Consider the following 72,089-nt stretch of genomic DNA (forward strand, 5'->3'; position numbering starts at 1 on the left):
ATGCCTGTGGCCAATTATGGCTCAGGGGGTTTAGTGAACACCCCACACTATATAAGGCTGCCTGCGTGGCAGCCTTGCGTAGTGTGTTGCGTTGCTAACAGAGAGAGAGAGAGATAGACGAAGAGACAGTGTCTGAATTTCCTTTTAAGTTATTGCAATTACAGTCGGTGTATTGTGCCACCTGCACACGGTACACCCAAAGCTACCCAATTGCTGGTGTCCTTCTGATCCTATACCACAGGCAGCTGCTTCAGCAGTTACAGTTGGATTATTGTGCCACCTGCACAGTGTTCACCTGAAGCTACCCCAATTGCTGGTGTTCTTCTGGTCCTATACCACAGGCAGCTGTAGCAGTTACAGTCAGTGTATTGTGCCACCTGCACAGTTTACACCTGAAGCTACCACAATTGCTGGTGTTCTTCTAGTCCTATACCACAGGCAGCTGCTTCAGCAGTTGCAGTTGGTGTATTGTGCCACCTGCACAGTGTAGACCTGAAGCTACCCCAATTGCTGGTGTTCTTCTGGTCCTATACCACAGGCAGCTGTAGCAGTTACAGTCGATGTATTGTGCCACCTGCACAGTGCACGCATAAAGCTACCAGAATTGCTGGTGTTCTGCTGATTCTATCCGCAGGTAGCTCCAGTAATTACAGTTGGTGTATTGTGTCATCTGCACAGTTTGCACCTAAAGCTACCCCAATTGCTAGTGTTCTGCTGATTCTATACTGCAGGCAGGCAGCTGCAGTAATTACACTCTGTGTATTATGCCACCTACACAGTGTACAGCTAAAGCTACCCCAATTGCTGGTGTTCTTATGATCCTATACTGTAGGCAGTTCCAGTAATTACAGTTGGTGTATTGTGTCATCTGTACAGTGTACGCCTAAAGCTACCCCAATTGCTGGTGTTCTGCTGATTCTATCCGCAGGCAGCTGTAGCAATTACATTCGGTGTACTGTGTCATCTGCACAGTTTGCACCTAAAGCTACCCCAATTGCTGGTGCTCTGCTGGTCCTATACCGCAGGCAGCACCAATAATTACAGTTGGTGTATTGTGTCATCTGCACAGTGTGCACCTAAAGCTACCCCAATTGCTGGTGTTCTGCTGATCCTATACCGCAGGCAGCTCCAGTAATTACAGTCAGTGTATTGTGTCATCTGCACAGTGTGCACCTAAAGCTACCCCAATTGCTGATGTTCTGCTGACCCTATACCGCAGGCAGGAAGCTGCAGTAATTACAGTCGGTGTATTCTACCACCTGCACAGTGTACGCCTAAAGCTACCCCAATTGCTGGTGTTCTGCTGATTGTATCTGCAGGCAGCTGTAGCCCCAGTTGCTGGTGTTATGCTGATTGTATCTGCAGGCAGCTGTAGCAATTACAGTCGGAGGACTGTGTCATCTGCTCAGTGAGTACCTAAAGCTACCCCGATTTCTGGTGTTCTCGTAGTAATAATACTACAGGCAGGCAGTTGATTCTGCTAGTTGCAGTATAATCAGTATATACATCCCAGCTTTGTGCAGCCACATCTCCCTGCAGGCCATTAGTATGTCTGGAAGGCCAACAAGGAGAAGCAGACATTCACAAGCCAATAAAAGAGGGCAAGCAGGCTCTGTGTTTAGAGGCAACAGTGCTGGTCGTGTATGTGGTGCTACCTGATCAGCACGTGGCCATGGGACACTCTTGTCCTTATTTTCAGCAGCTGGGCGTGTTGAGCCGCAACATGCTGAAGACTTGGTAGAGTGGATGACCAAGCCCTCCTCATCCTCCTCATCCTCCTCATCTTCTTGCACGCAGGCTCAGGGTACTGGCAAAGCAGCTGCCAATGCAGCCTCTTCCCTCGTCTCAATGGCATGAGTCACTCCTTCCCTAGCCCCACCATGTCCTCCTCCTGAGGAGTCCCCCGAACTGTTTGTACACAGTGTTGGGTACATGCTCCAGGAGGATGTCCAGAGTTTTGAAGGCTCTGATGATGATATCCAGCTAAAGGAAGGCAGTAACGTGATCCCAGAGAGAGGGGATGTCCAAGAAGGACAGCAATCTGGCAGTCATGTTCACCAGCTGCAGCTTACTGCCAGGTTTGCTCCAGTGATGAGGAGGGAGGGGACGAGGGGGTCACTGACTCCACGTGGGTGCCTGATAGGAGATAGGAGAAGGAGGAGGAGGAGACACATCTCCAAAGAGGCAGGATGCCCTCTAGGGGCCAGCTTAAGGGCAGCACACTGTCTGAATCACACCGCAGAGCTCCGCCTGTGCAGGGCACTGCCTCTGTGCATTATTCCAAAATTTCTTTGGTTTGGGCCTTTTTTGAGACGAGTGCATCGGATCGCATTATTGCTATTTGCAACATATGTCTCAAGCATATCTCACATGGCCAAAACATCAGCCACTTGGGCACCACATGCTTGACCAGACATATGTCGACCTGCCATGCAGTTCGTTGGCAAGCGTACCTAAAAGACCCACACCAAAGAACAAAGCAGACCTCTCCTTGCTCCTCATCAGCTGGGATCTTCAACCCCACTATACCTTCAGTCCTCTCTGAAACCGGCACTGAGAGGAATGAAGGTGTAGAATTAGGTGTGTCACAGCCTATCTGATAGCGGTACACCGACGTCCGATTGTACCAGGCAAATTTCCCTGCCCCAGCTGCTGGACCATCAAAAGAAGTTCACTCCCAGCCATCCACATGCCCAGCGGTTGAATGCAAGCTTGGCTAAATTGCTACCACTTCAATTGCTGCCTTTTTCAGTTGGTAGACTCGGCCCCCTTCCGTGAGTTTGTGCAGTGTGCGGTTCCTCAGTGGCAGGTTCCTAAATGTCACTTTTTCTTATGGAAGATGATTCCGGCTCTCTACCAGCATGTGGAAGGCAATGTTCATGCTTCGCTGGACAGGGCGGTCAGTGGTAAGGTGCATATTACCGCTGACTCATGGTCCAGCAGGCATGGACAAGGATGTTACCTATCTTTCACAGCACATTCCGTGAAACCTCTGGCAGCTGAGAAGGATGCAGGACAAGGTGCAGTAGTGTTAGAGGTTGTTCTGCCACCATGCCTCCAAAATGCTACTGCTGGTGATTGTGACACACCTCTCTCCTCTACCCCTCCTCTTCTTCTTCCTCCATGGCCTCTTCCTGTGCTTTGTCCTCGAAACCAGCGGTGCGCCATAGGCATTCAGGGTGCTACGCAAGATGCAAAAAGATGCCATGCTGTGCTTGCGCTGGTGTACTTGGGGCACAGGAGCCACACTGGGGCAGATATTCTGTTAGCTCTGCAGGGGCAGGCTGAGAGGTGGTTGATGCCACACCAGCTTAAGCCAGGAATGGTGGTTTGCGACAATGGCACCAACCTCCTAATTTGAGTACGGGGTTCCCCTTAATATCTGTAGAAGACCCACAGGGGCTGGTAATGTGCAAGGGGGTCTGGCCATGCCATTTTCTCAATGATTTTCATCCATATTGCCAAAACCAGACATTACATTAAAACCGCAAGCAGTTTTAAATTCCTTTTTTTCCGTTAGAAATTTAATTCTGTGCAGGGACAGGGGCAGGGAAACACGTGTCACTTCACAGGCATACTATAGACCCCCCCCCCCCGGCATGATATTTAAAGGAATATTTAAGCGTCATTAAAATCAGTGCTCCCGAAAAAACAGCAGTTTTAAAAACTTTTTTTGCATTGATACATGTCCCCTGGGGCAGGAGCCGGGCCAAACCCTTTTTAGGACAATAACTTGCATATAAGCCTTTAAAATCAGAACTTGATTTTGAACGTTCGAGTCCCATAGACTTTAATGGGGTTCTAAAGTTTGCGCCAATTTTCGGTCCGTTCGCAGGTTCCGTGCAAACCGAACCGGGGGGTGTTCGGCTCATCCCTACCCCCTACATAGTGACATGATACAATTCATTTATAACCCCCAACATACTGACATGGTACAATCCATCCATAAACCATACCCCCCCCCCCCCCCCCACACACACACATAGCAACATGTTACATTCCATGCTGACCCTGGGGGGGGGAGGTGACACCACATTTTACCACACCAGAGGACACAAACCCTAGTGACACCACTGTCTCAGGGAGCAGATAAAACCTGCTTGGTCATAGCACTTTTAGCCGGTAGCATGTAACCAGAACCATGCCTAGAATGGAACAAATGTGGAGGAGTTAATTGAATGGAGAACCTGACCATTTAAGGGAATGTACTGAGAGAAAGAAATATTTTGTTAGCAAGTAATAAAGGAAAAGGTGGACCCGGAAAACTCAAACAAAGAAAAGAGACTCACTGTGGCATCATCCCATTAGTTTCAAATTCCATACAATGTAAATTCCCCTAATTAATAAGGGCCAGGATCCAACCAGATACAAGGCAAATCCTCCACTGGGGAAGAGACTCCAAATGTGCCAAGCAAGTGAGAAACCAAATAATATATACAAAAACCCCTCACCTCATAAAAACATCTGTTTTCTTGTAGTTTGTTAAAAGATGCCATCTAGATTAAAATCAACAGCACAAAACAATCAGGCAATTGTACATAGGTATTTTCTTGGTAAGCTCATTAAGATTCAATTGTTAATATAAATTGCCAACCACTGAGCAAAGACCTGAATAAGGAAGACATGTAGACATCTAAAATAGCAGAGGCTTCCTAGAGGTTAGAATTAGAGGAGTCATTGTCAGTCCTCCTCCAACTAGAAGACTTCAGTGCTTAAAGTGAGCAGCTATTGTTACTTATGCTTGCCAACGTTTTCAGACTGGAATAGAAAATGTAAATAATCTAAATTAAGTAGTTGGTACTAGTGGAATTTTACTGGAAGTAATCTATCATTTGTGCCTTTTTAATATTTCCAGGCCATCTAAACAACTGATTATTTGCACCTTCCTAAAAACTCTTTATATGCCCAATATTTTCAGTATTATCAAAAAGGAAATAGGCATTTAAATAATTATTTGCAGTAGTTATGTCAGTAAAATACTCCTTTTCCCTAACATAATATAAAGTGGGTATATAACAGACGTGACCCCGTTTAGAAGGTACCAGGCACTCTACTCCTAATCATCAACCTTTCTGATTACACTCACCTGATATTTAAGCAATCCTTCTCACGTAATCATTGACTAAGTTCTTACGAATGTAATTAGTAAGGGAGAAAGCTGATCAGGAGAAGAGTGCTGTGCTGCTAATGAGGGTTATGTTTGAGGGTCTGTTGTAGTAAAATAAATAGAAAGCCCATCTGTTCAAGTTGTGATATCCTTTTTCCCTTTGTGTAGAGGAGTGAGCATGCCTCTTCCTTTTGTGTATATCCAAAAAAGATCCCAGCACATTCATTAAGCATCTTAATAAACCAATGTTTTATTAAATGTTTTAAATGAAAACAAAATGCTTACAAATTTAAAATAGGAACAATTGTCATCAAGGCAGATCTTTTTTTTCCTCTAAAGGAAAAGAAAAGTGTCAGTTATAGGAAATTATAACAAATAACAGATAAAACCCATGTGATAAAAATATGGGGGCTGTCATTGCTAGCTTGCTTTTTTAAGGCAATTTCTACTTGACTATAAAAGGGGCAGCTCCCATATTTCTGTCTTGAAAGAAAGGATATGCTGTGGTACAATCCTATTTGAATTTAACTAAACCCAAACTTAGTAACAAATACTGAATGAAGTCCATTAGAGGCAAATCTTGATACTAAATGTCCCTTTAAGAGCTATGGGCGGAAGTGACATTTTGACGTCGCTTCCACCCTGCAATGGTATGTAGCTGGGTGGGGGCCACCTTCCCCTCACTTCATACCACCTAGGGAGAAGGATCCGATCCGCTAGCTGCTGCCATCATAACGATAATAACGATACTCCACTTCAAACAGCAGACGTATAGTGACGGCGGGCAGTCGGCAAGTGGTTAACCTCACATGCAAGAAGATGTTTGATGGCTATGCCATTTAATTGTCAGTAGTAACCTTACAAATCTGTTTCCTGTTTTAATTGAGCATTGTTATTTTCAGGAAAAGTAAAAAAAGTTAGAATTAGAAAAATAATAGTAACCAAGTTCTATTATGTTTTTTCACAGTTTTATCACCATGGGCGGTCATATGTGCCACAGATCATACTGCCTGCCACTAAGAAACAGTAGGAAACAAGTGTTGGGAGGTCTAACCTGCAGATGTAAGGGTACTCTTAATCAGCTGCTTCAGACTGACATCAAAAGCATCTTAACTGACAAACAGAAATTACAGCTGGGGATGCATGTAGAGAATGCTTTACATAATTACATGTCCTTTGTGATCTTATATGACAGCATGCCCACAGTATTTCCTTCTACATTTTGCATGAATTATCCTTGCACAATATAATCTGCTAATAAAAACATATTTGTGATAATGCTGGAAAATTATATGTTCTTAGTTTTTCCTACATTGGGAAACGAATGCCTTTTAATTTGCATATGATTTTATGTAACTTTGTTTGTCATGTAACTCTTCTTAACAGATTGTTTGTCTTGATACCAAAATAGTGAAAAGGTAAGCTCATTAATATTACATCATCATCACTGAATGCTCCTGTATGAAAACACATATTTAAAGAGGAAGTAAATCCTGATGAGTTTACTTCCTCTTTCATTCCCTGTAAAGGCAAAGCATAATGGACTACTATGCATCGCATAGTAGTCCATTATGTGTCACTTAACTGACACAGGAGCCAGCGAAGTCACCGCTGTCCCCTGTAGTTCAGAGCGTCCATCTTCTTGGTGGGCCTCCGTGGGTCTTGCTGCTCCAGCGCTGTGATTCGCCGGAGCAGCGATGACGTCACTCCCGCACATGCGCATGGGAGCCAAGACTCGCGGCATTGCCATCATCGACGATGCCCCGCTCAGTGTGCCTGCACGCCGCTGTCTACAGCACATGCACCGTAGATAGCCGTGCCCGTCTTCGGGCAAATATCTCCTAAACCGTATAGGTTTGGGAGATATTTCTTGGACCTACAGGTAAGCCTTAATCTAGGCTTACCTGTAGGTCAAAGTGGTTTGTAAGGGTTTACAACCACTTTAAACATAGTTCAAAAGGATATACAGACAGAAAGATGCTTACACCATGTCATATAAAATTATGATTTTTTTTTATCCAAAAATATTCAGCACTAGAGCAGCCATCTAAATGCAAAAGTGACTGCATTAATCCCATAAATTGTAAAATTTCAAAGTTTCAAAAAAGGCAAACAACTCATTTTGTGTACTTGTCCATATCAATTGTCGATAATACAAGGCCGTATGAGCACCTTTGCAAAGAAATCGTGTATGTCCTCTCTTTGGAATAGGTCATGCTCCCACCCCTCAGGTATAAGTTGGTGTACGATGGGGCACATCTAGTCCCTATTGCCACGCTCTGCACCTGGAGATAGTGGGATCGTCCAAAAAGAAAAACCTTGTTTGATAGTATAAATCATAACAGTGCAAAGATTCATTTGTTATAGGGTCCAGCCATTTGATCTCATTCCTGAATGAAGCCCCCCACAACCCCAACTTGTGGGGGATGGAGTTGTAGAGGGCATGCACATCAATAGCCACCAATAGGGCACCCTCAGGGATGTGAATACCATCAAGGGCCCCTAGAATGTGAAAAACACATTTGAGCGGACAGTCCGCTCGTGTGTGGGCTTCAGCGGACTTTTTCAGCGGACAGTCTGGCGGACTAAGTCTTACGGAATTTCCGTAAGATTGTTCGTCCAAACTTGGTTTGAGCGGACAGTCCGCCCGTGTGTGTGCCAGTCCGCTGTACTTTCGAAATGAGCGGACTTTTCCCGCCCGGAGAAAAGTCTGCTCATTTCGAGCGGGTATCCAGGTAGGCGGGGCCCGCAACGGAGACGTCGCGGGCCCCGCCGCCTGGTATGGACTTAAAGGGGAACCCCAACGCCCAAAAAAATCGGCGTGGGGGTGCCCCCAAAGTCCACAAGACCCTTGTCTGAGCACGCTACCCGGCCGGCCAGGAAAGGGGGGCGAGCGAGCGCCCCCCCCTCCTGACCCGTACCAGGCCGCGTGCCCTCAACATGGGGGGTGCCTTGGGGAAGGGGGGCGGTGTCACATGGTATATGTCACATGGGTTGGTCACATGGGTTGATGTCACATGGGGACTATGACATCGTAAGGGGGCGGGGTCACCATGTGACACCAACCCATGTGACATATACCATGTGACACCGCCCCATTGTCACTATATAAGTGGCCGCGCAGCGCGGCTCTGGCATTCCGGCCGGAGAGATCGTCGAGGCAACATCTCCTGGAAAAGAAGAAGAAGAAGAAGAACGGAAGGCGGCGGCGACAGCGGCGACAGAAGACCGGGCCACCGCCTGTAAAAGAGCTATAAGAAGGCGCGGTGGCCCGGCAGAAGAACCGAAGAGGGGGACAAGACCCCCGAAGTCGGGAGAAGAGGCCGGCGGCGGGGAGGAAGAAAGCCGGACTCCTCCGCTAGCAAAAGAGCTACAAGAAGATAGCGGAGGAGTCCGGCGAGAAGACCCCCGAAGACGGAAGACCCCCGGAGCTGTGCAATAAAATATTTTAACCCTGTGTTGTGTTTTTTTTTGTACTTTTTTTCACAGGTGAATGGGTAGGGGTACATTGTACCCCATACTCATTCACATAGGGTGGGGGGCTGGTATCCGGGGGCCCCCTTATTAAAGGGGGCTCCCGGATTCCATTAAGCCCCCCGCCCGCAGACCCCGACAACCAACGGCCAGGGTTGTCGGGAAGAGGCCCTTGTCCTCATCAACATGGGGACAAGGTGCTTTGGGGTGGGGGGGCCGTGCGGCCCCCCCCTTCCCCAAGGCACCCCCCATGTTGAGGGCACGTGGCCTGGTACGGCTCAGGAGGGGGGGCGCTCGCTCGCCCCCCTTTCCTGGCCGGCCGGGTAGCGTGCTCGGACAAGGGTCTTGTGGACTTGGGGGGCACCCCCACGCCGATTTTTTTCGGCGTTGGGGTTACCCTTTAAGTCCATACCAGGCGGCGGGGCCCGCGACGTCTCCGTCGCGGGCCCCGCCTACCTGGAGACGCGCTCGAAATGAGCGGACTTTCCTCCGCGTGTGTGGGCGAGTCCGTTCATTTCAAAAGTAGAGCGGATTGTATGGCGGACTTAGTCCGCCGTATTAGTCCGCTCAAAAAGTGCCGTGTGTGGGCAAGTCCGTTCATTCAAAAGTTTGGACGGAATGTCTGTCGGATTGTCTGATGAACTTAGTTGGCCAGACAATCCGCCCGTGTGTACGCGGCCTAAGACATCCATTCCCCGAGATGATTGGCAGACCCAGGGAATGGGTTTGGCTCTTATGAATTTTAGGCAATGCGTAAAGTGTTGGTGTTTTTGATGATTGAGTATTCAAAAATTCCCACTTTTTTAGTAATATGGTTATCATGATAGGCAGAACCTATTAGTTTCCTATATTGTATATCAATATTTTTAACAAAACCCTCAGATACTCTTTTATACCAGTCATGGTTATTGAGAAGGTCCATAACCATGCTTTCATATTGGGTACGGTCCATTACCACTAGATGGCCCCCTTTGTCTGAAGGTTTATCAACCAAATTGGGGTTCTGTTGTAGAGAGCGAACAGCTTCCTGTTGGACAGAGGTCAAATTTCCATTTGGTTTGATGTATTTCATTAGTGACCTGCTGTGCAAATGGCCGAATGTTTGGGCTCACTTGAAGAGCAGCAAATGTTTGAGATTTAGGCTTATATTCTTCGGAAAGGAATGGGATTGATGGATCATCAGCAGGAGAGGCAACCTCCAAATGAGAAAGAGAATTCCCTAAAGAGGGGGGCTCAGTCTCATTGGTATGGCCCTCCCCCCAAATCTCCATCAGGTCATCAAGGGCTTTGATATCATTGATTGTCATTTCATTCCATAAGGGGTTATCCAAAGGTTGAGTTGCTACTTGCTTTTGATTTTTATCATAAATAGCCTTAAACATTAATTTCTGTGAAAATAAATTTAAATATTTAATAAGTTCAAATTGGTCTATTTTTTGAGTGGGACAAAACGTTAAGCCCAAACTCAATACTTTAATTTATTCATTGGACAGGGAATAGGAAGATACATTTATTACTTCAAACTTTGTTTTGCTATTAATGTCTTGTGACTCACTTATTCCATATTGAGTATCTTCTTTGGATCTAGTGCTTGTTGAGAAAAAAATTGGAGCTGGACGTACATCCAGCTGTTGAATATTCCTGTTTGGGTGACTTACCTGATTACGTGTGAGTCTGAGTGGTGCTTGGGACATGCTAGAAGATGAGGTCCCTCCTACCTGATCCGAGGGACCCATCTGTGCCTGAGACATGGATAATTTGCCCAGTGCTGATCGAGCATTGAATTGGGTGCGTTTATTTCTCGGGTATATATTTTGTGAATGATTAAGGAGACTGTGAATCCCTTATTAATTCCCATTATGGGACAATGCTAATAACATTGCTAAATGTTTCCCTTAACTCTGCAGCTGGAGGTTCATTCGACCAAACACCCATTTGTTTGGTGGTCTGCATAAGATTCTCTATAGACTGCACACAGTGCAGACGTCTCCCACATATTGTTTCCCTTGCTTATACGGTAATTGAATGTTTTTTTTTTTTTTTGATACTTTTTCTTGCAAAATATTTTATTTTGTTCAGAAATGAAGTAGTACAGAGATACTGAAACATCAAATAGAGCTAAACAAGCTCAAGTAACAACAAAGATAATTCGAAAAATCATATAACAGTAAAGTCAATCTTAGAAGCCTGTTGAGGAGGTTTGGTAGCGAGACAATAATGCAGGGAGATCTGAACTAGATAGGTTACCGTATCTCCTATTAGAGGAGGGGACCTCAAAGGGGTTCTACCGGAAGTAACAGTTAAGGCTTCTTAAAGTGAGGTAAGAGATATATAAGAGCCCCAGAAAAGTTAAACTTGGAAAGAATAACTGAGGAAACCTTGTTCCCGCGCCCCAATTGGGATCACGCTGCACGAGAACCAGGTTCCTCCCATCAGAACTGAAATTGGGTAACCTTCCCCTTGTCATAACTGCATCCAACTAGAGGGGGTTGTTGTTATGGTTGATCAGTATCCCTGAGGGAAGAGGAGGATAGCCCTCCGAAGGGATAGATAAAGAGAAGGAAAGATGAAAGAGAGAAGTAGAGATAATAGGAAGGAGATAAAGCATTCTCAGTGGTCACTCTAACTTAGTGTTTGTACTGAGGGGATCCCAGGAATCAGAGAGATCCCCACATAATGAGCCCAAGGCTCCCAGGTCAATTCAAAACTTTGCTTCCTATCCAAGAGAGAGCTAGCTAGTTTTTCTTGGGACATAATCCAGGAGATTTTTCTAATGGCGAGTCTGACGGAGACCCCGGGTTGTTTCCATGATTTAGCTATGGTCATTTTAGCCCCTAATAGAATAAAGTGGATTAGCTTCCGCTTATATTTAGAGATGAGAGGGAGATGTGCATTAAGTAAAGCAGTCTCGGGTAGCCTGGATAACCCGGTTACTTTTTTGATAATAATGAATATCTTTTTCCAGAAGTGTCTAATTCTAGGACACTCCCACCATACATGAGATAATGTGCCCTGCAGATGACAGCCCCTGAAACACAAAGGGTCAGCCGAAGGGAACATCTTGGCCAGCCTCGCGGGAGTGAGGTACCATCTGGAAATTACTTTTACGCTAGCTTCCATTAGGGAAGTATTTATTATTCCTTTAAAGGCCATAGAGAAGGCTGATTGCCAGGTTTCCAAGCTCCAGTGGAACTGAAGATCTTCCTCCCAGGACGACATATAAGAGGACTTCCCCGTAGGGAATAGCAGTGAAGTGTAGATAATGGATATCCCCCCCCTTTGTTCCACCGCCTGACCACACCAACGCTCATACTCTGAAAAACAAGGGGGATTTGGTTTTTCTAACCACAAGCTGTGTAGGAAATGGCTAATTTGTCCGAATCTGAACTTCTCCGAACTCGGGAGGTCCAGTTTGCTAATGCAATGAGCAAGGGAAATTGGTCCAATGTTAGAAAAGAAGTGACCTATTCGGTACAGCCCTTTATCAAGCCACCATTGGAAAGCTTGGATCTCTAAACCGGGGGGGAATTTGGGATTCCGGAAAATGTGTGACAGGGGGGTTGTGTTGGAGACGATATAAGGGTTCCGCTTTAATTTGTCCCATAAGGCTAAGGAGTGGGAGAGAGTGGGAGCCATGATTGGAGGTCTGCATTTGGGTGAGGACCAAAGTAGGAAGTCTATAGTATTGAGTGGGGCTGCTAAACTTTCTATTTGTAGCCAGTCAGGCTTCTCCCCCTTAAAATATAAAACTGAGATTTGCGCAAGTCTGGCTGCTTGATAGTATTTATATAAGTGTGGGAGGCCTAAGCCCCCTTTTTTACGTGTTAAGTAAAGTGTTTGTTGGGGCAATCTGTAACCTGCTCCACCCCAGATAAATTTCAGAACCTTGCTTTGGAAAGCACGGAGATGATCCAACCGTATCGGGATCGGGAGGGCTCTAAAGAGATATAGAAGTCTTGGCATTAGGGTCATCTTAATGGCATTGATTCTACCCATCCAGGAGATATGATGTGAAGACCACACCTTTAAGTCTTGTTCGAGTTTGCGGAACATGGGAGGATAGTTCTTTTCATATAGAGTTTCGAACCTGGGAGTAAGATTTATGCCGAGGTATTTGATGGTCTGGTCATTCCAGTCAAACTGAAAATTCAATTTAAGTGAAGCCACCGTAGGTGGGGGGAGGGAGACGTTGAGGGCTTGTGATTTAGAGAAATTTACTTCCAATCCAGAAATTTTCGCGAAGGATGATAAAGTATTGCAAAGATTTGGGAGGGAGATAAGGGGGGAGGTGATGAAGAGTATCAAGTCGTCAGCGAACAGTCCGCATTTGTGTTCCTGCTGTCCACATAAAACCCCTTTGATGTCAGGGTTCACCCTGATAGCAATTGCTAGAGTCTCGATCGCAATTGCGAAGAGTAGTGGGGATAAAGGGCACCCCTGTCTAGTGCCTCTAGCAATCTTAAAAGGGGTGGATAAATATCCCTGCGATTTAATAATTGCTGAGGGTGTAGAATAAAGTGCTTTTATCAATCCCCTAAAGCGATCTCCAAATCCCCAACGCTCCAGGAGCCCAAAAAGGTATTGCCAAGACACTGAGTCGAAGGCCTTTTGTATATCTAATGAAAGAATCATCCCCTGTTGTTTGGGGCCACTAGGCCAATTTGATTGGAGAATGGAGATCACGTCTATGGTTCGTCTAGTCTGGTCTGGGCCTTGTCTGCCTGGGATAAATCCAACCTGATCTTTATGCACATATGTTCGGATAAAGGAGTTTAATCTATTTGCGAGTATTTTAGTGAGGATTTTGAGATCGTTATTGATCAATGAAATGGGTCTGTAATTACTTACTTCTTCTGGGTTTTTGTCTGGTTTTGGGATCACTGTCAAGAAAGCAGAGTTCAAGTCCAGGTGTAAGGGAGAACCAGATACTTTTTCATTAAAGAAATTTGTCAAGTATGGGGCCAGTGTCTCCGCAAAAGACTTATAATAGGGTACCGACAGACCGTCTGGGCCAGGGGCAGAGCCCGTCTTTAAGTTCCGTATAACCGCTAGTGTTTCTTCTACGGTAATCCTCTCCTCCATGATTGCTCTATGCTCATCTGAAAGGGATGGGATAGGTAAAGAGTCCAAAAAGTTAGCGGAGAGACTAGGGGGTCCCTGACAGTCGTCTTTATACAATTTGGCATAAAATTCCTGAAAGGCCGAGATGATTTTTGTGGGGTCAGAAGTGGTTATGTGGTCATGAGTCCTGATTTTGGGGATAGTCCTGCATCTCATTTTTGGAGAGAGTTTATTGGCTAGCATTCGCCCCAGTTTGTCTGTGTGAGAATAAAATTTGGCCCCTGACCATCTCAACTGTTTCTCAGCCCTCGCCGTTAATGCTAAATTTAGTTCTAGCTTAGTGGAGTCTAGAAGAGAGGTAGGGAACCTGTGGGGATCTCATTTGTGTTTGGCCCTGAGGTCAGCATAAGTGGTTTCGAGCCTGCGGATGTCTGCTTCCCTTTCCCGTTTGATCTGAGAAGCTATTTGTATGATCCTCCCCCTAACTGAGACCTTGTGGGCAGCCCACAAGGTTTCCGCTGAGATATCGTCCGTCTTGTTGAGATCAAAATAGTCCAGGAGCGCTTTATTAATGTCGACCACCCTAGAGGGCTCTGTTAATATTGACTCATTGAGTCTCCAGTGAGAAAGCTTGGCCGTATGGGCAGGTTTCTGTATAGTGATAGTGACTATAGAATGGTCTGAGAGAACAGTGTCAATAATTTTGGAGTTGATGAGATTGGGCAGTAGTCTTGTAGGAAGTAGAATATGGTCTATCCTAGAATAGGACTGGTGCGGAACGGAAAAGTGGGTAAAGTCTCTATTTGTCGGGTTGGCTTCACGCCATGCGTCTACCAAACCGTGGGTATGGATTAATTTAGCGAATCTGAGACTGTTGTTAGAGGGGAGAGTGAGCCTACTTTTAGATGGGTTCGATTTGTCCAAACCTTGGTCTAGAGCGACATTGGAGTCTCCTCCCATGACCACCTTGCCCTCCATTAGGGGGGCAAGAGTGACCATCATGGATTGGAAAAATTTATGTTGACCTTTGTTAGGAGCATAATAAGAGACGAAGGAATAGAGCTGACCGTCTATTGTCCCTTTAACGAGGATATATCTCCCGTTTGGATCTTTGCGATCCATCTGCCAGACAAAATTACTAGATTTAGCAAATAGTATTGCTACTCCTTTTGTTTTGTTTACCGATTTTGCTAGGAAGAATTGAGGAAAATGTTGGTGTAAGAAATTAGGGCTGTACCGATCAGGAAAATGGGTTTCTTGGATTAGGGCTACGTCCAATTTAAGGGATTTATAACTGTCAAATATCTTTTTCCTCTTGATAGGGGAGTTTAATCCCTGAACATTATGAGAGGCTATTCTGAGTCTGGAGCCTTGGTGGTCAGCCATGAAAACAAAGAAAAGGGATGCTTACCAGTCCATCTACACAATTCTGCGGAAGGTCCCGTAGATCGTACGTCCCAAATTGTAAACCATAAATTGCGATCATAGCACTAGAAGAGGCGACTATGCGAGCCTGTAGGGAGAGTAAAAGTCGAGTGACCACTGAGAATATTGAAAGTTGAGCAGAAAACAGAGATGAAGAATCAGAGTAGGAGGAAAGAAGAAGGTAGAAGGCAGAAGAAGGTGAAAAATCCAGAGGATACCCCCTCTGGTGAATCAAGGTCAGCCCCTGGGGACCCAAACATCCCCCAGAGGAGACCCCAACCAAAAACGCCTGCATAACTAAAGGCAGGCACCCTAGCCCACAAATCATAGGGGGTCTGTGGGATAGGGGAGGGCACAAAGATCGAATCCAGCGCCCAACACTTTGAAGAGAAAGTAATAGTTGTAAAGTAAGCACCAATAGCATGAAATACTTAGATGATTAGTATCATAGAGTTTAACATTGTATGTAGGAATATTAACCAGAATCTTAGACATCAAATTAAACCTTTTAACAATCATGAATGAAAGGAAGAACTGTAAACGGGGTAATACCCCGCTGCGGGCCCTAATATTGGACCTGGATCGAAACAATATCTACCTGGCGAGGTTTAAGGAAGATTACCTGCTTTAGGGAAAAAATGAGGAAGAGAAAGAAGGGGGGGGAGGGGGGGGAAAGTGAGGGGGGGGAAGGAATGGGTTGGAGGCAAGGGAAAAGTGGAAAGGGGTATTGGGGGGAGGGAGAAGAGGGAGGGAGGGGGGTACAGAGAGCTTAAGGTATGAGAGAGAACCAACAACAGTTCTAAAAGGAAGTGCAAATGTCTCTCTTGAGAAGGATCCAGCATGTAGGAATGTTCTGTATCATCCAATGAGAACAAAACTCCGTATGAATTGCAGGCTTAGTGAAAACCGAGCAGTATTTTCTGGTCAATAGTATGAGAGGGCCATCATGAGAACCAGTTAGTTAAAGATGGGAAAACAAAAAGGGCCCGCAGTAAGTGGAAGATCAGCCACAGGAAGTTCAAAGAGCCGAAGCTCTCAAGTGGTGGGGGGAGGTTTCCCCGTGGCACTCCGGCATGGAGTGAGAATAGGGTTAGGGAAAATGAAAAACTTAGGAAAAGACCAGCCTCAGGTCTGAGTATGTTCCTTGGATCGTTTTGACTGCTGCTTATTCCACAGGGGGGTAATTGGGCTAGCAGGGGGCGGGCGTTTAGCTGGATTGTAGTTCGGGTTTGAGGTGTCCATGTCTGCTTCCGTTGAGATGAGCTTCAGGGATAGGAGAATCTTTTCACCATCATGGAAAGTGGTGAAAAAATGGGTCTTGCCCATATGTTGGAATTTGACAGCAAAGGGGAATGTCCACCAATATTTGATTTCCTTTTGGGTGAGCACCAATAGGAGAGGTTTCAAGGCTCTTCTTCTCTGGATTGTGGAGGGGGACAGATCGGCGAAAATTTGGATTGAATGGCCGTGATAGGACAAATGTTTAGCCGCTCTGGACTGTTTCATAATTTCTTCTTTCACCTGGTAAAAGTGTGGCTTGGCTATAATGTCCCGGGGGGACCCATCCTTACGTGGAGGTCCGAGGGTTCTGTGGACCCTATCCAGCTCCAGGCGGTGTTGCGGTATGTCCGGGATCAGGGATGTGATGACTTCCTGGGTAGCTTGCGCCACATCAGTTATGGATTCTGGTATTCCCCTGATTCGGAAGTTGTATCTTCTGGATCTGTTTTCCAGTTCGTCGATTCTAAGTATGGCGGTGTCCAGTCTGTCTTGTAAAGTCTGGATATGTTCTGAGTTCTGGTTGGTTGCTGACACTGTCATGTCCAGTTTTTGTTCTATCGCTTCCATCCTGGCTCCCAGGTTTTGAAAGTCTGTCTTAATGTCTCCTGTTATTTTCGCGGCTGTGGATGCTAAGCCCCTTTCCAGAAGGGCTGACATTTTAAGGAGAAGGTCATCCGTGTGTGAGCCGGAGTCAGACTGAGGGAAAGGAGAGGATCCCCCTGGGGGCGGATCGAGGATAGGGCCCGCTGGGGAATACGGTGAGTCCCCAAAATTTCTGCCCAGCAGTGATTCTGTAGAGGCTGGTGATGGGGTGGGTGGATGCATTGCTCCACTTTGGTGAGATGGGGTATAATTGAGGGAGGCCAGAGCAATCACTTGCCTTACTTCTGGGAGTGTTTCTCTCCCTGCAGCGTGCTTCAGGGCCGCGGCGGCCATCTTGGTACACCCAGACGGCGGAGATCCGTCGAATTGCGGGACCAGGTCTCTGCGGACCTGTTTTTTGGGCATGCGGAGAGCTTCCCCGGGGTGAGGGGGTGGCGGATCGCTCGTTGTCTTCCTCGGGCTCGCTGTCTGCGGTGCGCAGTAAGTGTCGGTGGCGCTGGGTTCGGCGGAGCTCCGGCTCAAGCGTCCATATTGGAGACTCCGCGCATGCGCACTCGAATGTTTTTGTTTTTTTAATACGAACTTTTATTACGACAAAAAAGAAAGGGCATATACAGTAAGTGACTTCTACAAATTGATCCATAAAAGGAGAGATACAACACAGTAGACAAATCTATAGCAGTACAGAGGGTTCATTGATGCTGTTACAAGTGCCATAGTGCATAACAAAAAGCTGTCTGAAAAATACCTGCAACCCACATTTTCATCATCGCCCGTGGGGGTATGGTGGGCAAGGAAACAAATAGACTAATAGAATAACCCCCACTTCCCTTGCAGGGGTAGAACCTGTACCACTATATAGGCATCTGAGTATTGACATGCCACTAAAATCATAAAACAAAGAAAACAAAAAAACAAAAGCATAACCTTAAAAACTTAAAAACAACTCAAAAAGGTATGGGCCAGAAAAACACTGATCCTTGTCGGTATCCCTATTTAGGGTGTGCAGACTCCAAGTCTGTCCCAAGCTGCATGTATAAGGCCCTTCAGGGAGTCCAGGACCTCCATTTGAGGTCGTACACATGCATGGTGTCCATGATTGTATGATAAATCCTTTCCATAAGTTGAATGGGATCCATTCTCTTAAGTACTTGATCCCATGCAACCGTAGAAGAGCGCCAGAACAGGGCAATTGACCAGTGTACTGCACTAAAAAGGGTATGGGAACGTTTTTGGTCGGGGAGGGGGGGGTAGAACCTGGGATATCAGCAAAGAAAAGGCACATTTGGTAGGTAAGCGTGATAGGGGTACCAATAATCCCAGACACTCTGTCATTCACTCTCTGCCAGAGGCCTCTGAGGGCCGGACAACTCCAGGAAATATGAAGGTGGTTTCCCAAATCGGGACAACCCCTAAAACAAGATCCAGAAATGGAGGGGAAGATTTTATGTAGTTTCACAGGGGTGTAATACCACCTGGTGTGTAACTTCACCACCGTTTCTTTCACTGCCTCAGACCTGGTGCACTTGTGCATATTGGAGATTCTGAGTGTCCACTCCTCTGGGGAGGCCTCTTCCCCCGTCTCCGATTCCCAATTAAGTATGGCTGATGATTTACCTAAGAGGCTCAAGCCCGCGAGGAATGAGTATAGGATGGAGATTCCGCCCCTATCCCTGGATTCCGGTCCACACAGTCTCTCGAAAAAGGTGTCTGTCCCTATGGTGGTCCTAGGGAAGTAAGTGTTGTAAAAGTGCCTAATTTGCAGGTATCGGAAAAATTCCAAATTAGGGAGGGCGTGGGAGGTTTGGAGAGATCCCGGTCATGAAGGGAACCATAGGTGATTAGATCCCCCAGTACCCATAGTGCGAAACTAGTTTGGCTGTGAAGGGCGGCAGGGAATACCGGATTCCCAATGAAAGAGGCCAGCCTAGGGTTAGAGGGGATTTGTGAGAATTTCCTTCCATACAAAGACCATAGGCGAAGCGACTGACTCACAACTGAGTTCAGGGCAGAGATCTCCTTAATATAAGATGTTTTAGTCCATAATAGGCCTGGAAGGTAATAGGGGGCCACCGAGGTTCGCTCGAAGCGCAGCCAGGGTATAGTCCTCGGGGAATAGTGCCATTGAGCAAGTTGGTGGAGTCTGGCTGAGAGATAATATAGCCAGATATTAGGGAGACCCAGACCACCCAAATTCTTAGCTCTGTAGACCATCTGCTTGCCTAAGCGGGGCTTTTTGTTATGCCAGACAAACTTATTATTGTCCCTCTGCAGAGATTCCAGTGTCTGGCGGGGTATATAGTTGGGTAAGGATCTAAATAAAAATAAAAGTTTAGGGATGATAGACATCTTGCCTGCACCCTGCCCAGAAATGTAATATGATAAGAGTCCCAGGAGTGTAACAGTTGTCTAACGTGGGTAAACATAAAAGGATAATTAGCTAGGTATATTTTATGGCTAGATGGGGCTAGTTTAATCCCCAGATATGACAAAGTCTGGCCATCCATAGGAAAGCCAAAATTAGCTTGAATCACTGCAGCGGTCTGTTGGGGAAAGTTAATCGGGAGGGCCGAACACTTAGAGAGGTTGACTCCCAGACCAGACAGACCACGGAAATCATGCAGGATGGAAATAAGGTTAGGTATGGAGATAATAGGGTCCGACAAAAACAGGAGCACATCATCCGCATACATGCTTAGTTTAAATTCTTGGTCACCCTTAATATAGCTCCTATAATTGAATGTTTTAATCTATTTTTTCCCCAGGATCATTGGTAAAGGTTGTTTCACATACACACATATTAAAAACATTACAGGATTTTTTTTGTTACACATTCATGAATGTTGAGACATTTACTAAGCATTTTTTTAAATAAATCGACCCTGTTGTTTGTGAGGTTTTGGTATTGAAGCACTTAGTTTTGCATTGAGGCAACTTCTCTAGTGCTTGATATATGTATTATTTCCCACACCCACCTAACTGTCCCCGAGCCGCTCCCATCAAATCATTCTCTGCAGCTATTACCTTTTGTACCACCACCCCCTCCCTTTAGAATGTAAGCTCTATGAGCAGGGCCCTCCTGTACCTTTTGTATTGTACTGCTATTGTGTTGTCTCTCCTATACATTGTAAAGCGCTGCATAAACTGTTGGCGCTATATAAATCGTTAATAATAATAATAATTTAGTAAATGTAGTATTTTTGTACAACATGATGTTAGCAATGTGCTCATTTCCTACTGTCTGTAGGCCCTTTTGAGCTATGCTTGGCAATTGTTGCCTTTATTTTCACAACGCTTAGATGGAACCTATGTGGAAGAATATGGGAGCTGCAATTGATGATTTTACCCAGGAAAGGGTAATGTAAAGTATAATGTAAAACGGGATGAGGAGGAATGCAGTTTACCAAATCTTTGGGCTATGATCATACCCTAACCACCCTTTTAATTGCTTTGTTCAGTCAGAAGAGCAGTTGGAATAATGGAGAAATGTCACACCCAATAACATAGTTACTGAATGCTCTTCTACCTCCAGCAAATGTGTGGATTCAGCCCAGATCTGAAGAAAATGGTTCAGTTATCCTGTCATCCTATCTGTATCATAACCTGTAACAAGTATATAGCCATGAAAATTTAGGAAGGCCAAACCCACCCTGCATGTTTTTCCTGTCTGACTATGAGGATTAGGATGATAGCCTATACCAGTGATGGCGAAACTTGGCACCCCAGATGTTTTGGAACTAAATTTCCCATGATGCTCCACTACAATGCAAAGTACCAGAGCATCATGGGAAATGTAGTTCCAAAACATCTGGAGTGCCAAGGTTCGCCATCACTGGCCTATACCTTTAAAAGCAAGTCAGCAGTAGCAGTATCAGATATTTCATTCTCAAAGGGTAAGAGAGACACAGAGCAGATGTGACTGTGCCATTAGGCACAGTAGGCTTGTACCTATAGGTAGCAATGACAAAAAGTAGCTTTTCCATAAATAACTATCCTCATATTTTTCCCCATTATCAGCAGGAATAAATTATTTTTGTATAACCATATTTATGTTTGTCATAAAAAACTAAACCAAGCTTTGAACCAGTAAAACTACAAATGTTATTTGAAAAAGAGGTGATCCTAGGGGTGATGTATTGCTTTGGATACCAAAGGTTGTGTCTCTACAGGGAAATCTCGTGCATCGTCCATGTTGTGCACCTAAACAGTAATTGGTTTCTACTTGAAACAAGGTACATTACAGTTCTGAAAAGGGTTACTGTTGTTAATTATTTGGTCAATGGTAATCTTGCAGCAAGCAAGCAAGCAAGGATTATAATACCCATGGGAACTAGTTTGGCAATTCATAAGAAAATTTTGCCTATTAATAAAACAATAAAATGTTTGTAGCTATATATTTTGTAACATGTAACATGTAACATGTTCACTTTAATTATTAAAAAAAAAATATATATATATATATATATATATATATATATATATATATATATATATATATATACACACAGTATAGTTAGCATAAGACCAATGAACTTTTGGCTAAATAAAAAAAAAAGGCACAATGAATTTAGAAAAATATGTCAACTTTTTCTCCACAGTCAAATAAAAATGTAAGCAAACAAGACAGGGCTGACATAGCTAATGCTTATTTCACCAGTATTTTGGCATGTCTGTGACTTTTGTTTTTAAATTCACTTGTATGGGCAAAGAATCTTGCAATGTCTGTCATGAAGATGAAGGAAAGTGTGTTGTTGTGATAAATGGTAACAATGTGTGTGACAGTAGTTTCATATGGAAGAGAAAGAGCTCCTGAGACAAAAGTCTACCAGGTCATTCAGGGAGAAGAAAGTACATTTCTACAAAAGATAACATTTCTCAAGCTGGGAGAAATCAGCTTATTATGCAGAAAAAAAAACTTTGATAAAGCATAGTATTCAGCAATCAGAAGCTATGTTGGCAGCTTTAAATATTTATAGGGATTACACTAAAATACCAAATGCTTTGGTAAAAAAAAAAAAAGAAGAATCTATTATTTTAATAAATATAATGACAGAATCCATAGAAAATGCAAAAAGCATCTTCTTGAAAAGCTAAAGACCACTTCTCTCAGAATGTTGGATAAGAAAATATAGGCATAAAAGGGAGATGAAAATGAGCACAATGGGCTCTAATACTGGCTTCTTACCCCAATTCCCAATGTTCTTTACTCATTAAGTACTATCAAGAGCAGTTTTATGCCTTAGGGTTATAGCTCAATCTTTTAGAACAATGTGTGCAATTTTAGTAAAATGTATCACTATTCCTTTATTAGGTTTCATGCAGTATACTGCACGTACATAAAAGTGGCCACGACCCCAACCTATAACAAGCCTTTTCAGTAAGGTGCACATTAAAGGGTAATGTGCATCACAAACAAACAAAAGATTTCCCAAGAAACTTACCAGCCAGCCTGCAAGACAACTACATTTACCCTGTCTAACAATTTATTTTAAAAACAGAGGGATTTGCTTGCACACATTTGCAAATATATGCCTTCACTGCCATTGTGCTTTCGCTGGGCATCACATGTGCCCCTGTGCCTTTAAGGAGAGGTGGGCTCCCTCCAGGCACACATGCCCTTAATTTATCCACTGCTACTGTATATGTGCTCCTATTTAGGAGAGTTTAGAGTTACGACTGCAGTTTACAGAGGAGCCTTGACGTTGGCACTACAACTTATGCATATACAATATTTTCAAATGTGTGCAAACAAAACCCCTTTTAACATAAATTGTTAGACCCTGGTCAATTTGGTTGTTTTGCATTGTAACAAAACATCCCACAATGGCTCAAAAGTGATATGGTCCAGAAATATTTAGACAGAATAAAGGTGGATAAAGCACCTGGCCCTGATCGCATCCACCCACGGATCCTAAAAGAATTGAGCTCTGTAATTTCAGAGCCATTGTATCTAATTTTTAGGGACTCATTAATGAAGGGAATAGTCCCACTGGATTGGCGCAGGGCGAACGTGGTGCCTATATTTAAAAAGGGATCAAAGTCTTTACCAAGTAACTATAGACCTGTTAGCTTAACTTCTATAGCTGGGAAGATACTGGAGCGTTTAATAAAAGACCACATAGACGAGTTCTTGTTGAACAAAAACACTTTAAGCAACAGACAACATGGATTCATGAAAGACAGAAGTTGTCAGACAAATCTGATTTCTTTTTATGAGGAGGTAAGTAAAACCTTGGACAGAGGGGTGGCGGTGGACGTGGTATACTTGGATTTTGCAAAAGCGTTCGATACAGTTCCCCACACACGGTTCATGTGTAAGGTAAAGTCTACAGGTTTGGAAATATCAGTTTGTAAATGGATAGAAAATTGGCTAAAAGACAGAATTCAGAGAGTAGTGATTAATGATTCTTACTCTGAATGGTCTAAGGTTATCAGTGGTGTACCCCAAGGTTCAGTGCTGGGACCCTTACTTTTTAACATCTTTATAAATGATATTGGGTCTGGGATCAAAAGTAACATTTTTGTCTTTGCAGATGACACCAAGATATGCAGTGGAATAACGTCCTTACAGGATGTCTCCAATTTACAAGCCGACCTCAATACACTGTCTAATTGGGCGACTATGTGGCAGATGAGGTTTAATGTTGATAAATGTAAAGTTATGCACTTGCTGGCTAGGAATATGCATGCATCATACATGCTAGGGGGAGTACAACTGGGGGAATCCATAGTGGAGAAGGATCTGGGGGTTTTGGTAGATCATAAGCTCAATAATAGCATGCAATGCCAAGCTGCTGTTTCCAAAGCGAGCAAAGTCCTTTCTTGTATTAAGAGAGGTATGGACTCCAGAGAGAGAGATATCATTTTGCCCCTGTTCAAATCATTAGTAAGACCTCATCTGGAATATGCAGTTCAGTTTTGGGCACCAGTTCTCAAAAAGGATATCGGGGAACTGGAGAAAGTGCAGAGAAGGGCAACCAAACTGATAAGAGGAACTGAATTTATTCACTCTTGAGAAGAGGAGAATAAGGGGGGATATGATCAACATGTTCAAATATATTAGGGGTCCATATAGTGAACTTGGTGTTGAGTTGTTCTCTGTACGGTCAACCCAGAGGACAAGGGGGCATTCTTTACGTCTAGAGGAAAAGAGATTTCCTCTTCAAGTACGGAAAGGTTTCTTCACAGTTAGAGCTGTGAAAATGTGGAATAGACTCCCGCCAGAGGTGGTTCTGGCCAGCTCAGTAGATTGCTTTAAGAAAGGCCTGGATACTTTCCTGAATGTACATAATATAACTGGGTACTAACATAGGTAAAGTTGATCCAGGGAAAATCCGATTGCCTCTTGGGGGATCAGGAAGGAATTTTTTTCCCCTGCTGTAGCAAATTGGAGCATGCTCTGCTGGTTTTTTTTTTCGCCTTCCCCTGGATCAATTGTGGGCATAAAATTGGGTATTTGGATTGTACGATTATTTTTTTTATTTTATTTATTTGTTTTTAAGGTTGAACTGGATGGACTTGTGTCGTTTTTCAACCTGACTAACTATGTAACTATGTAACTATGTAACACTCCGCTTGAGTGCTTTCATCATATATTACTTCCTCCCAGTCTGAATATAGATATCAGATATTCCAACCTCTCACAAGCACAAAACAAGATGATACTTGTTTAGTTGCTGAACATGGACTCTTTATTAGAACCAAAATACAAATCTTGTATACAGTAGAAGAGGCAGAATTAACATGAGCTAAATAACTAACCCCCTAAAGCAGCTGATGTGACTCCGTGCCCTCCTGAGCATTGTTATGATTAATCAGGATTACACTATGGGTCAGACTTGTTGTCACCAAGCTTCACACAGTAGATTATGCATTATCATAAGTATAAACACAGGACACCTTCTCACAATAGCAGGAGCTCCAGCAGGAGTCGGCCTGTCTCCTACATTGTACAGAGGCCAATGTGATCAGCTCTCTCAACTAACATGTTGAGTTCAGAAGCCAAGTCTTTACATATGTAGTGCTACCCTCATAAGGGCTACTGATTTGGTTACTTAGCAATCCTCCAATCACCCTGCTGCCAGACTCCCCACGATCAGTTAAGAAAATGAACAGTCATTTGCACAGTTTTGTTACGTTTATTGTGAGATACAACTTGGATGGAACAAGGGATGATATGAGATGCCCATAGTATTTGGTGTATTGCACAACAATACTAAATAGCCTGGGTTTGAAAATTCATGCACGTCTAGTATTCTCAGTCTCTTTCTTCTACAAAACTGCTGAAACGCTATTTCTTCACTTCCATTGGGACAAGGAAAAATCACTCTGAATAATTCCACCTTGCAGACCATAATGGTATTGCCTCCGCGATTCAAAGAACCAAAGGTCCACACATTCTCTTCCCGATGGATCAATGAATCAGGCAGCCATACAATCTTTTGGAAGACTATTACCAATGTGCTAACCAGACCATAGATATGTGGTACCTCCCCCAGATGGCCTGACACATGGTAATAGGTGGACTACTTTTCCCAGCCAGCCCTTTACTATCAATGCTGCGTTCCCTGGCCACAGCATTCTGCACTACTCTTGATAGCTTCTCTTCTCTTGTTCCATTTACACTGACCTTTAGCTACTTGGCAGTTCTGTGTCCCCAGTTACAGAACGCTGATCTACTCTCATCCACGTTGCTGCTACTTCTTCCATACTGATCTTTTCCAGCATACAAGTCCTGTGTTCCCCGGTCACAGCAGCTTTATACCTTTTCAGAGATGAAGATCTTTATCTAGGGCTCTCTCATAGTGGTTCCTCCATCCCTCCTCCATGCTCAGAGCATCCCCGCATGGGGACACCAAGAACAGCAACTGAATACTTCATTCTGTCTTTTCCTGCACTTCAGAACTCCCCCCGACAGCATGTGACCCCAGCTTATATGGGAGGCCTGCCCCCTGCCAATACCAAGAGATAATTGGTCAGGGCACCTCACATGAGCTGCCTGCCACTCAGATTTCAGGTCCAATCCCATTCCAGAACCATCTCTCTGAAATCAGGGGAGACGTCTCTGAATCAGAGCACAGGTGACCCTACCCACCACTACCAGTTCTATTTTGTTGGTTTTCGGAACTGGAGCGGGCGGCGGCGGCGACTCTGGATGCTCGCTGAGCAGCTTCCTGGGAAACCCAAGTCTTTGGGTGTTGGGGGGAGTATGCTGAACACTCCCAATTGCAAAATCAATACAGACAGGCCCAGCCTGCAGCATAAGCCTGCCTAAATTTACCTGCACATATTCCTGAACTTGGATAAATCCTATTCTAGCACCTACCTTTAGGTAGAGATAAGGGATAAATATTACTGTCCCATTTTAAGTAATTCAAGATTTCATTTCTCAGTCACCCTATGCCATGATGGTACAGGGTGACTTACACATAAGAGGTGCATGGATAGCTGAAACATGGGTTTCCCAACCATTCCAATGGATTCCTGGTTCCACGGGCCCTCCCGTCACATGCATGCAGGCTAGTAAGTGTTCTGGGAAATTATTTGTTTCTTTTGGAGTATACTGTACATATCCACGGTTGATTAGCCACTTGATCACTGGGCACTTATACCCCCCTTTCCTGCTCAGGCCAATTTTCAGCTTCCACACTTTGAATGATAATTGCATGCTCATACAACATTGTACCCATATGACATTTTTTGCATTTTTTTTGTACAAATAGAGATTTCTTTCAATGGTATTTAATCACTACCATTTTTTGTATAAAGAAACCAAAAAAAATTACTTTTTTTTCATATTTTGTTAGAAAATTTAGCAAACAGGTCATTTTTCTCCTTCACTGATGGGCACTGATAAGTGACAATGATGATGAGGCACTGGTGAGCACTGATTGGCACCACTGATGGGCACTGATAGGTTGCACTAGTGGGCACTGATTGGTGGCACTGATGGTCACTGATAGGTGACATTGGTGGGTGGGCACTAATTAGCAGCACTAGAGTGCACCGATTAGCAGCAATGGATGGCGCTAAGGGGACCGATGTCCCTCTAACAGAAGCCAGTTAATGGCTTTCTTATTTTTTTTCATGCTGACAGCGTGAGGGGGAAAAAAAGCAGATTACCGGATTCTGCTTACTTCTGTGATCAGCTGTCATTGGCTGACAGCTGACCACATGGTAAAGGGCTCTCTGTGATTGGCCCTTTACTCCAATCTGTGATCAGATGAGTCCCAAGGACTTGGCGATCACAGAGCACGTTAAGCGTGAGAACAGTACACCCTACCGGCAAAGAATGCCCTTACTGTAGCCATCTTTCAGTTATAGCGCAGGCACCAAGGGGCTAAAATACCTTCCATTCAATGACACTTTGGGGGGGATTTATTAAGCTGGTGCATGCAAAATCTTGTGCAGCTCTGCATAGTAACCAAACAGCTTCTAAGTTTTATTGTCAAAGCTTAATTGAACAAGATGAAGTTAGAAGATTGGTTACTATGCAGAGCTGCACCAGATTCTGTGTGCACCAGTTTTATTAAATCTCCCCATTATAATTTTTTTATATACTTTTAGGATCAAAATAGACATATTTTTGCAGCATTTGGTTGCAGATAATGAGTCAAGAAGTAATATTGTCATGCTTTCAGTCATCCATCTCAGCATTATTATATTAATCATCTTTTTATAAAATCAGTTTTTGGTTCTATGAATGAAGTGTTTGGCTTTGCCTATAGTACTTGTCTACTTTCTAGTCTCACCTGATCCATTTTCTTATTCCTATCCTTTAGGTTTGGTTTCAAATTTGTCACACGGTAAAATTGTGTTGCCCTTGTCTTCTGGTGTCAACGCTTTGAATCTCCTCCTTTTCCATGGTCCTGGTTTTCTAACTTATATTTGCGTTATACTGTCCCCTGTCTCCAGTATGCTAGTTTCCAGTATTTTACCCTTGTTCTGCTTTTATATCAGTTTTCATTCTTGCCCCTTATACATGTACACCATCTCTGTCTGTATCATGGTGTCATTTTCCCCCAGTATTGAGATGATTTTGTCACGTGGATCAGTCCTAAGTGCATCTAAGTACAACTAAGAAAGTTGGCTACTAAAGGCTCCAACATAATTTGTGACCAAGTAACTTTTTGTACTGTGGTAAAGTGTTTGCCTATATTTCTATTTCTTAGACATGTGCAGACTAGAATATTTCGTTTCGTTTTTTCGTTTTCGTCTTTAAATTTTATTTATTTAGTTACTCCCGAAATTCGTTTTTATTTATTTCGTTTTTCGTGCAAAAATTGCATTCGTCCGAAAATCCACATAAATTACGGTCGAATCTGTCTTGGAAGGCTTATGGTATCTGTCGAATGGATAAAGAAGATTCGATGGAGCTGCTAAACTATATAGCCTATAGGCGGAGCATTCGATTGCCGAAATGTACGATTGCAGTGTCGTATAGTTGCGACGATCCCGCCGAATATTATTATAAACGTGCGACGATCCCGCCGAATATTATTATACACGTGCAACGATCCCGTCGAATATTATTGTACGTGTATGTTTTAAGTTGCTATGTCGAAACTGCGTCGCTCATGTCGAATCTGCGTCGTTCATTTCTGTGCGTCTCCGCCCCAGCGTCCGCCGTCCGCCGTCCAGGCAGTCAGTGGAGAGAGACTGGAGACTGGGAGACAGATCGAAAATGGCGGCGAGCAGCAATAACACCAGCACAAACATGCGCTCGGCCTCGGAGGAAGCACTGGCAGGGCCATCTACTCTGGCAGCAGATGTGCCAGTGCCAGTGAGGACTCGGAGAAGATCACAGGGCAAGAGGGGGAAACAGGCTGCATCCAGCAGGAAGAGGAATATCACCTGGACTCATATAGAGTCCCAGGTCCTCATCAGAGAAACTCTTCCTTGCTGGATGCAGCTGTGTGGCCCCCGCTCAAGAGAGACCACGCCAGAGTGGAAGAGGCAGAAGTGGGAGGAGATTGCCCGGAAGGTGGAGGAGCAGTACCACCACCAGCGTGACCCGACTGCCTGTCGCAAAAAATTCAGCGACCTAAAACGGTAAGTAACGTTTCCGATTTATTTAAAAAAAATGTATTTACATTTTAACCACTTCAGCCCCAGAGGATTTGGCTGCCAAATTACAGTGCCAATTTTTGCGATTCTGCATTGTGTCGCTTTAACTGAAAATTGCGTGGTCGTGCGACGTGGCTCCCAAATAAAATTGGCCTTTTTTTCCCCTCAAATAAAGCTCTCTTATTTTTTTTTTTTGTCTTTTTGCAATAAAAAACAATTATTTATAAAAATGTTTTTCCTTCAGCTTAGGCCGATACGTATTCTTCAACATATTTTTGGTAAAAAAAAAAAAAAAATCCCAATTAGGGATTATTGATTGGTTTGCGCAAAAGTTATAATGTGTACAAAATAGGGTGTAGTTTTATGGCATTTTTTTTTTTATTTTTTTTTTTACAAGTAATGGTGGCGATCGGCGATTTTTATTGTGACTGCGACAATATGGCGGACACATCGGACATTTTTGGGACCATTGTCATTTATACAGCAATCACTGCTATATAAATGCAGTGATTCCTGTGTAAATGACACTGGCAGTGAAGGGGTTAACCAGGGGGTGGCAGTGTAGGGGTTAAAGAGGAGGGCCGGTTAAAAATAAAAAAAAAAAAATAAAAAAGTCAGCAGCTGCAAACACTGCAGTTGCTGACTTAATAAACACACTCACCTGTCCAGGGCGCCCGCGATGTTGGCTGCCCGAGGCCGACCCGTCCCTCGGCTCTCGGGTCCCGGCGCCGCCATTCCCTGTAAGGGAAACAGGCAGTGGAGCCTTATGGCTTCACTGCCCGTTTCCTACTGTGCATGCGCGAGTCCCGCAGCTACTGCGCATGCGCGAGTCCCGCAGCGCTTTCCGAATGGGACGCGCTGTGTTCTGGAACACACAGTTCCCAGAACACAGCGCGACTCATTACCCAGAAGACGCCGCGACGAAGACAGAAGACAGAAGATCTCCGCGGAAGAGGAAGATTAGGATAAAGTGCCTAGCAACAGGCATTTCTGGTAAGTTAAAAAAAAAAAAATTTTCATTTTTTTTTTTTTAGAATTTTTTTAAATGTTTTTGTTTTTCAGGGTGGCCCTCCACTTTAAGTCTGTCCTAGGGGAGTGTTACTAAAGCCTCATACACACAGTCGGACTTTGTACAAACTTTTCCGTGGACTTTTGTACAAAGGGCGTGGTCCACAAGTTTGTATTGTATACACACGGTCGGACTTTTTCATAACAAACACGAACGTAATGATGTCACAACGTACTGACGCTGCTTCAAAAGAGGACGTTCAGTGACTCCAGCGCTACCTTTGGTGAACTTCTGTATTGTTGTCTGATCTTTTGCATTGGTTGTGAGCATGCGTGTTTGTACCTTGTACAAAAGTCCGATACTTTTGCGTACACACGGTTCGGACTTTGCTCCATCGCACTTTTGTTGCCAGAAAGTTTGTCCGTTCGCACAGCCAACCAAAGTCACATGAAAACAGAAAAAGTTTGTCCGATGGAGCACACACACAGTCGGATGTTGCTCCAAAACAGCTAATTTGCATGTTTGTTGTCAAAAAGTCCCACCATGTGTATGGGCCTTAAAGAGGAAGTAAACCCTGATGAGTTTACTTCCTCTTTTTTTCCCTGCAAAGGTAAAGCATAATGGACTACTATGCATCGCATAGTAGCTCATTATGTGTCACTTACCTGACACAGGAGCCAGCGAAGTCGCCGCTGATCCCTGTAGTCCGCCGCATCCATCTTGCTGGTGGCGTCTCGCAGCTCCGACCAATGACATCGGTGAAGCCGCGATGACGTCACTCCCGCGCATGCGCGCGGGAGTCGCGTCTCGCAGCTCCGCCGCTGCCATTCGGCGAAGCTGCGATGACGTCACTCCCGCGCATGTGCACGGGAGTCGACAAATTAGGCAAATCCATTCTTGGACTTGCCGCATTTAGTGCGCCTGCGCGCCGCTGTCTACGGCGCATGCGCCGTAGACAGCGGTGCCCATTTTCGGGCAAATATCTCCTAAACCATATAGGTTTAGGAGATATTGCTTGGACCTACAGGTAAGCCTTAATCTAGGCTTACCTGTAGGTCAAAGTGGTTTGAAGGGGTTTACTTCCTCTTTAACTTTGCGTGGCGTGGCTGTGTGTTAGTGACTGAACACTGATCTCTGCTCCAATCACATGTAGCAGAGATCAGTCACTTGTTGCTAGGCAGAATGGGGAGATGCTGTTTATGGCATCTCCCCGTTCATCCGCCCAGCGAGACGATCGCGGGTATCCCCACAGCGATGGAGCCCGCGGGACCCCCGACCGGACTCATGGGGGTCCCGACTGGCGGCACGCACGCGATGGCAGGGTGGCATATAGAAATGCCCATACCTGTACGCCAATATGCCTGCCCGTGGCATTCTGCCGACGTACATTGTCGTGCGCCGGTCAGGAAGTGGTTAACTGACAATTGGACGCTCCTGCGATGTACTACCCAAATTAAATGTATGCCCTTTTCCCGCCACATATAGAGCTTTTATTGGTGGCATTAGATCACCACACTGGGTTTTACATATTTTGTTATTGAAAAAAAGTTAGGGCCGGTTCACACTGCGGGCGATGCGAGGCGACACCGACTTGCCTCCCCACGACCTGCCGCGACCTCAGCGGCGATTTGCAAATGACTTCTGTATAGAAGTCAATGCAAGTCGCCCCGAGGTCGCCCAGAAGTAGTACAGGAACCTTTTTTCTGAGTCGGAGCGACTTGAGTCGCTCCTCTCAGAACGGTTCCATTGTACAGAACGGGGGCGACTTGTAAGATAGCGGCGAGGCGAGTCGTGTCGCCTCGCATCGCCCGCTGTGTGAACCGGCCCTAAAGTATAAAAAAAAAATATTTTGTTATGGTGGCTGGACTTAACCAGCTTGCGGACCTGCCACCATATGTGGAGGGGTCCAAATCCACAAGTGGTTAATGCAAAAGACACAAGAAAGGTAATTTACACCATACACAGTTCACACAAGCGCCTAATTAGAAAGGTGGACTGGACAGTGGACATTTATATGAATATTTATTTACTCGGCACAATCCCAATCGTGTCTTTTATATTTTATTATGGACCAAAAAAGCATACCTTTTTCTTAAAATGAATTTGGTTAATAAAAAAAAAGTGAAAATCTTGGGCTAAATGAAAAAAAGTGCCTAATTCAAAAATTCCATTTGCATTTCATACTACTGGTTCATTCTACAATTGTTTCCTGTGTTGATGTCATTTTCAGATTACAATTGTCGATTAATTATGGAACCCGTTTCTCTTCTCTCTTTGTTTTGCAGCTCCATTGCACGTAAACGCAGGCAGTCGGGTCGCAGAGGGAAGCGGGTGCCTCTCCTCCCCCATGAGGCGGAGCTTTTAGAGGGCATAGGGGAGGAGGAGATCAGCCAGCTCCTGTCTCATCAAGGTTGGTGTCAGCATTACATTGTGCAGGAGGGTTTTTTGATTGGCAAGCATCGGGCATTCACCATGTTGTGTTTGATTTTATTTAAAGATCGTATCCAGGAGCGCCGCCGGAAGCCGAGGCCGGAGGAGGAGTCCTCGTCATCATCATCCTCTGCGTCAACACCCAGTAAGTACAGTAGTACTGTAGTAGTGACACTAATACAGGATCCTTTTCCATTTGTCCAGCCTTCCATTGTCGATTCCAATGTCATTGCTTCTCACTCAAGCAGTGACAGGTGGAGCCTCTATGATGTTCTGTCAGGTAACGCAAGCGCTTGTGTAATTTACGTAATCTGACAGAACGTCGCCGCTCTGAACTGAGGCGCCTGATCAGTGTCGTGCACCTAGCACTCGCCGCTGGAACCAGGACAGGTAAGTGCCTCCCTGTTTTTATTTTATTTTTACTGTTTTTGTAATTTATTTTTGGATTGCCATGCTAATGGATAATTATTTAATTTTATCTTTATACAGTATTTATAGTAATATCTTTAAAGCTTGAACATTGTAAAGTTCATCATTTCTCCTTTATTATTAAATAGGTCTCGTCATCATGCAGTCAGAAGGGGAGACTGAGGAGGAGGAAGAGGCTGTGGCGGCAACGCCCACATGTAAGTTAGTATAATCTTGCTGGTATATCTGCTGCTGAGTGATCATACATGTTTCAATGTTTTTGTACTAATGTGTGTGAGATTGTTGTACACTGCAGATTGTAATTGTCTTTTCTATATTAAATTGATCAACAGCTGCTGAGCAGGAGGTGGAGGAGACCTGCCCTGGAGAGGCTGCTGGGGATGCGCCGGAAGGTGACCAGCCAGACGCGGCAGATGCAGGGAGTAAGTACAACTTTTTTAGTGTTTTCCAGGGAAATAGTATTTTAAATATGAAATGCTGGTGGCATACACTGACTGCTCTGTACACACTCAGCCCGCCCATTACATGGCACAGTAAATCGTTCCTTCGCTGTCTGCAATTTTAAGGACAGGATGATATGATATCAGCGTTCAGTTCAGCTCTTCCTGATAACCCCTGAGCTCCCTGGAATGTCCCCCCTCCCCTGATCACTGCACAGCAGGTTGGAAGCAGAGGATGTGTGTGAGTGATGATCAGTGTCCAGCTACACACACAATGCTATTACTGATATCAGTGCTGTGCAGGGCAGTCATTGTGTTGGCTCTGTTTGTTTCTTTCTTCTGCTGGCGACCAGGCTGCTGCCCATTACTAGTCCATAGGGATTCTCCAGGTTACTGCTGCTGATACTAGTGCAGCATGCCATTTACTAGAACTGGGCTGTATTTTCCCTCACTTGCAGCATCTGAAATTGTCTTTTTCTCCTCTCCCTTCCACCAGCAGCTGCAGGAGAAAAATATAGCCAATAATTTCTAAAATGCTGCCCCCCCCCGAGGTCTGCACACCCGCTGTGCCCATTATGAGGGGTTCCCATCATCCCTGTGCTAATTTCTGGGGTCTTTACAACTGCTGTGTCCATTATGAGGGGTTCTCACCATCCCTATGCTGAGTTCCCGGGTCTGTACACCCACTGTGTCCATTATGAGGGGTTCTCACCATCCCTGTGCTGAGTTCCCAGGTCTGTACACCCGCTGTGCCCATTATGAGGGGTTCTCACCATCCCTGTGCTGAGTTCCCAGGTCTGTACACCTGCTGTGCCCATTATGAGGGGTTCTCACCATCCCTGAGCCAAGTTCCCAGGTCTGTACACCTGTTGTGCCCATTATGACGGGTTCCCACCGATAGGCTGCAGTGATGGAGGTGACACTGCATATAGGTATCACTCAGTGCCCATGGACACTGATAGGTGGTACTGAAGGGCCTGCACTGATTATCAGTGCCTTAAATTATCTGTGTACATATCCCCTGTACAGGGCCAGTGCTACCTATAGACAAGGTAGGTGCTGGCCTAGAGCACACATCAATCCTGGGTGCCTTACCGATGCCCCCACCCACCACCTCCAGGCTCAGTGACGGACTCCACCCCCAAAATGTTAGCAATCTATAAAAAGGTGGTGTATACATGGGCAGGGCAAAAGGGGTGGAGTCAGTGGTGGGGCCAAAGGGGCGGCAAAATTAGGTTTCGCCTAGGGTGTTAAACTCTTTCCTCATGATGTCTGATTTAGTGATGTCCAGTTCATGAATGATTCATTCTTTTGAATCGATTATTTTCAGTGAACTGGATGTCGGATGAATCGATTTATCTGAGTGAACTGATTCGTTTGAAACACTTCACTCTGTGCAGTGTGCACTCACTCAGTACACTACAGTACATACATAGCAGAGCAGGCCTGGTAATATGATCCTTGAGTGAGATCAGCTGACTCTAAGCACAGGACACTCAGGAACTGGATACAAACTTAAAACAAGAGTCAGGAGTTCATTCACAGTACACCGAGTTAACCACTTCAATACCGGGGGGCACTTAAACACCTTCCTGCCCAGACCAATTTTGAGCTTTCAGCGCTGTCGCACTTTGAATGACCATTTGCGCGGTCATGCTACACTGTACCCAAATGAAATGTTTATCATTTTTTTCCCACAAATAGAGCTTTCTTTTGGTGGTATTTGATCACCTCTACGGTTTTTATTTTTTGCGCTACAAATAAAAAAAATACCGAAAATTTTCAAAAAAAAAATATTTTTTTGTTTCAGTTTCAAAACTTTTTAAATAAGTACGTTTTCTCCTTCACTGATGGGCACTGATGGGGCTACACTGATGGGCACTGATAAGGCGGCAGTGTTGGGCACCAATGAAGTGGCACTGATAGGCGGCACTGATGGGCGACACGGACGGACACTGATAGGTGGCACAAATTGGCATGGATGGGCGGCACAGATGGGCGGCACAGGTGGGCATGGATAGGCGGCACAGGTGGGCACTCATAGGCGGCACAGGTGGGCACTCATAGGCGGCACAGGTGGGCACTCATAGGCGGCATTGGTGTTATGCTATAGTAATGGATGCCAATCAGTGCCAAACAATAATGCATGCCAATCAGTGATGCCCATTGTGGGCACTGATTGGCATCCATTATGGGCACTGATTGGCACCCATTGTGCTAACTGGCATCCCTGGTGGTCTAGGGAGGATTACCTTTTCCCTGGTGGTCTGGTGGTGTCCCTGGTGGTCCAGTGTGGTCATCCTCGGGGGGGCTGTGCTGATAATCGATCAGCACAGACCCCCCCCTGTCAGAGGAGCAGCCGATCGGCTCTCCTCTACTCGCGTCTGACAGATGCGAGTGAGGGAAAGCCGATCACCGGCTCTTCCCATTTACACTGTGATCAGCCGTGATTGGACACGGCTGATCACGTGGTAAAGAGTCTCCGTCTACGAGTACGACTACGACTCTTTACCGAGATCGTAGTTGCCGGGTGTCAGACTGACACCCCGCAACAACGATCGCCGCGATGCGCGCCCCCGGGGGCGCGCAGCGGCTCATAATCCTGATCACGTCATAATACATCCGGTCAGGATTATGAAACCACTTTGCCGCCGTCAATTGCCTATAGGGTGGGCGGCAAGTGGTTAAATAAAGAATCATACAAGTTGTTACCGAGTTAAAGAGTCATATCAGTTTTTAGAACCCAGTACACTGAAAGAATCACGAGTCACCACCAGTAAAAAAAATACACTAAACCAGTGATCAGGTGGTATGGACAGCCTCAGGCCCTTTCACACTTGTGCGACTAGTCCTGCGACTTGAGACTGCAAAGTCGCATGACAAGCCACACACCATGATTACCAAGGAGTTCAGTTCATATCTGTAGTTTTTGTACTACTTTTGTCTGACTTTGATGCGACTTGTGGCAGAGACATCAAGATTACACAAACATTGCTTCAAGTCATGGCAAAAATCATGGCAAAAGCATTTGACTTTCAAGTCGCACAAGTGTGAAACTAGCTCATGGTAGTGGTAGTAAAATCTGATCATCGTTCCTGCGCATGCGCTGTAAAGGCTACGGGCAAATCTGATGGCTAGCAATGTTAACTGGAAAGTTGGCCCATCAGAATGCAGTTCACATGCACAAAAACCCACTTTTCATTTAGGCTCCATTTCCACTTCTGCAACTTGTCCTGCGACTTTGTACTCTATGATTTCCAATGAGTATTATATTTGTATCTGTGCGACTTCAAAGTAGTCCCTGCACTACTTTGGTCCCACTTTGATGCAACTTGAGATCCATAGACCTCTGGAATACACAGGCATTGCTTTAAAGTCGCATCAAAATTGCGGCAGAATTGTACAAATTTCAGGCTGTGTTGGCCTGAAAAGCCTGAAAGTTGCACGATTCTGCCGTAACTTGAAGCCATGCCTGTGTATTCTAGAGGTATATGGACCTCAAGTCACATTAAAATGGCCTAAATGAAAAGCAGGGTTAGTGTGCATGTGAACTGCATTCTGAGTCAACTTCACAGTTAACATTGCTATCCATCAAATTTGTGGAAACCTAGGCTCAGGGCCAGTTCACACTGCTGCATAGTGCAAAATCGCATGCGATTTGCACTGCAGTGCAAATTGCAGGCGATGTCCGTGCAATGAGATTTCAGCCATACAGATAGTATGACTGAAATCGTATCGCATTCGGACTAAACTCGCACTGGAACCTTTTTTGTTTCCGCACCAGAATCGGATCGCATGGCACCCATGCGATCTGATTCATGTCCAAACTGACACTTTGCAGTGCGACATGCTAACTGAAATGGGGGTGTCATTAACATTGTATGACACTCCCCAGCAGTTCGCATATGTCGTTGTGAACTGTTGTGCGAGTCGGGTGCGATGGAGGAACCCGTAGTGGAATCGCAGGGTTCCCGCATCGCACAAGTGTGAACCCAGCCTAACACAGTTGTTTGCGTATCACCAAAATTCATGACACTGAGCTAATCTGACAATAGGCTAGTGCTCTGCGCCGATGAACTAAAACAAAGTAACCGTCCCCATGTTACCATGTTATGTATGGTTAGAGTGCAGAAGCCATGTGTAATGTTAATGTATGTATTGTATTATCTATCTAATGTATTTGCTTTTCCTCACAGGTGAAGTCTTCATCCTGGAACTCCACCCGGTGGATGAGGAGTCCAACCTGCCCGCGTCTGGTTGGCCTGACCGTCCTTCCTCAGCAGCTTCTCCAGGGCCCTTCCATCCTCCAGTATCCCCCCCCCACCTGGATACAGCCATGGGTGCTGCCTCCTCCTCCTCCTCCTCCTCCTCCGTGCCTCAGGCCGCGGTTTCCCCCCCCCTCCCCCCCCCTCCAGAGCCACATATAGATTATCTGCGGCGCATTTTGGAGGTCCAAGAAAGGCAGTACGCCTATATCAGGAGGCTAGGGCATTCCTTGGGCCTCCACAATCGCCGCCAGTATGTGGCTCTGGAGAGGTGCCGAAGGAGCCTTCGGCACCTTGGTGAGCAGATGACTGGGATGAATATGTCCCTACAGCGTCTGCTCACCAGGTCGGGGGAGGATCAGGAGGATATGTAAATAGTTTTTTTTTGTTTATTTGTACATATTTTTGTATGTTTTTATATTTTGTTACATTAAAAAAAATTGTTGTTTAAAACTACTTGTTTTCTTGAATTTTGCTTTCCTAGTTCGATTCATTATGATATGTATGTGATGTTGTTTCTCTAAATTAACTACTCCATTTATAGTTATAAACTTAGTAGAGGCCTTATAATTGTGCTTTTCCTACATTTAACCATCAGGCTGAACTTAGAAAATTTAAGAGATTTCTCTCTACACTATTTCACTGTGCAGAGGGTAATCCCATGTATATTGTGTCCAGCAGTGGCGAAATTATCAGAGTCGCAACAGTCGCAAGCGGGACTGGGCCCTGTAGTTAACAATAAAAGTAGTGTGTATCTATCACAATATAAGAAAGGATTATGCTAGACAGGGTATTAATTACAGAACCGATCTTAAATATATTCTGGCGCTCTACATGTTTCGTGTTTTGGTCAACGCTTCCTTAGGAGCTTTATCAATTTTTTACATTTCTTCATGGGGGCACCCCAAGAGAAATATGCAGGAAGAAAAAGGAGAACCACAAGAAAGTATTTCTCTAGGCAGATAGAGCGATTTTCACATCGACATCACACTTTAATATGTATAGGAGCCTGTGGTTGGCACTTGGCATAAGGGCTTCAGATATTTATGGTATAAGGCATCAACGGGAGGTGATTTTGCACCATACTCTCTTAAATTCAGTTAGCCAATTCCTGTATCTTCTCCAACAAGGTAAAATGTAGGCGAGCTTGTCTCAATAGCTTCAGGGTTCAGAGGGGGACCTTTGAGCCCCTTGGTTGTTTTCCTCTACCGGGAGATAGGGCCCTGTAGTTCACCACTTCAGGGGGCCCACTGGCCGCCCGCCCGACGCGTGAAGGGCCCACCTGCCTGTCGGGGGTTTGTGTCTGTTAGGTTCATGCCGCGGGGAGGGGGGCTTTCATCAACTGTGAGGGGAGAGACTGTGAGAGAGAAGCGCTCCGCCCCCGCCTATCCATAGGCAGAGATACTGTAAGGGATGTGGAGCAGACACTTAAAAAACTGGGCTGACCAATTCATTGAAGGCGACGGAGGAGCTCTCCCCTCTGCGATTGCACAGTGTTTAAGGATGAGATCGGTGGGGGGATGGGATCAGTAAGAAGTGCCCCTCCAGTACCACCATTGCCCCCCTGCAGTACCACCGCTGCACTGGTGTCCACACGCTGCATTGGGGGACACAGGCTGCACTGGTGGATACACGCTGCACTGGGGGACACACTGCACTGGTGGATACACGCTGCACTGGGGACACAGGCTGCATGGGGGGTCACACACTGCACTGGTGGAGACAGGCTGCACTGGGGGACACAGGCTGCATTGGTGTCACACGCTGCACTGGGGGACACAGGCTGCACTGGGCTCCACACGCTGCATGGGGGGTCACACACTGTACTGGTGTCCACACGCTGCACTGGTGTCCAGTGTCCACACGCTGCACTGGGGGACACAGGCTGCACTAGGGGACACAGGCTGCATTGGGGGTCACACACTGCACTGGTGGACACACACTGCACGGGGGACACAAGCTGCATGGGGGACACACACTGCACTGGGGGATACACGGCACGCTGCACTGGTGGACACACACTGCACTGGTGTCCACACGCTGCACTGGGGGACACACTGCACTGGTGACACAAGCTGCATGGGGGGTCACACACTGCACTGGTGTCCACACGCTGCACTGGGGGACACACACTGAACTGGTGTCACAGGCTGCATTGGGGGACACACGCTGCATTGGTGTCACACGCTGCATTGGTGTCACACGCTGCACTGGGGGACACAGGCTGCACTGGTGACACAAGCTGCATGGGGGGTCACACACTGCACTGGTGTCCACACGCTGCACTGGGGACACACACTGAACTGGTGTCACAAGCTGCATGGGGGGTCACACACTGCACTGGTGTACACACGCTGCACTGGGGGACACACACTGAACTGGTGTCACACGCTGCATTGGGGGACACACACTAAACTGGTGTCACACGCTGCATTGGGGGACACACGCTGCATTGGTGGACACAGGCTGCATTGGTGGACACAGGCTGCATTGGTGTCACACGCTGCACTGGGGGACACAGGCTGCACTGGGGGACACACACTGAACTGGTGTCACAGGCTGCATTGGGGGACACAGGCTGCATTGGTGTCACACGCTGCACTGGGGGACACAGGCTGCACTGGGCTCCACACGCTGCATGGGGGGTCACACACTGTACTGGTGTCCACACGCTGCACTTTTGTCCAGTGTCCACACGCTGCACTGGGGGACACAGGCTGCATTGGGGGTCACACACTGCACTGGTGGACACACATTGCACGGGGGACACAGGCTACATGGGGGATACACGGCACGCTGCACTGGTGGACACACACTGCACTGGTGTCCACACGCTGCACTGGGGGACACACTGCACTGGTGACACAAGCTGCATGGGGGGTCACACACTGCACTGGTGTACACACGCTGCACTGGGGGACACACACTGAACTGGTGTCACAGGCTGCATTGGGGGACACACGCTGCATTGGTGTCACACGCTGCATTGGTGGACACAGGCTGCATTGGTGTCACACGCTGCACTAGGGGACACAGGCTGCACTGGTGGACACACTGCACTGGTGACACAAGCTGCATGGGGGGTCACACACTGCACTGGTGTCCACACGCTGCACTGGGGGACACACACTGAACTGGTGTCACAGGCTGCATTGGGGGACACACGCTGCATTGGTGTCACACGCTGCATTGGTGGACACAGGCTGCATTGGTGTCACACGCTGCACTGGGGGACACAGGCTGCACTGGGCTCCACACGCTGCATGGGGGGTCACACACTGTACTGGTGTCCACACGCTGCACTGGTGTCCAGTGTCCACACGCTGCACTGGGGGACACAGGCTGCATTGGGGGTCACACACTGCACTGGTGGACACACATTGCACGGGGGACACAGGCTGCATGGGGGACACACACTGCACTGGGGGATACACGGCACGCTGCACTGGTGGACACACACTGCACTGGTGTCCACACGCTGCACTGGGGGACACACTGCACTGGTGACACAAGCTGCATGGGGGGTCACACACTGCACTGGTGTACACACGCTGCACTGGGGGACACACACTGAACTGGTGTCACAGGCTGCATTGGGGGACACACGCTGCATTGGTGTCACACGCTGCATTGGTGTCACACGCTGCATTGGTGTCACACGCTGCACTGGTGACACAAGCTGCATGGGGGGTCACACGCTGCACTGGGGGACACACACTGAACTAATGTCACAGGCTGCATTGGGGGACACACGCTGCACGGGGGACACGCGCTGCATTGGGGGACACGCGCTGCATTGGGGGACATGGGCAAGCTGCATTTTTTGGGCATGGATAAAGTTGTTCATAGAAGCTTCCTCTTGACAGTTATGGTAACTTTAAATCAGAAACAGAAATGTTTTACTTTTGTTATACATTGTAAAAAAAAAACAAAGTATCAAAATAATGCTTTTTGGGGGGGCCTTCCTGATTTCTTGCACCGGGGCCCTGAGGTTTCTAGTTACGCCTCTGGTGTCCAGTCACGCCTTTCAGCTTTCCCTCCACCAGAATACACAGCAGATAGTTACAGCAGGGGTTAACCATACAGCCCTCAACAGTTTACAGGGCATAGGTTGAAGGCTTGCAATCATGAGGGCAACAGTTAACTGGACAGAGGTTCACAGGCTGAGGCTAGCTCAATCACAAGGGGAAACAGCTCAAAGGGCAGGCATCATTTCCAGGGCTTGAGTAACATGGCAGCAGGGTAGATTACTCACACCAGTGACTTCAGACAATTGCAGATGGTCATGAAACAGACGGTGTAATTGTTATTTGTTATGCAGTGATCTTCCTCTGTCTGCTTACCAATACCTCCCCTCATGTGTTCAGACTAAGAGGCCAGACACTTCCACCTGGTGGTTTTTATAACCTCTCCTCTAGCATGGCTCCACCCCAGGCCCTATCAGGGAACCTTATATTAACCTGTGCACCGCAAGCTAGTAGTGATTAGAAACCACTAAAGTATCCAAGGTGTGGTTGGGTTCCTGCTTGCTGTGTGCTCTATGTTTGTCTCTGTTACTGACATTGGTGTGTTCCAACTTCTCAGCGATTCCTGTCTGCTTGTGACCTTCACTTTTTGGCATGTCCACAACCATCCCTGTCTGCCTGTGACCCAGAACCTTTGGCGTGTACTCTGTTCCAGTCTGCTAGTTGCCCTGAACTCTGCCTTATCCCCTTACTATCATTGTTGTCCCAGCCTGCTGCTTCCTTCTCTTGTAGTCTACTGAGAGTGTGAGCTGTGAGACCCTAGGGGCCGCGACCTGGAGCCAGACTGCTGCGAAGTCCATCCTCACCACTGGAGGCTCTGGTGAACACCTGCTGGCTCTTAGACTCCGCGCCCTGGGGAATCTATGCTCCAGCTCCCATTGGGATCTGTGTTAGTGATCCTGTAGACCTGTGTCCTGAATCTCCCTGGGTACAATCTGCAGCAGTCAGTCCTAAGATCAGCTACCTGTACCTAGCAGTGCACTTCTATGGAGTGCATCTGTCACCTGGTCTCAGGAGACCTTACAGGCAGAGGATCAGAGAGGGCCCTGGTGTCCCCTGGGTCAGAGATGGCAAATATGAGGGGTCATGGGCATCTGGGTGCAGCTCAGCAGTGACCAACTAATCTATCTTGCATAGAATCACGTTTCCAGCTGTATGTTTCTTTGTTCTATGTTGTGTTGGTAACATATTCTGATCCTTGAGTTGACAGTCGCTCCATCAATAATAATCATTGTCTCTTATTTCCAGACCATCATACAAAAAAATGGTTAAATTAGCACAGGTTGCTATTTGTATGTACAAAGACAGCAACACGTGAGCAGTAGCGCCACGTCAAGGCTTCAACCCTTGCTACTGTCCATTCACACAACATTCATTCATGCAATCACACACACTCTAGTCACTCTACACATACACAATTACACACATTCATTACAAAAAAGGATGATGGAAGGAATAAAGGGAGTAATTGGATTGCTTGACAAAAACAAATTCTATTTAAATCTTGGGGTCACACCGAAGAGAACTGCTATTGTGAATGTCAACTTCAAGTGGTAAGAAAATAAAAAAAAATGCTTTTCCTCAACATTTGGATGGTTCCTCTGAGCCCCATGTATCTTCTTCACATGGTGGCAATAATTCGGGTCTCACAAGTTAAGGGTAGGGTAACCCAGCTTGGGGAGGTTAAATTTGAGGAAAGTTATTTGTTCCATCAAATGGGGTGTTAGTTGTGCACGGTGTGGATTAAGGATGTTCCCAGTAATAGAGAAAACTCTCTCACTTTGCACACTGGTTGGAGGACAGGATAGTAGTTTCTGGGCAACCAGGCAAAGACCAGGCCACACATTTTTCTTACCATCCCAATAGGTCAAAGGGTCCTCTGTAGGAAGCAAAGGGGCTTCATATAGGTAGGCCCTGACCATTTCAGAGGCACTGCTCTCCTCTCGATTACCTGCTGCTTGACCTGCATCCACCAGATTGTCAAGTGCCTCTACCCAACATGCACATGCTCCACTCAGTTGTTTTTGAGTGATGGTGTCAGGCCTTGAAATAGCAGTCATTGCAGGTGAATGTTCCAAATCGGCCTCATTCAGCATACCTCTTTGTTGCTGCAAATTATGGACTCTTTCAATGAGTTTTTCTTTCCAGTAGGAAAGGCTGTTGTCTCTGAGTGCCAGTTTACCTTTGATCCTGGGATCACACAGGGTAGCCAGCATGAGTTCAGGGCTTTTGCGGACACGGTCATTTAGCCGATCTTTTAAATTGTCTTGTAGCTTTCTGATGAAAGACGCTACATCGGCATGAAGTGGGCTGCCACAAACCGGCTCACTGCTTTCTAGGAATGATCGCATCTTATCAATGAGATAGGTAAACAAGGGTATGACCTGTCCTAGGCTGGCATTGCTCTGACTCAAGTTTTCCGTCACATTGCGAAAAGGTTTTAAGACAGAAACAAGCTGGCCAATTATACACCAGTCATCACGTCCCAGTGTGGAATCAATCCCAATGCTATGGTGAGATGATATATTGTGGATGGCTGTCTTTTGCTCCAAAATGCGTTCCAGCATTTCCAGGGTATAGTTCCACCGGGTGCTGACATCTTGTTTCAGGCGATGTATGGGGAGCCCTGATTGTTCTTGCTCCTCCCTCAACAGTTGACTAGCAACTACACTGCGGTGGAAATGCCCTGCAATTTTCCTGCAAAGGTCCAAAATGTGAGCAATCTTGTTGTTTTTCTCCACTGGGATTGCACCCTTGACCACTAAATGCAGTATGTGTGCAGAACAGCGCACACCGACAAAAGATCCATCTTGGAGTGCTTTGACCATGTTTGAACCTCCGTCTGTCACTATGAACCCAACAGAAACATTGGTGTCTGCCTGCTCTCCAAACCAATTGGCCAACATCGCTCTAATTGCCCGCAATATGTTGGCAGAGCTGTGTCTATCATCGCGGACTTCTGTGTGCAGCAGGTAAGCTTGATAACCCTGCTGGTCTTGAGCTGCAGACCTGCTTCCTGATGAAGTTTGAGCTCTTGCAGTAGTGCCACCACCAACAGGCACAGTGGCCTGCCACCAGTGTGCAGTCAAAGACAGGAAAGCATGTTGACCGCTGGGAGCTGTCCACAAATCAGTGGTCAAATGTATTGTCTGACCCTCAGCTTTGGCCATTTTTTCCTTTAGTAATGCAGCACACGAATGGTACAGTGCTGGAACAATCTTTCTGCTGAAAGTTGTTCGTGCAGGAATAACGTATCATGGAGCAACGGCATGCATCAGCTGTTTAAATGGCTCCCCTTCAATCATGCGAAAAGAGGCTCCTCCAACAGCAATGAATTGGCCAATGAGGCGGGTGATCTTGTTGGCCTGCTGTTTTGACATGCCCTTGGAGCTAAAGCCAACAAAACTATCTAGGGTGGGCTGATAATGTCCTTGGGAGGATGAGGAGCCTGATTGGGCCTGCAGTGGAACTACTGCATGTGGACGGTTTGTCCTAATTGAACCCTCTCTATGGGCTGTGCTCTGAGTCTGTGGTGTGGCTGAGGAGGTACCACCAGTACAGTCAGAGTCTGTTATGCTGCTTCCTGCTCTACCATCTTTTTCTGCCTCTGCCCGCAGTAAAGTAGAACTGTGGTGATTTCTGAGATGCAGGTTCATACCAGCGTTGGTTAAATGTCCCAACTTTTTACCCCTGCTGACTTGCTTCCCACACAACTTGCACTTTGCAAAGAACCCGCCTTCCACTGTTTGGAAGTATTTCCACACATTGCTGCGGCGGGATGCAGCCCCTTTACCCTGATCACTAGTAGTAGTATGGGCTGATATAGCTGCAGCAGGTAGCACACCAGTGGTGGAAGCTGTTGCAGGGGTGCTGGGGAGGTCAGTGTTATCATCACAGGATTCTTCCTCTATAATAACAGAGGGAGAAGGGGAGTTAGCAGCAGATGAAAAAAGTGGACTGCTACCTGTCCTACTCCTCACAGAATATTCCTCTTGCACGTGCTCTACGTCATGCTGCAACTCTTGTGGGGTAAGAGTGTATAAAACGTCTGCAGTGGTTGGGGAAAGAGGAGCATCACATTCAGAATCATTCTCTTGGGACAATGATATAAAAGTCTCGCACTCTGTCTCTGCTGCTGTCTTCCTCAATTGCTTGTTTGGGGAGCTGGGCAGTGTCACTGGCTGTGTGATTGGTGGTTGTGAGTGTACAGGCAACGCCACTTGTTTTACACTAGGTTTCTTGCCTATCCCATAAAAATAAGAAGCCATGACACCTGTAGAAGCAGAAGGAAGCACTGCACTGGCAGTGGAAGCTGCAGCAGATGGTGGTCTGGCAGGAAAACTCATAGTAGAACTGGTGGTGGTGGTGGTGGCACCCACTGTTGTGGACAGCATGTTTGTGGTGGCAGAAGTGTCAGAGACACTAGTAGCAGAGACCTTGCCACTTCTTTTAGCAAGGCGTCCACCGCGACCGCGTCCACGACCACTACCTCTACCTGCCTTCGCGTTTCCAGAACGGTACATTGCTATTTCTGTATATATATTATATACTAGTACTCGTTTGAACAGAAACAGGTGGACTGGTGATAGCGATCACAGTGATGATGATCAGACAGGTAACACAAGTCTAATAGATCCCCACACAACACAGGCAGCCTCTGAGGCTATAGCAGCAACACTAGAATCACTAAGCTTCTCACACTAACACTATAGCATCAGATTTTTAGGAAAAAGCTAAGTTCAACTGTAGCTTGCTTCACTATTGTTCTGCTGCTGTGCTTATGCTTGATTGCTGAATGATTCAGGAACACAAACGGACTAGCTAAGATTGACTGTCTTCTGAAATAATTCAGTGCGTCTGTCTCTCTCTGCTAGCAAATCGTAAGTGAATGTAAGTTGGCTGTACACGTGTTCTGTTAGTTTACTGCTCCTCCTCTCTGGTTACAATCAGCCAATAACATTCATCATCATCATTATTTTTTTTTTATTTTACTTCCCCCACCCAATTCCAGTATCGTTTCTCTCTGTCGATTCTGTTCTCTCTATGTCGAATATTTACTCTCTGTCGAAGCTTTTCTATATAATAGGACTAATAGAGGTAAACGAAACTTAGGCACATTCGAATCTCCTAAGGTAATAGAGGTAAACGAAACTTAGGCACATTCGACCACAGGTTCAATAGACAACATATGGAGTCACGTCGAATCTCCTAAGGTAATAGAGGTAAACGAAACTTAGGCACATTCGACTACAGGTTCAATAGACATATGGAGTCACGTCGAATCTCCTAAGGTAATAGAGGTAAACGAAACTTAGGCACATTCGACCACAGGTTCAATAGACATATGGAGTCACGTCGAATCTCCTATTCAGTATCGAACGGTCACTTCGAATCTCCTATTCTATATCGAACTGTTGTAACAACGAAAACGAAAAAAAGCATTTGTTAATGTCGGATCTTTCGTTTTTCGGAATCTGCACTTTCGTTATCGTTTGTCAAAACGAAAACGAAAATACCTGAAATTCGGACGAAAATGCATTCGGACGAAAACGAATGCACATGTCTACTATTTCTAAACATTCCTGTGTACTCTAGCTTTAGCTCTTTGGGTTATCCACCATGCTCCTGACTTTTCCTCCAACTAGTGCCAGAAACATCCAAATATTCAATGTTTCACCATAAGAACCATGTTAACCATTACAACTTAAGCTTACAGTTTAAGAAATTACATACAGAGTTTTATTTTCTAAGCAGATGTACCATTTGGTAACTCAAGGGGTATGCATACTGTACCTCTGATTTAACAACTTTAGTACATACAAAAGGTATATACAAAAAATATAGAGCCATATATCAACATGTATATGAGTCTTGTAGAGCATTCAAAAGCCAAGTATAAAAATAGTTCTGTAATGCTAGTAAATTACAGAGGTTGTCTTTTTTTAATAGAAAGTACAGTATTCATCTTGGAAGACAATCAAGAAATTAAAAATCCATGATTTATGCCTTCCGCAGAGGAATTTAAATCTTCCCATAAGCATGTATTTTGAAACTGTTAAAATGAAGGTGTAATTGCCAGGAATATCAGTGAATTAAAGTGACCCTTAATAGAAGCTTGCTATCGTGATCAAAGTGCAGCTGTGATTTGTTCCTATAATATTTTATAACAATGACACATTTCTATTTACTTATAATAAATGTGGGCATTCCACCTATACCGCATTTCCATGTAATGGAAAATGTATTGATAATATGGCTTTTTATACACTTTAAAAAAATGTAACTAACTATTCAATTACATTTTCAAATAGTGAGCCATAGTTTGCCAATTCTAATATGATTTTCATTTCCCTAGTTCACCTGATGTGGCAAAAATGTGACATTTTTCAAGACAATGATCATGAGATGACATGTATTGGAAAAATAAAATTGTTACAGTCAGTTACTTTCTTCTTTTAAAATGGTTAAGTCGAAAATGCTTACTGATCTGGAACTTGATTCCCCAATAGAGAGTCCTCAAGTTGTTATCATTGATTGAAGTTATCTAAAATGAAGCTATAGATTTTTAAATCTCTTTTCATTTAAACAAAAAATACATAAAATATTATAAGAAAGTGGCAGAAAAATATACGTTGGACAGGGAAAAAAGGAAAGTAATCAAGAAAGCGAATTTGCAAAGGTTGATATTTGTCCAAATTTTCAACATTCTGTATGTACAATGATACTGCAGAGATGTATTTCCATCCTCAAATTGGTGTTCAGTGGTCCACTTAAAGGATAGATTGAACCAATGTGAGAGTATATAAGAATGTCACAAAGCACATTATATCATTGCATATTACAATAGAAAATATTCAGGACCAGTCTGTGCTATTTCAGTTGATGGTGGGGAGTAGAATCTAGAAATGCTACGGAGGTGTTGAATGGCATAGAGGATGTACTGTAAGTCAACATGTGAACACATTTGTGCTTTCTTTTGATTGGAAGGTAGATACACAAGTGTACTTGTGTGCATATGGGTATGACATTAATTGAGTTGTGTAATAGAACATGTAACTAATCTTGCTTTTGTGTCAGGGTTTTTCACTGTTAACACCAGATAGTATTTAATCTAATTAGAAAAGGCTCAGCCAGTCTTTTTGTTTTAGGCTCATAAAAAGTCTTACCTGCTATGAATTTTAAATTAAAGGTTTCTATTGAGTCTTTTATTCATGTTATGGTAAACAAACCCTTAGCCTAATTAAATTCAGCATGTGTTTAAAAGGCATATCTTTGAGGGCAGAAAAGAAGGGAAAAGACATGGAAGAACAATGAAGTTGACTCACTTACTCCTTAGATGGCTATTTATTAAAAGAATGAACAAAAACATGAAAACTGTGTATATATATATATATATATATATATATATATATATATATATATATATATATATATATACCTATATATATATATATATATATATATATATATATATATATATATATATATATATATATATATATACCTATATATATATATATATATATATATATATATATACACTACTTTTTTACTTTTTAGTAGCTTGTGTGCAGAGTATTTGAGCTGTTAGTGTTTTTCTTCTTTCATTTCTTAATTTTTTAATATCAATCCCAACTCTGTAGCACGTTGCCTTAAACACTAGAGCTCCGGAAGGTTTTACCCCCTTCATGATCAGAGCATTTTTTGCTATTCAACACTTCAAAATGGCAATTATGCATTCATGCAACATTGTATGTAAATTAAATGTATATATCTTTTTTCCCCACAAATAGAGCTGTTTTTTTTGGTGTTAGTTGATCACCACTGGGTTTTTTATTTTTTATGATATAACTGAAAATATATCAAATATTTTGGAAAAAAGAAAACAATATTTTCTACTTTCTATTATAAAACATATCCAATAAAAAATAAAAAAAATATGTATCTGAGTTTACCTGCATCTTGCAAACTTTGTATTCTTGTAATATCAAGTGTGACAGAGCGAGGCTCTGCCCTTATGAAATTGGAGGAAAAAGAGACACAGACACAGAGTTTGCATATCTGCGGACTGCAAGACTACAGAGTGTAGCGTTTAATGTGTTTCAATGTTTTTATTGATTATTATTGATAAAACAAATATTGCATGTTACATACACATAGTAAAAGAGTGTAGCGTTTAAATGGAGAAAACTGCTCTGTCAGTTTTCTCCAGGTTTTGCTAGTTTTGAATGGGATTCTGTAGTTTGGAGATCCCTGAGAGTCATGGGTGGGACGGGATCTCCAACCCTGTGTCCGGGTCTTGAGGATAGCGAGCAGGGTGTGTGCCCAGCTGCACACAGCCCATATAATGAAGGGCTGTTGGGAGTAGAGTGTGGAGGATGGTGGAGTGTGAGCAGCTTGCTGCTGCTTGAAGACAAGCCTGTGTTTGGAGAGTGGTCTGCCCTGTGGGAGACTGTAGTCTGTGTAAGGGACTGGAAAAGGCTGACAGCCTTGAGAGTCAGGAAGACTAAGGAAGTCGGTGAGTCCAGGGGGCTGGAAAGAATTGATAAATCTGTTGGGAGCAAGCAGAGGAACTGCTGACAATTGAGAGCCAGGTGGCTTGGTATGTTTTCATTTGTGTGCTGAATGAAGTTAAACCCCTGCGTGGGATTCCTGGATGGACTATTGTTTTGTTTTTCCTTTAATAAACATGGGTTACCAGGCCCTTAACTATAAATGCCTGCCTGATGTGGACTGAAAATGCATCTAACCACTTGAGCTAAACACCCCAATGTCACAAGTGGTGCTCAAATGTGGGTATGTAGATGGTGGAATCCGGGTACTTGCTCCATGGTGAGTTGCATCAGGAACTACTGCTAGCTGTGTGTGGCAGCCAGGCGAACAGCATTGCACATAGGTATTTGATGTACTGTGTTGCATGCAGGTTATGTACCTGTGAAAGAAGAATCAAACATCATATTTTTTTTTCCTCTGCTGAGAATTGTTACAAGCTGCTGTGTGCAAGACCGCAAGGATGGGGCGGTCAAAGCAAAAAAAGGAAGCAATCCTTGCTAAAGCCAGGGAGCGGCTATTGTGGCTAGAGGGTATTTCACCACATACACCAGAGAATTGGTCTGAGTGTGACACCGCTGTGACCCTGGGTAAATTGATCATGTCACCCCCAGTTAAAGGGGAAGTGAAAGAGGATGTTGTCCCTGGCAGCCTGAGCCTAAAGGTGCCACAGCATGAGGCAAGGAGGCCTCTGCGCTGCATGCATTGTAGTGAATGGGGACATGCTGTTGCCCATTGCCCCTTGTCACATGAATGTTTGTGGAATAACCAAGCTGGACGGGAGCTTTATGAATTGTGGAACTCATCTACTAATGATTGTGATCAGCTGTGTCCTCAGAAGTGGTATCCCATGGCAACGAGTGAGAGCCAGTCATGGAGGAGATGCCAAGAAGTGAGCTCAGCGTGGCCTGAGAAGATGTCTCCACCTTGTAGGGCCAGTAAAAAGGGGCCAGTGACGTGTGAGACAGTGAATGAATGGTTCAAGCGTAATCACAAAGAGTGGGGTGCAGTGCAAGGGGCTCAGATCTTGGCCTCTGACTATATGCAACCCATGCTGCCTACAGAGGAGGTGGGAGACTTCCTTGTAAGATTTGAAAAAGTTGCTGTAAAGAGAAAATGGCCTAGGAACCGGTGGCCAAAACTGCTGCAAACCTTATTGCGGATAGAGTTCTGGTCGGTTTACCATTTGATGGATGGGGACCAGGATGACTACCGCAAGTTTAAAGAGGAAATCCTTCTTAGAGGAGAGTTCCATCGTATCATGGGCCACCAGCAATGCTCCAGGATGGGAGAAGTGTCACCGGAAGACCTAGGTTTTGGAAATCCAGAGAAATGCAAGGTTTTGTGTCATGGCCGCTTAGGGAAAGGGGTCAGCCCAGAAAGGAGAGCACATCAGCCTGAATCATGCATGAGGTATAGCCAACCAGATTTGGAGTGCAAGTCTGCAGTTACCCCTAGCAACCGGGATCTTGTGTTAACCAGAAGGAGGAGCTACAGTGGAGATGTGGAGCGGCGTCCCACTAAAGATATGTGCAGAAATGTACCATGCCTGGAATGTGGTTAACTGGGGCATGGAATTTTTTCTTGTCCCAGGTTATGGAACATGCCTGGAGATGTGGTTACTGGGCAGAAGTCTTTGTCCGCAAGCCCAGATTTTTGTGCAGACATGTTCAGTCACCTCTGGCAACAGTGAGGAAGTACCTGTTGTGCCTGCAGGGGGTGCTAAGGAGTCAGAAGTGGCTGCTGCAGTTTTGTTCCATGGCCACCAGGGAGAGTTGGCCAGTAAAAGTGTGATAAAGAATAGACAACGTACTCAAATGAAGCCAGAGCTACCTGCTACAGATTATGGTAAGACTGTTTCAGTTTATGATGCTGAACCCAGTGAAGTAGGAGTATGTTTAGTGGGGAGATCCGCAGTACAAATGGACATAGACTTGCTGCAGTGTGCTACTCAGAGCAATGGGGAGGCGCAGCGTAATGCCCAACTAGCCGCAGGGCTAAATACTGAAAAGGACATGGGGACTCTGCATGTGCCTGCTAGGATCCAGCAGATGGCTGGGAAAAATGAGCTAGGGGGTGTCCAAAACAGTGCTGGTACCATGTTCCCTAGTGACAGCTGCTGCAGGGTTGCCCAGGGAAACTTCCAAGAAGCCCACAGTGATGGAGCCGAGAGGTTTCCAGGTCAGCTATGGAGCTGCCCAAGTAGGTAAGAGTGCTCCTTTACAGAGAATGGGTGCTGTGAGGAGTCACTCAGATATTGTGGTGGCTCATAGACAACCCACAAAAGCAGTAGCTATGTCTCCATGTAATGAGAATATTGATGGTCATGCCGACAATAGTGTTGGCCAATGTGATGTTATTGGTAAGGTTATGACTGAGTCACAAAGTGAGAGAGTGTGTGGGCACAGCCCCACAACCCTACGTGTAGCCCAGTGGGCAAGGGGTTAATTCAGCCTGCAAAAGCTGAGTGTACAAAGCTGGCTGTGTCTGTAGTGCCACCAGAAAAAGGTGTTCAAAATGGTGTGTTGCACCAAGCTTTAGGTGACGAAGTATCACCCCAATGCAACATTGGTAAAAGTGTGGTGTCACAAAATGATGTATATAGAAGGGATGAATGTGCAGTTGAAGCTATTGAATCCCAGGTTTCTGTGCGGCCTTCTACAGCAGGTGATGCAATGCTGTGGAACGTCCATGAGGTAACCACAATGGACTGGGACAGCTGGGCCAAACAATTGCTAGCTATGCTGGGTAAGGCTAGCTTAAGTAACAAGGGTGTGGACACAACTGCTATGCCAGACAGGGGGATCGCAGAGCCGCCGGTGGTTGAGGGCCTCTTGGTCCCTGCAAAGGTTGCTGCCCTCCAGTCTGAAGAAACAGTTCAGGGCACTGGCATCACAGATGTGTTGTCCACAGCCCCAGAGCTAAATAATGTTGAGTATCAAAGTGATAGTGTGACTTGTAATGACCTGCAGCGGTTCACTAACACAGGTGCAGAAGAGATAAGTGGGAGACTTGTGTCTGACAGTGCTCCAGGGGAGCAACAGGCTGTGATGATGGGTACCTCCAAGGAGGATGGGGTCTCTTCAAATGTCTCACCCTCTCAACCTGCAGTCGATGAGCCCCTCCATGTCTTGGACAGGGTAAAAGACCCTAGAAAGTTCTGGTGTTTAGATATGGGATGTTTAGAGATGACAGAAACCTTACTGGAAATGCTGGAGTTGGTAAAAATGAACTTACTGTATACTTGGGTATCTCCACCGCAGTTGGACCAGGTGGTGCTGCGTAGCACCAATGGGTGGAGCCAGGTGGTACAGGTGGTGCTGGGAAACCTTGACCAAGAGTGGAATTGGTGGGACCAATGGTTAACCATTTGGCACAGGATCTCCAGATTCTCTGTGAGCGTACTTCTAGTTATTGATTGGTATGGAAGGCACGTGGGAGAACTGCTTGAGATATCAGAGGTCTCTCCGCCTGATGCGATGACTAGAAACATCTCCGCTGGTGTGGTCCGAGGTGCGGCTGAGCAGTGGTCAGTAGAGGGCGCAGATACTGCCTTACCCGCTAGGCCTCATGAGAAGGAAGGGCCCAGAATGGACTCAGCAGTCGCGGAGATGCTTTCTGTCACTGGCCCAGAGGTACAAGTTAAGGTGCCCGGAGACGCTGTGGGAGAAAGTGTTAATATTGGTTGCCATAACAATGTAATGTGTACACCTGAAAAAAATGGTTTATGCTTGGTTCAGGGTAGTTTGTTAGAACAGGTACCCATGGAGTGTTGGACAATGGGTGAGGTGGAGCTGTGCTATGGTCCGGTCGGATGTAGTCCCTCCTCAGGTCTTCTTCTAACAAACACTGAGTTGGAAAGCACTGATGATATGGAAAGCTGTGATCTGTTAAGAGTTCGTTCTGCAAACAATGATTTGGTTGCAGTGGGTAACAAGAGAAACTGTTTTGAACCTGAAATACCGATGGTGAAGGGCAAAATGGGTATTTGTAAGTTGAAAAGAGGGCTCAAGGAAGGCAGAGTTCCCCCAAGAAAAGTGAATAAGCCCAGGGACCCCAAAAGAAGAGGAAGGCTGAGTATAGGACAATATAGGAACCTGTTAAGATCCAGGGGGGAATGTTCCTGGAAGCGCACACGGAAAAAGGGTTGGGCCTACGTGGCTGACAGCCAGCACAGAGGTGTACCAACCATCATGATGGGTGCTGGTGTTCCTCCCTCCGGATCGAAACAAAGGGGGGAGGGGGATATGTGACAGAGCGAGGCTCTGCCCTTATGAAATTGGAGGAAAAAGAGACACAGACACAGAGTTTGCATATCTGCGGACTGCAAGACTACAGAGTGTAGAGTTTAAATGGAGAAAACTGCTCTGTCCTTTTTCTCCAGGTTTTGCTAGTTTTGAATGGGATTCTGTAGTTTGGAGATCCCTGAGAGTCATGGGTGGGACGGGATCTCCAACCCTGTGTCCGGGTCTTGAGGATAGCGAGCAGGGTGTGTGCCCAGCTGCACACAGCCCATATAACGAAGGGCTGTTGGGAGTAGAGTGTGGAGGATGGTGGCGTGTGAGCAGCTTGCTGCTGCTTGAAGACAAGCCTGTGTTTGGAGAGTGGTCTGCCCTGTGGGAGACTGTAAAAAAAGTCTGACAGCCTTGAGAGTCAGGAAGACTAAGGAAGTCGGTGAGTCCAGGGGGCTGGAAAGAATTGATAAATCTGTTGGGAGCAAGCAGAGGAACTGCTGACAATTGAGAGCCAGGTGGCTTGGTATGTTTTCATTTGTGTGCTGAATGAAGTTAAACCCCTGCGTGGAATTCCTGGATGGACTATTGTTTTGTTTTTCCTTTAATAAAGTGGGCTACCAGGCCCTTAACTATAAATGCCTGCCTGATGTGGACTGAAAATGCATCTAACCACTTGAGCTAAACACCCCAATGTCACAAGGTAAGATGTATCTAATTTTAGCTGCAACTTTCAAACAATGTATTCTTGCTATATCTATGTAAGCATACTTTGTTCTGCTTAACTTGAAAACTAATAAAAATGAAGCTGGAAAAAAAATGTCTTCATAAATTTAGGTCTAGATGTATTCTGTTAGATGTCTTTGGTAAAAAAAAAAATAGAAAAATCCCAATAATTGTATGTAAACCACTTAAAGCGATGGCCCACCCTAAAAAAAAAAAAAAAAAAAAAAAAAAAAATTGCATCAATATTCTTAAAAAAACTAAAATTTGGAAAAAAAAATATTAACTTACCTGAAACTGCTATTGCTAGGCAGTCTTCCTAATCTGCCTCTTCCTATTCCGTGGTGCTTCCTACTCTTCAGCGAGCGGCCCCATTGCCTTCTGGGACATGTGTGTGTCCCAGAAAACAATGGGGCCATTCACAAAGTGCTGTGCGACTCACGCATGCGCAGTAGGAAACAGGCAGCTCCACTGCCCATTTCCTTTCATTAAGATGGAGGCGCTGACAGCCGATCCAATGGTCAGATCGGTCTCGGTGGGCCAACATCGCAGGCTCACTGGACAGGTAACTGTCCTTATTAAAAGTCAGCAGCTACAGTGTTTTAAAAACAACAATTTCAGCTGGCCCACCACTTTAAAGATCGAGCCTCTTTCTGAGATTTGTTGTTTACAAGTTAAAAACTGTTTTTTTGCTAGAAAATTACTTAGAACCCCAAACATTATATATATATATTTCTAACACCCTAGAGAATAAAATGGCGGTCATTACAATACTTTCTATCACACTTTATTTGTGCATCAGTCTTACAAGCGCACTTTTTTTGGAAAAAATAAACTAATTTTAAAGGCTTATGTAGCACTAACCCCCAAAGGAGCTGCTGGTTATTTTTGGGCTTACCGTTACCTTTTGTTCTCCTGGTGGCACTTCTAGGGGATGTCCCGTGGTAAATAGCCCAGTAACTTGAGACTGAGAACAGATCCACTTGAATGGATTTTATTTGCAAAACTTAGTCAATTGAACAGTCTTTCAACTTGGGATCAGAGGGTTGGAAAGGAAGTTCAGGTACTCTTAGCCCTTGTACACACAGTCGGACATTCCGATGAAAAATGTCCGATCGGACCGTGTTGTCAGATAATCGGACCGTGTGTGGGCTCCATCGGACTGTTTGCATTGGAATATCTGACCAACAAAATTTTAGAGCTGGGCTATAGAATTTTCCGACAACATGATCCGATCGGACAAAGTGCCACGCATGCTCAGATCAAATTACGAGGCCAAACCTATTGGCTACTAGCCTGAACGTAGTCTCGTCATAACGAAATTACGTCATCACGTTCTGAACGATCTGATTTTCTGACAACTTTGTCCGACCATGTGTATGCAACACCAGTTTCGGACAAAATCCGTCGGACAAAATCTGTCGGACCTTGTGTACAAGGGCTTAGTGTCAAAGTCAAAAATGTTGAAGAACTTGCTTACTTTGACTGCATCCAGAGAATAGCCATTTGCAGCTGGATGGTCACCCAGGTTGGACAGTCCCTCTCTCACAAGGCCTAGCAGCCAACAAGGTGCTTACTCAGGAACAAGTCTCTGCCACAGACGTTGTTGTAGAACATACAAGATAATCTCTCTGCCACAGATGTTGTAGAACATGTAGGGAAACCCAACTTGAAACGCTTGTAGGATACCTGGATCTTTCAGCCTGCTTGGCGATATCCACAAGACCGGATTCTCTCGGTTACTTCAGCCCTTCCAGGCTCTTGTTAAGAAAACCAATCCGTACGTGGTGTTCTTCTAAATAGTCCTCCCCTGGAATGCTTGAAGTGCTCTGGGCCTCTCCCGAACCGGAGATGGCACCCAACCACCTCAGAATCCTCCTTTAGCTTCCTTGCCTCGGGCTAGCCAGCCCCGAGACATTAAAGTCGGGTAGATCCGCACCCAGGCCATAGCCTTCCTGGGGGCTGGTCAGGACCCTGAAGTCAGCACCTCATGCACCTCAACCCGAACCACGTGATGTCCACATCTTAAATACCCTCTCCAAGAGGGCACAGCGAGAGGGCCACTCCCACTGACCTGGCTCCGAAAGAGAGTAACTTAAGCACCTAACCAGACCATAGTTCCACGCCTTCCACCAGAGACAGTGCCCCCTGCGGCCAGGCTGAACATCTCACAGTCCAGTCAGACTGATGCAGAGGTCCAATTTAGACAAATAAACCCAAACCAAACTGCAGTTTAGGCAAAATTTTACTTTGAAAAGTGCATAGCGCATGCTCTTCAGAAGCCGCCGCTACACTTATATGCAAGTTATTGCCATAAAAAGTGCATGAGGACCTAAGTCCTTCCCCAGGGGACATGTATCAATGTAAAAAAAGTTTTAAAAATGGCAGTTTTTTTCAGGAGCAGTGATTTTAATAATGCTTAAAGTGAAACAATAACAATTAAATGTCCCTTTAAATATAGTGCCGGGGGGTGTCCTTAGTATGCCTGTAAAGGAGAGCTTTTTTCCCGTGTTTAGAACAATACCACAGCAAAATGAAATTTCTAAAGGAAAAAATGTGATTTAAAACTGATCACGCCTGTAATGTTTTGTCGGATTCCAGCAATATTCCCAGTCCATTATCAGGCCCTTTGGGTCTGGTATGAATATTAAGGAGAACCACTCACCAAAATTATTTTAAAAAAAATGTGTGGGGGTCGCTCCAAATCCATACCGGACCCTTCAGGTCTAGTATGGATTTTAAGGGAACCCTGCACCAAAATTTAAAAAATCACATAGGAGTCCACCCAAAATCCATACCGGACCTTTATTCGGGACAACCAGGCAAGGGTTGTGGGGATGAGGCCCTTGCCCCCATCAACACGGGGACAAGATGTTTTGTGTGGAAACCCAAAACATCCTCCTCATGTTGAGGGCATGTGGCCTGGTATGGTTCAGAATGGGGGAGCGCTCTCTCGTCCCTCCCTCTTTTCCTGTGGCCTGCCAGGTTGCTTGCACAGATAAGGTCTGGTATGGATTTTGGGGGGACAACCACACCATTTAAAAAACAAAAATTGGTGCAGGATTCCCCTTAATATTCATACCAGACCTGAAGGGCCTGGTATGGATTTTGGGGTGACCCCCCACACATTTTTTTTTATTTTGGTGCGGGGTTCCCCTTAATATTCATACCAGACCCAAAGGCCCTGATAATGGGCTGGGGGGGACCCATGCTGTTTCTTTCTATAAATGTTTCCCATATTGCCAGAATCTGACAATACATTACAACCGTCATCAGTTTTAAAAAGAGAAAAATGCTCTACTTTACAGGCATACTAAGGACACCCCCGCAGCATGATATTTAAAGGAATATTTAATTTTTATTGTTTCAATTTAAGCATTATTAAAATCCCTGCTCCTGAAAAGATGGCCATTTTTAAAACGTTTTTGCATTGATACATGTCCCCTGGGGCAGGACCCAGGTTCCCATGCTGTTTTTTTTACAATGATTTTTATCCATATTGCAGGGATCATACAATTCATTATATCCTCAAGCAGTTTTAAATGGCTTTTTTCCTTTAGAAATGTAATTTTGCTGTGGTATTGTTCTAAACATGGGAAAAAATGCACTACTTTACAGGCATATTAAGGACATCCCCCAGGCATGATATTTAAAGGAATATTTAATTTTTATTGTTTCACTTTAAGCATTATTAAAATCACTGCTCCTGGAAAAAACAGCCATTTTAAAAACTTTTGATTGCATTGATACATATCCCCTGAGGCAGGACCCAGATCCCCAAACACTTTTATGGCAATAATTTGCATATAAGCCTTTAAAATTAGCACTTTTGATTTTTCACGTTCATGCCCCATAGGCTTTAATGTTCACTTGTTTGTGCAAATTTTTTGCCTGTTCACATGTTCTGCTGCAAACCAAACCGAGGGGTGTTTGGCTCATCTCTACAGATGACTGGCCGACAGAAGAATTCAGTGAATTTATGGTTCAAACATGTAGTATGAATGGGGCCTTACAGGAAGATCCGCCTTCCATATATCACTAGAAATGACCACTAATGCAGAAATAAACAAATAACACACAGAGTTTATAAAATACTTTTTATTGCACACTGAAAAGTGAGGAAACGCACCTACCCCCAACCACTGACATCCCAGACTGGCACCCTTTTCCCCCCACCACTGACAATCCAGGCTGATAGACCCCCAATCACACAGACTGACAACTTCCACCACCAACTACTTACCCCCCAGATTGAGAGACATCCTCCACATACAGACTGACACCCCTACCCCTAACTACTAACACTGAGCCAGACCACCTCCTCCTGCCACTGACACCCCACACTGACAGAACCCTACTCCCAACCACAAACTGTGTGTGGAGTGTGCAGAGTGCTGATCATTGCTGTGCCTCCTCCAGCCTGCACAGAGCCAGGATACCAAGGAACATGGGATATTATCACGGAATACGGATTAAGATGGCTGGACTGTCTGAGGATCGTTTTGTGACCATCCATAGTGAAGTTGTAATTTCATACAACATCTTCCAAACTATTTCCGCTCTCCAATGACAAGTTATATTTTTAGATTTGTGATGCCTTGAATGGCAGAAAAAACTGCAGGAAACAAGCTGCCTAAATCCAGGAAGAAAGTCCATTTAATTTCACCTTTGGCTGGATGGATTAATCTATGGTGGTCACTGCTGGAGTACCAGGAGAAGGAAACCTGAGACTGGGGTGTTTACATCTGCATTCCTGTTTGCTGCCCTGATTGAGATGTGTGAAGATTAAAGAGCATCCTTTATTATCCAATGCTCATGTGACCTTTGTGATGAGGGTCCATTAAGGAGGGTAAGCAGCAGTGTTATCGTGTGCAGGTGATGGTTTCCCCTCTTTTACCTTCTGCTGACCACCTTTGATGTGCAGTGTATTGAACACCATCTTTGGATTGACTTTCTATGGACTAATTTATTTTCGAAGCGCTACAACACCTCTTTATAATCTTTATATTATTGTTCACCAATATTGTGCTAGCTGCTTTTTATTTTATCATATTATTATATTAGTTTATAGTTGCGGATATAAGCACATCAGTTATCTATTTTTTAGGATATAAAAAGTGCTAGCTTGCAAGATTTACTAAATGATCTACTTGCCAAACTTCTAAAGAACTGTGAGGGAAAAAATGTAGCCATATTAGAATGACAGAAATGACTGAAACAATTGCCAAAAAAGAAGACCCAAGGCACTAAAAATAAAATCCAATGTGTAGCACAATAACTTCCTATACAACTTCCTATACTATTACAGAATTTAATGGTATTTATAAGTGTCACCATAGCAGAATACTGACCTGTGCTATGCTTAATTATAGTAAACTGACTTGAAAGTTCTGAAGTTTATTGACCTGTATATCTGTACAGACCTTGATCATTGCATGCATGGCAATAAGGTCAAGCATTGAATTGGATGGAGACAGAGTTATGCAACAGATTTCCTTTGGGGTATTAAGCATTAGAACTCCTTGTTATCACACATAGAATTTTTTCTAGACAATCGTTTTTCTTCCAGAAGAGACTGGAAGAAGATCATATTGGGTCCATGTGGCGTAGTTAGGTAACAGAAGACAGGCAGATGTTTTAGCTTTTGTGATTCTGAATGAGAAATGTGTTAGCTTATGGGTAGTTATATTTAAGCCTAGCATAATGCCTTGTGTTCTCTTGTCTAAACCACAAACACCACTTTAATCCATCACTATAATTGCAATTATTGCTCCAAGTATTATGATTTTTGTTTTATTATTATGTAATGCTGCACATTGTCTGTCTAATTAAATGTACAGTATGTCTGCGTGCATACATACATTTATCGTCTTATAAGAACAAGCAATGCAAAAGCTTATAATAATGTATTAAAGAGGAAGGTTTCATATATATATATATATATAAATACCACATAATAAGAGGTTAACCACTTCAATACCGGACACTTTTACCCCCTTCCTGCCCAGGCCAATTTCCAGCTTTCAGTGTTCTCACACTTTGAATGACAATTACTCAGTAATACAACACTGTACCCAAACTACATTTTTATCATTTTTTGAGACAAATAGAGCTTTCTTTTGGTGGTATTTAATCACCACTAAGTTTTTTATTTTTTGCGATATAAGTGAAAAAATAAAAATAGCGACTGAAAAGCGCCTGAAAAATGCTGCATCTGCAGTCCCAGTGTGAAAGCCCGAGTGCTGTACAGAAGTACAGTTAACTCACACTTGTTTAATAATAAAAGTAAAAAGAACAAATGTAGTCAAAACATAGCCAAAGTTCAGTAAATGGAACAGATAGTCATCTAAGCCAGAAGTCAGGGATCCCTGTAGTGGAACAGCAAGCAGGATCTGGAGCCAGAAGGGATGTCAGCAAAGCAAGTATTGAACAGGATCGCAGGAGATAGGAGATAGTTTCTGTGATGTTGACCAAGGCAACAGGCAGAGATCCACTGGGGTGAACGGCTTTTAGTAGGCATGACTGAAGAGCAAGATATCATCAACAGCTGAGTAACTGTGGAGAGATAGGAGCTGGCAATTAGCCGACAGCTGCGCGGCTAGCTCTGAGAACGAAGGGCTGAGCCCAGCCATGCCAGTACCCCCTCCTTAATGACACCTCCCCCTCAGAGGACCACCAGGCTTGAGGGGAAAAGATCTATGGAAATCACGGAGGAGAACAGGGGCATGTACATCTGAAGATGAGACCCAAGAGCTTTCCTCAGGACCGTAGCCTTTCCAATGCACCAGGTACTGTATGCACCCATGGAACCTACGGGAGTCAGCAATGGGCTGTACTTCAAACTCCTCATGGTTCTCAACCAGTACAGGGTGAGGACATGGCACCGAGGTGGTAAAGTGGTTGCAGACCAAAGGTTTTAATAAGGAGACATGAAATACATTGGAAATACACATATTAGAAGGAAAGTCTAATATGTAAGTCACTGGGTTAATCCTGCAAAGAATACCGAAAGGCCCAATAAACCGAGGTGAAAACTTCAGTGAGGGAACACTAAGTCAGGGGTTGCGAGATGACAGCCAGACCCTGTCCCCAACCCGATAGGAAGGTGCAGGCAGGCGTCTGTGGTCAGCATGGAGTCTGTACCTATCATTAGCATGTTGCAAAGCCTCCTGGACTTGTACCCAAGTGGAACGAAGACCACGAAGATGCTCGTCTAACACAGGAAAACTCTGCGGAACAAATGAGTCATGCAACATGGAAGGTTGGAAACCATAATTTGCCATAAATGGGAACAATTAGGAAGCAGAATTCAAGGCACTGTTGTGAGCAAACTCTGCCCATGGTAATAGGTCTGACCAGTTGTTATGATGGTCAGAAATATAGCAACATAGCCATTGCTCCAAGGACTGATTGGCTAGTTCTGCGATATAGTAATAAGAGCATCATATCGACTTAATCAGTACATTGCATATCCATAACGTAGTTGTCGGAGCCCATTACAATCACATTTTACATGTGAAGGTTGAGTTGTGCCTCCGAAGAATAAACATTTAGTACTTTACTGTGGTGAGATCAGGGCAGACCAGGGGAGTCCACTTTTATGCCCGGCACCCCCAAGGGGATCAAGCTGTGCCAAGCGGGGGTCTCAACCCTAGAGCCATTACCCCCATCCCACCACATGACATTAGTTGACAAACTACAGTTAGGTAATTCTTATATGAAACTGAAACTCACAACTGATAACTTCTATGTATTCTTTTGCCATACTACTTATTAGGAGATCATTGAAAGAAGACAATAGGATAGAGTAGAAGGTATAAATGAAGAAAGAAGGAGGAGAGAAAGAAGGAGATAGTGATTGAGATTGTTTATCCTCAAGTTTTGGGGGAGAATCTTAAAAATCTCAGTCTGGCTTAATGTTAGGAAGAAGGGAGATGCCTGTATGCTGAATCCAGGGTTCAAACTTGTTGTATACTGGAAAGTTTTTATTGGGACATTATCCAGGATATTTTCCTTTGGGCAGCTTTAATGGAGATGTTTGGTTGTTTCCAAGCTTTAGCTACTGTTAGTTTAGCACCCACTAATACAAAATGGATTAGCCTCTGAGTATGCAAAGTCTTTGGGATATTTTCATTGAGTAGAACTACTGTTGGGGATCTAGGTACATGGCTAGGGGGAGCTTGTCTATAATGTTGAAGATTTTTCTCCAAAAATGGTGTATTCTGGGACATTCCCGCCAAATGTGGGCCATTGTTCCTGTTGGCATTCCCTGAAGCCAGGGCTGGACTGGGACAAAAATTTGGCCCTGGACTTCATCATGGCCGGCCCACTTTAATTTTGAGTGTCTCCATCTGCACTTCCCCTTACATCAGAATGTCCTCCCTCTCCTCCCCCTCCCACGTGTACTCACAGTTTTGAAGGCAGCTTCTCGTACCTCTCTCCAGTCATGTGATAAGGGGAGAGAGGATGGAACGTCTGCCAGCTATCTCCCTCTGCAGGCTGGAGGGAGCAGAAAGCCTAATGCTCTCTCCAGGGAGTGACGACAGCTGCTCCTCCTAACAGGAGTGAAATCACGATCACTCACTGTCAGAGGAGTGGCTCCAGGACTGCACCTGACCGGCCCACTAAACCATCGGCCCACCGGGAAACTCCCTGTAGTCCCAATGGCCAGTACATGCCTGCCTGAAGCACAGGGGAGCATCTGAGGTATACATAGAGGCTAATCTGTAGGGAGTGTAGTACCACTTAGAGATCACTTTCAAACTGGCCTATGTGAGGGATGTATTTAAGATGCCCTTAATGGATTTATAGCAAGCAGATTGCCAGGTCTCCGGGGTCCCAGCTAAAGTGGTGGTCTGCTTCCCATATAGTCATGAAAGGGGATTTGGAGTTCAGGAGCACTAGTAAGGAGTAAATGATCGAGATCCCTCCCCTCTGCTCCAAGCCCTGTCCACACCATAGTTCATATGTCATGTACCTAGGCGGAAGTGTTTTTTCCAAACATATTGAGTGTAAAAAGTGAGAAATTTGTTTGAATCTAAAGTATTCTGTTGTGGGTAATTCCAGCTTATTAATGCAATGCTTGTGGGATAGAGGGCCTGAAGGGAAGTAAAAATGTCCAATTCGGTGCAGTCCTTTGTCCAGCCACCATTTGAATGCAAAAATGTTCAGGCCTGTGAGAAAATCAGGGTTATTGAAAAAATGGGATAGCGGTTGGTTTGCTAACTGAGGTTAGGGTCTTGTGTAAGTGGTCCCATAGGGCTAGGGAGTGAGATAGGGCCAGTGCCATTATCGGCGGGTGGATTCTGGGGGGCGCCACATTAAAAAGACATTGGATACTGCTTGCCTTTCAATTTCGACCCAATCTGTTTTTTTCATATCTGGAATATATTATTGAGCTCTGTGCTAGTCTAGCTGCAAAATAGTATTGGAGTAATTTTGGAAGACCTAAGCCCCCCTTTTCCTATGACAGTACAGCAAGCTTTGTGGTGTAACCTCCCTTGCCCCATATGAACTTCAGGATCCTAATCTGAAAGGCTTTAATGTGGCTCCTTTTGATTGGGATGGACAGAGAGCGAAACAGGTATAGGAGTTTGGGGAGTAAAGTAATCTTTATAGAGTTTAGAGTTTATCCTGCCTATCCAGAATAGGTTGCGTTTGGGCCAGGCGTTGAGCTCTGATTCTAGTTTCCGGAACATAAGGGTATAATTGTTATTATAGAGGGAATCCATCTTTGGTGTTAAGTTAATTTCCAGGTATTTAATGGACATTTAGTTCCATTCAAAGTGGAAAGACTTTTGGAGCAGGGACACCGTGTTCGGTTGGAGGGACACATTCACAGAAACGGACTTGAAATAGTTCACTTGAAGTCCTGATATATCTGAGAATTCTTCTAGGGTCTGGCATAAATTTGGAAGGGATGTGATGGGGAAGTGATGAATAATAAGATGTCAGCTGCATAAAGCCCGCACTTGTGACTTTGGGAGCCGCATGTTACTCCTTTTATATTTTGGTTTTGCCGAATTGCGATAGCAAGGGTTTCAATTGCTAGGGCAAAGAATAGTGGGGAGAGTGGGCACCCTTGCCTAGTGCCTTTTGCGATATGAATAGGGTTTGAGTAGTATCCCTGGAGGCATATACTTGCCTGAGGTAGAGGGTAGAGAGCTCTAATTAAACTAGTGAATCTATCACCAAAGCCCCATTGCTCCAGTAAAGTAAAGATGTATGGCCAGGATACAGTCTAATGCCGGTTTTTCCGTCAGAATAAACTCTGAAGGTTTTTCCAATGGAATTCCGACGTACAGCATGTACGACGGGACTAGAAAAAGGAAGTTTAATAGCCAGTAGCCAATAGCTTTGGTCTCATACTTGCTTCAGAGCATGCGTCGTTTTTGGTATGTCGGAACAGCATACAGGCAAGCGGGTTTCCTGATAGGAATTGGTTCCATCGGAAAAATTTAGAACATGTTCTCCTTCTAGGTCCATCAGAATTTTCAACATAAAAAGTCCAATGGTGCATGCACACGATCGGAATATATTATGAAAAGCTCCTGTCTGACTTTTCCTGTCAGAAATTCCACTTGTGTGTACACGGCATAAGGCTTTTTTTAGGTCTAAAAAAAAGTAACATGCTTGCAGGTTTGGGGCCTCCTTCCCAGTTTGATTGGAGAATAAAGATTATGGCAATTGCCCTCCTAATTTGGTCTGGTCCTTGTCTACCAGGAATGAACTCTACTTGGTCTTTGTGGATGTAATTGTTCATGAAGGATGAGAAACGGTTGGCTAGGATTTTAGACAGTATTTTAAGATCACAATTGAGAGATATAGGGCAGTAGTTGCTAACTTGCTCCAGGTTTTTATCCAGCTTGGGAATCACTGCTATGAATGCGATATTAAGTTGTATGTCTAGTGGATCACTTCAAGTTTTGGCGTTAAAAAAATTAGCTAGTTGTGGCGCTAACATGTTAGTGAAAGTCTTCTAGTATGGGTTGGATAGACCGTCAGGATCCAGAGTGGATCCGCTTTTAAGTTCCCTGATAACCCCTAGAACTTCCTCTTCCATAAAAGGGGCTTCCAGTGAATTTTTGTGATCGGGAGATAAGACTGGGATGGGTAAGGGGTCAAGGAATGTCTTAAAAGCCTCTGTATTTTTTGAGGGGGGGAGCCTTGTATAGTTTTGTGTAGAAGACCTGAAAGGCATCCACGATTTTCACAGGGTTAGCTGTGAGGCCATGTCCGGGGATTCTGATCTGGAGCATTATATTCAGTCATATTCTGGGGGATAATTTGGCTGCCGACATAGAGCCAATCTTGTCTTTCTGTGTATAGAATTTGTTTTTGGCTTGTGCTGTAAGAGCTAGATTAAGTTCCAGCTTGATTTTGTCTAGTCGGGCTATTTTAATATTTGAAGGTTTTTTTTTAATGTTAGGCTCATAATGACGCGTATTCCAGTTTCTCAATACCGGCCGTTCTTTCCGTTTTATTTGGGCAGACATTCGGATGATTTCCCCCCTAATGAAAGCCTTGTGGGCTGCCCACACGGTTTCCACGGATGTATCATCCATAGTGTTAAATTTAAAATACTGCAGCAATAACTTCTCAAGCATGATGACTCTGACTGAGTCCAATAGAAGGGATTCATTGAGTCTCCAATGTTTCTGTTAGACGTCATGCTTACTATCATGAAACCTACTTTGCTTCTGTCCGTGGGAAATGCCTGGGGCAGCATCTCAAAGTATATCTAAACCTGTTTTAGAAACCCTCTGCATTGGACTGGATCACCCCCAATTTGCTGGAGAAACTGAGCGGAACCAGACGTACCCCTTATAGAGGTAATACTCGAGGCGGATACCTGCTCAGAGAATGAAACAGCAGCAGGCTGGGCCTGCAACATAGGTTGTACCAGGACGGCCACAGTAGAAGATTCCAGGTGAACCGTGTGACTCAGGAGCGCTTGTAACGCCATGGGATTCGAGATGCCTGACATTCTGGGGTTTGGAAAAGTAAACAAACATTGGAGAGCAGGCAATTATATAAAACAGTTGAGTCAACATGAATCTCGGTGGATTCATGAAACCCAGGTTGCGGTCCGGAAGGGTATAAATGTTGAATTGACTTTTTTTTTCGAAAATTCTGATGGACCTAGAAATCGAACATGTTCTAAATACTTTCGACTGAGCCAATTCGTATCAGGAAAACCGCTCGTCTGAACGCTGTTCCGACGGACCAAAAAACATGTACAGTAAGTGCCATCGATATTATGTTTTCAGCGCAATCCCGTTGCGCTGGTTCTCGTGACAGGCTTCTCTAACCAGCGCAATCCCATCGCGCTGGTTCTCACGCTGGCTGCAATAGGAAAATGTCCCATTTTCATATAGCAGTGAGCGCAAAAAATAAGTGACAATGATGCCTCTCTAATAAGACCTGCATGCCATCAGCCTTCCCCAGGGCGCCCCCCTTCCCCAAAGTACCCACCCCCCATGTTGAGGGCACACGGCCTGGTATGGCTCGGGGTGCTTGCTCGTCCCCACCCCCTTTCCTGACCAGCGGGGCTGCGTGCTTGGATAGGGGTCTGGTATGGATTCTGGGGGGACCCCCACACCTTTTTTTTGGTGTAGGGGTTCCCCTTAAAATCCCTACCAGACCTAAGGGCCTGGTATGCCTCTAGAGGGGGAACCCATGCCGTTTTTTATTTAAAATTTAGAGCGGAGTTCTCCCTTAAGATTCATACCAAATACAGTGCCTGATATTGGCGGGAATCCAATTCAGATCCCCGCACCAGTGTGAACCCGGCCTCAGTGTCATCGATGCTTGCCGCTCATCGGGAAAGGAAAATAAACATTTCGGCGCTGGCACCCGCGACAGGGCTCGCAGGGTGTCAATCTCACTGATAAAAGCAGCAAGATTAACACAATATCGTGGGCACCTACTGTATGCTCTGAAGCAAGTATGAGATGGAAGCACTCTGTGTGGTAAAACTAGTAAAACTCGTATGTGATTGTTTAATGCAGCACATTTTTTCTTCTTTATAATGCTAGCAGAATGAAGTTGTTTTGCTGCTCATATTCACACAGAGTTCTCACAAACTTATTTCTTCATTATTTATCCTGATCTCATGAATAATATTGTATTATTTAAAAGCCAGATCTCCATAATAATGTTTACAATAATTTTTTATAGTCATCTTTTATTTTTTTTATTTCATAAAGATTTTTTTTAGGATTAATTAAAAATTATTTTCTAGTGATCGCCATATAATTTTTTTTGGGTGTGTCAAGCTACCACAATAACATTATTATTTTAGTATTTTTTATTAACCTCAACAAGGTTGGTGTCCCTTGTTAGTTTGACATTGTGAGTAGGTAGTTACATTCCAAAAAGACAAACAAACTGTCCTTTTTGTAGAAAAACACATAGGCATGTATTTTCTGAAAATAAAATATCCATTTATTCCGGATAACAAAATAAAGAGGAAGGCAACGCTGGAGAAACGTTTGGAATTTGCAAAGCCTTTTGCCCCCCAGGGCACACATCAGGTCTGTGGAAAAGAAAATTGGAAGCTTGAGGAGTCCATATAATTTGGAGCCCAATCTGCTCCAGAAATCCCAGAGATTAGGACCAGCAGCAGATGACATATTTGTCCCCAGGCCGTGGTACTACACCAGCCTGCATCTTCTGTCAGACCAGACAGAACCCAGGTCATCACTTTCTTCTCTTCGCTGCAGGCTTCCCTCTGTACTTCCTTACTGCCTTCCCTGCAGCCTTCCTTGGCGGCTTTGACTCTGGTGGTGGACTTGTGGCAGGAGGAGGAGGATGGGCATTGCTTGCTTCCCTAATGAGGCCCAGTGCTTCCTCCTCCGTCATTGTCCCCTTCCTGGGCCTTTTGGTGGTAAGGCAGAGGGGAGGCACCTGGGATTGGGTGAGGCTCCTATTGGGCCCGCTCATCTCCTGGCTGCCACTGGGCACAGCCTCCTCCTGGCTAACGCCGGGCCCGCCTAGCCCCTGGCTGACATTGGGCATGGCCTCCTCCTGGCTGTCACTTTCCAGACCCTCCTCCTGGCTGAGCTGATCCTGTGTATAAATAAGGAACATAGTTTTAGTTTTTGCTTCATCTTACACTATCGCAGACTATCATTCTGACCACAGCATTTTTCAAGCTGGTCACAAACATTTTTGGCCACTACTGTCAATTGATATGTATACATCATTTTTGGGATACAATCATTCATTTGTAATCAATTATCACATCTAGTTAACATCATTAATATTAGGGCAATAAATATGTCTAAAAATAATATACCTGGCTTCAGCTGGGCCCATCCACTTCTTCCAGGATGGAAGGCCCAGGTTGTTCCTCATGAGCCTCTGCTGGGGTTGAGGGAAGGGTGGAGGGAAGGCTGCAGGGAAGGGTCAAAAGTGATTCCCTGGCTTCAGTCTGGTCATCCAGAAACCGCAGTTTGTTGAAGTACCACAGCCTGGGGATGTACACCTTTTCTGCTGATGCTCCTGATCAGAGTGATTTCTGGATCTTCTTATTATGCTCCTTCTTATACATGTTCCTCAAGATCCCAATTTTCTTTTCCAAGAATTGGATGGTTGCATCTGGGACCCGAGTATTCACAAATTCCAGAAGTTTCTCCAGCGTTGTGTTCCTAGCTTGTTTATTATAATATAAACTGTGTTTCTCCTCCCACAAATTCCGCATCTCCCTGTACTTGTCAATGAAACTGGCCATACTGTAAATTCTGGGTCCTTAAAGTGATTCATATATTCATCTCTAGAGGTGAACACATGGAGACATTGAGTTTCCTTTCCTACTGGGACCGTGATCGCTGTATATTGGACTGCCCTTTGAGTTTGGATCACCTGGCTTGTCCTCAGTATAATCACAGCTGATTCCTGCCATTTCCGAGCAGATGTCTGGAGGTTGATCTAACATCACAGATTTAATACTACAGGCCCTGTACCGCTTGCCTTCAGGTATGCGCATAGGTTGTGTGGTGGAGGCTCACAAGCACTGGTGTTTTGTTTGCACAGAAGGATTTGATTAAGTCACCTCTTTCACTCAAATCACTGGACTTTGATATAATACACCATTTTCCTTGTTATTTTAGGACTGTTATTTTATCACGTATAATTTACCACATATTACGTCTTGTTATTTTATCACATATTATTTACCACGTATTGCATATTTATATTTAATCACATATTTATTTATTTATCATTATAATTTAATATTCATTATGGTAATTTTTTTGGTGTCATTCACTGCTTATTATTATTGTATTAATTTAACTTAATTTTATGCGCATCTTTTTTCTATTTCTTTTGTCACCGCAACAGGTAAGTGTCTGACACCCCAGCTACAGATAAAATATGTATGCCTGCATATTTATAAGATATGTTTTTCCAAAAATGTTTAGGTGATTTGCTGGTTGTTAAAGAGCAAGCTCAACATTTCACAAGTGCAAGTGCACAACTACTAATCAAGGACATCATGACATGGAATCGTGAAATCGACATCATAAGAAACAAGCTAAATTTTATGGAGCAACAAATGAAGAACATGATTGATGTGTTGGGGAGAATTTAAACGATCTTCAAAATACAACCATTTTCTCAATTGTTGTCGTTTTATTAAAAACACTTTTTTTTGTAATTAGTAAAAGCCAAATTTTTAAGATGCACAGAGTATGTCAACATGTGCTATCTGCCATCAGGGGCTTTCAATGTACGCGTTTAGTGGGTGCAACCCCTTTCTCCCAAATGAAGTAGGTGAGAGGAAGGGATTGCCCCCCAAAACACGGTCATTGATCCACCATAATGGGAGATAGCACATGTTGACATTAGGCATGGGATCAGGAGGAAAATCCCCAATTTGTGTGCATCTTCAAATTTTGGCTTTTACAGGGGTGACATCACCCCATCTGATGAAGGCAATATCAAGACACTTTGGACACTAGAATGTCTGATATTTCCTTCTGTTTTTCTACGTTGAACTTTGTAAGTTCCAGAGTGTGAGGGCTTACCTACTGTAGGTTGGAGTCCATGGTGCAGAGATGTACGCTCACCTTTTCAAATACACACAGCCCACGGTAACAAAGAAATAAGCTGGGCTGTGAATCTGTGCACGGGGGCTTGACAGGAATAGCCAAGGGATGCCATGTGTGGCTTCTTATTTCAATTGCTCAATACCAGTTTTTTTAAGGCAATTTGTGTTTACAGTGACAATGGACCTTGTTTACTGTTTAAGAAAAATCCACTTGGCACTAAAAGTGCACTAGGAGAACCTAGGATACAGCCAAAAACAAAAGCAAGTGATAAAGAAAAATCAAGATTTTATCAGATAATATTTTTTTTATTAAAAACTTTTATTGTCTGGCCTAGCAATGGCCCCCACCCATAAAATAATTTACATATTTCTCCCCAACTTCACGGCGCATTGGGGGGCCAAGCCAGGCCCGTCAGGGGGTTTTCTGTAATAAGTCCGCCTCAGGCCGAACTGAGGCTATACAATTTTGGGATTTTTTTCTTAAATAATTGTGCAGTATGCAGCAGCATAGGATGATATGGTTTATTTTGTAGTCTGCCATAGGGATTGCTCTCAGAAACAGGCGGAACTGGCTGGCCATTATTCCAAAGGTATTCTCAACAACTCTTCTTACTCTGGCCAGCCGGTAGTTAAAAACTTTCCTCTCTGGGGTGAAGGTCATTTGGGGGAATGGCCTCATCAGGTGCACACCCAGACCGATGGCCTCATCTGCAATAAAGACGAGGGGGGGGGGGGTCCTTCCATATTATATTTGCATCAGGTGGCAATGCCACGCCACCAGTCTGGAGACGCTGGTAAAACTCCGTCCGGGCAAAGACTTCTTAATCCGACATCCAGCCATTCTTCCCCATGTCCACATAGAGGAACTCGTATTGTGCAGACACCACCGCCATTAACATTACACTATTAAACCCT

General features: G+C 44.8%; 1 protein-coding gene across 1 annotated transcript; it reads left to right on the forward strand.

Moving 5' to 3' along the window:
- Nucleotides 1–32,194: 32,194 nt before the first annotated feature.
- LOC143983401 (uncharacterized) lies at nucleotides 32,195–38,046 on the forward strand. The gene is made up of 5 exons (XM_077483054.1): nucleotides 32,195–32,436; nucleotides 32,524–32,601; nucleotides 33,014–33,082; nucleotides 33,218–33,307; nucleotides 37,522–38,046. The coding sequence occupies exons 1-5, from the start codon at nucleotides 32,244–32,246 to the stop codon at nucleotides 37,962–37,964; spliced, it is 873 nt and encodes a 290-aa protein (XP_077339180.1). The 5' UTR covers nucleotides 32,195–32,243; the 3' UTR covers nucleotides 37,965–38,046.
- The last annotated feature ends 34,043 nt before the right edge of the window (nucleotides 38,047–72,089 follow it).

The sequence above is a fragment of the Lithobates pipiens genome, unplaced genomic scaffold (assembly GCF_037356315.1).
Source record: "Lithobates pipiens isolate NorthernLeopardFrog02 unplaced genomic scaffold, aLitPip1_a1.2 Scaffold_16, whole genome shotgun sequence".
Lineage (NCBI taxonomy): Eukaryota > Metazoa > Chordata > Amphibia > Anura > Ranidae > Lithobates > Lithobates pipiens.

Bases quoted from the DNA above. Each gene is read 5' to 3' on its own strand.
- LOC143983401 (XM_077483054.1), top strand. From the start codon at position 32,244: ATGTCATTTTCAGATTACAATTGTCGATTAATTATGGAACCCGTTTCT. The intron at 32,437-32,523 runs GTTGGTGTCAGC...TTTTATTTAAAG, and splicing joins CCAGCTCCTGTCTCATCAAG to ATCGTATCCAGGAGCGCCGC. The intron at 32,602-33,013 runs GTAAGTACAGTA...ATTATTAAATAG, and splicing joins ATCCTCTGCGTCAACACCCA to GTCTCGTCATCATGCAGTCA.